The 72,089-nt window shown below is 36.5% G+C and overlaps 2 protein-coding genes across 4 annotated transcripts; one reads left to right on the top strand and one right to left on the bottom strand.

The window, feature by feature from the left end:
• Nucleotides 1-25,603: 25,603 nt before the first annotated feature.
• On the bottom strand, nucleotides 25,604-51,898 carry GPR15 (G protein-coupled receptor 15). Of its 2 annotated transcripts, none has more exons than XR_005216636.1 (2): nucleotides 51,781-51,898; nucleotides 25,604-26,257 (listed from the first exon to the last, which is right to left on the bottom strand). XR_005216636.1 is itself a non-coding variant. In XM_037835461.1 (2 exons), exon 1 carries the CDS (start codon nucleotides 40,217-40,219, stop codon nucleotides 39,137-39,139), a length of 1,083 nt encoding a protein of 360 aa, XP_037691389.1. In that variant the 5' UTR covers nucleotides 40,220-40,304; the 3' UTR covers nucleotides 25,604-26,257; nucleotides 38,735-39,136. The 2 variants fall into 2 exon arrangements, 1 of the variants encoding a protein (XP_037691389.1); XM_037835461.1 differs by lacking the exon at nucleotides 51,781-51,898 and adding an exon at nucleotides 38,735-40,304.
• A 144-nt stretch (nucleotides 51,899-52,042) lies between these two features.
• Nucleotides 52,043-59,210, top strand: CLDND1 (claudin domain containing 1). Of its 2 annotated transcripts, none has more exons than XM_037834157.1 (5): nucleotides 52,043-52,159; nucleotides 53,600-53,909; nucleotides 56,040-56,150; nucleotides 57,544-57,681; nucleotides 57,853-59,210. In XM_037834157.1, exons 2-5 carry the CDS (start codon nucleotides 53,618-53,620, stop codon nucleotides 58,071-58,073), a joined length of 762 nt encoding a protein of 253 aa, XP_037690085.1. In that variant the 5' UTR covers nucleotides 52,043-52,159; nucleotides 53,600-53,617; the 3' UTR covers nucleotides 58,074-59,210. The 2 variants fall into 2 exon arrangements, with proteins under 2 accessions (XP_037690085.1, XP_037690089.1); XM_037834161.1 differs by lacking the exon at nucleotides 52,043-52,159 and adding an exon at nucleotides 53,294-53,362.
• The last annotated feature ends 12,879 nt before the right edge of the window (nucleotides 59,211-72,089 follow it).

Here is a 72,089-nt window from a genome sequence, read left to right as displayed (position 1 = left end):
TAAGATGAGTCTGTTGTAAGCAACATATTGATGGTTCATATTTTTAAATCCATTCTGCCAATTTATATCTTTTAATTGGGGAGTTTAATCCATTCACATTCAATGTCATTACTGTGAAGGCAGTTCTTGAATCAGCCATCTTATCCTTCAGTTTTTATTCATCAGATATATTTTCCACCCTCTATATTTTCTTTAAGGTACCCATACTAAAACTCTTCAGTTCTGTGCCCTTCTCCAGACCTCTTTCTCCTTCCTTTTTTTCTCAGCTGGTAGAGTTGCCTTTAGTATTTTTTGTAGGGCAAGTCTCTTGTTAGCAAATTCTCTCAGCATTTGTTTGTGAACATTTTAAGCTCTCCCTCAAATTTGAAGGAGAGCTTTGCCGGATAAAGAATTCTTAGTTGGCAATTTTCCTCTTTCAGAATTTTTTAAGTATGTCATACCACTCCTTTCTCACCTCCATGGTGGCTGCTGAGTAGTCACTACTTAGTCTTATGTTGTTTCCCTTGTATGTGGTGAATTGCTTCTCTCTTGCTGCTTTCAGAACTTTCTCCTTTTCTTCAGCATTTGACAATCTTATCAGAATATGTCTCAGAGTGGGTTTATTTGGATTTATTCTATTTGGAGTTCATTGGACATCTTTGATTTGCATATCTATGTTGTTTGGCAGGGTAGGGAAGTTTTCCCCAACAATGTCTTTGAATACTCTTCCTAGTCCTTTACCCTTCTCTTCTCCTTCTGGAACACAAATGATTCTCATATTTGTGTTCTTCATACTCTCAATCATTTCTCTGAGACCCATTTCAAATTTTTTGATTTTTTTTTTACCATTCATTCTTTTGTGCTTTCATTTTCCATCATACCACCTTCAAGTTCACTAATTTGTTCCTCTACTTCTTTAAATCTGGTGTTATGTGTTTCAAGAATCTTTTTAATTTGATCAATATTATCTTTTATTTCCATCAGATCTGCTATTTTTTAATTTACTCTTGCAAATTCTTCTTTATGATCGTCTAGGGTCTTCTTCTTGTTCTTTATCTCTGGAGCCATGATATTGATTTATGAGTATTTCTTTGATTAATTGCTCCAAGTTCTGTGTTTCCTCTGTTTTTCTAATTTGGGCATTTGGGTTATCCATATCTTGTGGTTTCTTTGTATGCTTTAAAATTTTCTGTTGTTTTTGGCCTCTTGGCATTTGCTTATCTTGATAGGGTTCTTTTAGGATAGGCAGACTTATTTGAACAATATCTATAATTAGACAGAGGTACAGCCTTTTGGAGTACACTTTCCCTGACCTACCAGCAGATGACACTCCTGAGTCACCTCTTACACTCAATCCAGTTCTCCCCAACTTTGTATATGCACTGAGTGGGGGCCCAAACTTTGTGGAGGTCCAGTCAGTGCACCAATTTTTTATCTGTACTGGGGACTGCCAGCTCTGTGGGTGAGGGGCATGGCCTGTGCAGTTTGACAGGGACTCACTCCAGGATACAGTGGTCCCAGCCATTCCTGGGGCAGTGGGTGGAGTACCCTGGGGCTGCAGAACTGCGCTTCTCACCCTTGAGCTCAAATGCCCCACAGTCCCTTGTTGTCATGGGTCCATGAGTCACTGGGATTGGGGGAGGGCTCCTGGTACTTCCATGCAGCACCCCTGCCTCTAGGCTGTGCACACTACAGTTTTCCATGGAGAAAGAGTGGGTGCCATTACAAGCCCACTGAATACCTAATTCCCCCAAGGAATATCTCAGCATGGTGCTGTGAAGGGGTGTCTCCCAGCAAGCTGAAAATGTGGCTGCTTGGGGTGTAGATAACTACCCCCTTCTCTGATTGTCTGCCTGCTCCAATATTTAGTCCCTGGCACGGGGGCCCTTGGCTGCAGTTCTGCAAAGGGTTATAACCCATGCCAAGTACTGAGGAGGGTGCCCAGGCATGGAAGGGTACTCCCCATTGTACTCATCTGCAGCTCTGGTTGCCCATTTCCTGGCTGTGCTCTGGGCTGAACATTCACCGTCTCCAAATGGCACCTCTCAGTTTCTCCAAGTAGACAGTAACTATGGGTATAGCACTCCCTGCCCAGCTGGTGGAACCCTGGAACTTCTGTTCTTGAGCACTTTCTGTCCCTTATCTAGTATGCTGGTTTGTATATATTATGTACCCCATAAAAAGCCATGTTCTCTGATGCACTCTTGTGGGGGCAGATGTATTAGTGTGGATTAGGTTGGAACCTATTGGTTCAGTATTTCCAATGAGGTATAGCCATGTCCATTCACTGTGGGCCTTGATTGGTTTACTAGAGCCATATATAAGCTCAGAGAGAAGGAGCTCACAGCTAGCTGTAACTGAGACATTTTGAAGATGGCCACTGGAAGCTGATGTAGATGTTTCGGAGGAAACCATTTTGAAACGCAACCTGGGAGCAAGCAGATGTCAGCCACATGCCTTCCCAGCTAATAGCAGTTTCTGGATGCCAATGGCCTTTCTCCAGTGAAGGTACCCTTTGTTGATGGACACTTTAAGGCCTTCAGACTGAAACTTCATAGCCAAATAAACCCCCTTTATAAAAGCCAGTCCATTTCCAGCATTTTGCATTCCAGCAGCATTAGCAAACTGGAACAGATTTTGGTACCAGGAGCGGGGTGCTGGTGCTGCCATGTTTGCAAATACCAAATATGTTGAAACAGCTTTTTAAATGGATGGGGGAAGATTCTGGAAGAGTTGTGAGGAGCTTGATAGAAAATGCCTAAACTGCTTTGAAGAGACTGTTTGTGGAAATATGGACTCTAAAGATACTTCTGATGAGGATTTGAGCAGAAATGATGAATGTGTTATTGCAAACTGGAAGAAAGGCAATCCTTGTTTTAAAGTGGCAGAGGATTTGGCAAAACTGAGTCTTGGTGTCAGATGGAAGGAAGAATTTGAGAGCGATGAGCTGGGATACTTGGCTTATGAGATTTTGAAACTAAAAGTTGTGGCTATAGCATGGTTTCTCCTTGCAGCTTATAGTGAAATGCAAGTGGAGAGAGATAAACTTAGAACTGAACTCTTGGGTTCAAAGAAACCAGAAACTGATGGTTTGGAAAATTCCAGGCTTCTAAGGGGTAGAACTCCAGAAGCTGCAGCCCAAGGTGAGGATTTTACTAAACATGAAACCCAACCACAATTTCAGTACAAGCCAGGATTGCAGAAGGATTTATGCAGAAAGGATTTGTGGAAAGTCCTATTGTCTGATGGCTTTGACCCCTGTGTGCTTCATGCGACGCCAACAAGACTTTTGTGAGATCTTTATAGATGGAGCTGCTGCTGGTCTGGACTGGAGCAGACAGACAAGGAACAAATTGAAGGAAACATTTCTTCAAAGACAGAGCCATGGAAGTTGAGGTCTGGAGTCAAGAGGTCTCGGGCTTGGAGTGTGGAGTGGCCCACATGCATGGAAAGGGTGAGTTTGCCCTGGAGGTTGAGGGTGGGCCTTCTGCCTCAGTGCTCAGGAGTTCTGCCACCCCAGACTCCAAAGAGGATGGAACACATTCCCTGGGGATTGGGGAGGGCCTGGCCACCACCCCACTGTTCAGAGAGGGTAGTGCCTTTGCCCTAGAAAGGCAGAGTCTGAGTGGCACCCTCATGTTTGAGGAGGGTGGGGCCGAGAAGAAGGTGGTCTCCCCAATGTGTGGATATGCTGGAGTACTCACCCCAGCATTTGAAGAGAAAAGGGCTGCCATGAAGGCCTTTGGAAAAGGTTGGACTCCCGTTCTCTCAAGCCCCAAGGATAAATGACCCTCAGACTTTGAAATCTAATGGAGTTTGCCCTGTGGGTTTTAGGAATTGTTTTGGTCCCTTAAACTCTGTTTTCCTTTCAGTTTCTCCTTATGGCAATGGGAATGTTTGCCCTATGACTGTCCCCCTTTTGTATATTAGAAGGAGATAACTTGTTCTAACTTTCACAGGTCCCCAGCCAGAGGGGAATTCTGCTTTTGGACAGAATGCGCCATAACTGATTTTGATGGGATCTTGAACTTACCTATTATTACTGAAACGTTTTAAGTTTTTATGATATTGTGATGGGATGAATCTATTTTGTATTTGCAAAGAATGTGTTTTCCTGATGTCCAGGGGGTGGAATGTGCTGGTTTGTATATATTATGTCCCCCATAAAAAGCCATGTTCTTTGGTGTTCTGTGGGGGCAGACATATTAGTGTGGATTAGGTTGGTGTGAAAGAAGGGGAGCACACTCCGTCTTCAGTGTTCATGCAAAAGAAAGTTTTATTCTACTCATTTCTACAGGTCTTTATAGCATACAAGGTAGTTTCCTACATGATTGTTTTCAGGTATATCCGGGAGGGGTACATTTTTTCTAAAGCCATGAGGTGTATTTACATGTCTTTAGTCTTAAGGGACAATTTCTTTGGGGGCTAGATGGGAAACAGTGGGGGTGGGAGACAGGAGCACGGAAGGAGCCCAGCAGGAGCTCAGAGATTATTCCCTCATCTAAATTGCAGTCCGCTTTCAGACATGCAAGGTTTTTGGCCTTTTCCTAGCCCAGTGTCCGCTTTCAGACATCCGGAGCTTTGGGAAGGCCCTGCTCTATAGTTTGTTAAGCCAGGGGGTCTTCCGTGTCTCCACAGGTTGAAACCTATTGGTTCAGTATTTCCATGGAATTGTGGCCATGCCCTTCCAGTGTGGGCCTTGATTGGTTTACTAGAGCCTTATATAAGCTCAGAGAAAAGGAGCTCACAGCTAGCTGTAACTGAGATAGATATTATGAAGCCAGCCATTGGAAGCTGATACAGACATTTTGGAGAACATCATTTTGAAATGCAACCTGGGAGCAAGTAGACATCAGCCATGTGCCTTCCCTGCTAACAGAGGTTTTCCAGATGCCAATGGCCTTTCTCCAGTGAAGGTACCCTTTGTACATGGATACTTTAAGGCCTTAAGACTGTAACCGTGCAACCAAATAAACCCCCTTAATAAAAGCCAGTCCATTTCTGGTGTTTTGCATTCTGGCAGCATTAGCAAACTGGAACATCTAGTGTTTTTCATGGAGGAGAATTTTGCTCTGTATCTCCTAATCTGTCATCTTGGACCATCCCACCTCTTGTAAATTGGACAAAAAGTTTTCTTAGACCACCCTTGTTTCAAAGAGGAAATAAAAACCAAAATTCCTCAAACCTAGGAAATACTGATAACAATATTTCTATTAGAACCTATGGGCCACAACTAATGCAGTTTTTTTTAAAGCCTTAAATATCTATATTGATAAATAGGAAAGAATGAAAATAAATAAATAATTTCTCAATAAAAAAGTCATAAAAGGCACAACAAAATAAACCAAGGGAAAGAAGAAGGGAAAAATGAACAGGCAGCAACAAGATAAGTATGCCCAGTATCACTACTGTCATTTAACATTGTATGAGAGACAAAAAGCTAATAAATTTAGACAAGAAAAAGAATTAGAGATACAAAAATTAGAGAAGAAGAGGTAAAACATAACAACAAAAATCTGGAAATGAATCTCACAAACAAAATATTGAGTGAAAAAAAGTACCCCACATAATAATTAATACAGTATGATCCCATTTGTATAAAATTCAATAGATGCAAAGCTAGGACATAGATTATTTAGAGATACATACCAGTGAGAAAACTATTATGAAAAGCCAATGACAAACACCAAATTCAGGTGAGGGGGGAATAGAATCTGAAGCAGGGCTCACCAAGGGCTACAAAGTTCTTAGTAGTGTTGTAATTCTTGAGCAGGGTTCTGGTATGCAAATGGTCATTTCAATATTTCTGTATACCAATGGGATATTTTTTAAGATCCTATTCATATTTTCTCAATATTAATATGTATATATTAAATATTTAATTAAAAAATTTTAAGCCACAATCAGAAATACTCTTTTACTCTAATACCAACTTGAACCTCTATAGGTTTTGTTTTTGGCATCTCGAAATCTGTGTTTCTTTAAAAATACAGGATTTTTCACTAACAATTTAAATTAATGGGTATACCTTGTGGAAATTTTGTAAAATAAACAAAAACTTCATATAAAGTGAAGCAGCATTCACATTTTATTGTACCACTTCGATACCCATAACCACTCCTAATAATTTAGTGTATTTCCTTTTAGCTATTTTATGCATATTTTAATATCATTCAATCAAACTGTTTATTCGATTTTGTATCCTGATTTTTTTCTCTTAACTTTTGTAACTTAAGAATTCCTCTATGTTATTTAAAACTTTCAAAGGCAGAGAGGATGCTGGAGCTGAAACTAAAGGATTTCTTGAGAGTCAGCCAATGACAGGGGGTTCTAAGTCATCACCAACATTCTTCCTTTATGGGAACTTGGCTTCTGGACTGGAAATAAGATTCAGAGACTCTTTTCTAGAGAAAATTAATAGTCCTAGAGAGAGACAAAAATACTTTACATTGGTGTTATGGATTGAATTGTGTCCTCCAAAAAGATATTTTGAAATCCCAACCTCCAGTCCAATGAATGACTGTGGTAGTTTGAAGCTGTGTGTAACCAGAAAAGATGCTTTTTTATCCATTCCTGTGGGTATAAATCTATTGTAGGTGGGACCTTTTGATTAGGTTATTTCAGTTGATGCCTGCCTCAGGGTTGGTCTTAATCATTTTACTGAAGTCCATTATAAGAGGATAAAGCACTTAAAGAAGCTTGGATAAGCACACATAAAAGTGCTCCAGAGCAGCTGAGAGAGGAAGCCATGAAGCCAGAAGTTGAAGGCAATGAAACCCAAGAGAGAAGGACCAGTAGATGATGCCATGTTCTTTGCTATCTGACAGGAGCCCAAGCTCCCTGATAGCCTGTCCTCAGAGTCCAGGTATCATCCTATTGCTGTCTTGATTTGGACATTTTTCACAGCTTCAGGACTGTAAACTTGTAAGTTAATAAATCTCCATTGTAAAAGCCAACCCATTTCTGGTATATTACATTTTGTCAGCTTTAGCAAACCAAAACAGTGAGTCTGTTTGTTAATAGGATTTTCAAAGATGTTATTCTCTAAGATGAAGCCAAAGTGGTTTAGGGTGGGTCCAAATCCAATATGACTGGTGTCCTTATAAGAAGAGGAAATTGGACAGAGAGAGACACACACACACAGGGGAAGACAGCATTTGACTACTGAGGCAGAGAATGTAACCTCCGGAAGCCAGGAGAGAGGCATGGAATAGATACATTCCTCCAGACTTAAGAAATAGGACAGTCCTATTGACACCTTGATTTGGACTTACAGGCTCCAGAACTAAGAGACAATGCATTTCTGCTGTTTAAGCCATCCAGCTTGTGTTACTTTGTTACACAGCCCTAGCAAACTAAGACAATTGGAAACTTGGATGTTCCCACCACAATTAGCTTTTTTCCTTTTGCAGAAGTCCTGTGACATACCTTCCCTTTCCTCCAAACACCAAGCTTCCAATCAGCTTTTTGTGACTTATTAAAGGAATGAATGGTCAAGGATCATCAGATATTTAACGGAAGTCTCCAAACATGAGAGAAAAAAATAAAACAGACAAAAGACAAACAGACCTCTAATAAATATCCTCAGACAGAGAATAAACCTATTATTTAGAAACATGGAGGTATATAACAGAAGAAAAAGCTGAAAGATATAAAAGTGGTTGTTTTTGGAGAGCAGGAATGGATGGATAGAAATGGAACCGGGGATTGAATTCATTTTAATAACTATTTCTATCATAAGATTTTAGTACTATTTCATATTTTTAAAACTGTATGCAATTATTAGGTCAATAAAAATAAAGATCATGGATGTTTTTAAGGGCTCAAGATATCATTTTAGTCATGCATATTTTTTCATCCTTTAGGTGTTTCTTATCAGAATTAACTTTACATTTCATTAGTTTTTAATCATTACTTCCATTACTTTATCAGTGTTTTCAAAAGTTCTCTTTCCTGTTTTTAACCTCATTGTTAATGTAAATTAAATGCATGTTATCTTCTAACTAGTTCTGACTTTAAGAAATCAGATATGTTCAGAGAAAAGAATTATTCAACAGATTTTAATTAGTTCTTAAAGTTTCATAGAACTTTCTGTGTGGTACTCAAGTATCTACTTTACGCTAATACGAAAAACTATTATTCTTGAAATTCAAACTGTCAAGTCGCAATTTTCATACACCTCAAAGTGTATGGGCAATATATTTCAGAGGGTGGTGGTTGGATGAAGTCCCAGATGTGTGACCTCTTTAAAGTTTTGCTTGAGGGTTTAGAAGTAATATTCAGTTGTTAGTGGTCTATCAATACGACCACTGTTTCTGGGGTTATGTTTACTAAACATAGTAGACCTCTGGCTCAACCACAAAGATATCTCATGAATTATCTAGGAACTTGAGCAAATGTGTGTTTGTACAGAAAGAAACTTTAAAAAATGAAAGGAAAGCAACCTAATTAAATAACAATAACCCACACCAACTCCCTGCTCTCCCTCGACCTCTACCAAATCAAGGGGAGGTCAATGGAAGGAATGAGCCAAACAGGGACTTGAACAAAACAGTTGGCCTCTTCCCTGGGTGCAGCCTATGTGCTGCCATTTCAGCCTCATTATTTTGTGGTTCGATTGGCATGGGATATAACAGGAGAACTAAGAAGTAAGACTGAAGGACACCTGTGGATTTCTGACAAATGGATCATAAGATGATGCTGAAGAATGCCTAAAAGCTTTGGGCTTCCTCTCGGTGTTGTCACAGCTGGCTTTTACTTTGGCTAGGTTCTTGGGTGGGCAGGTGGGGGTGGAGTCCTTTCATTCTTACTCTCCTTTTGTGGTGTGAAATTCTGAGTTCACCAGTGTTTGTTTCTCATAATGTTTTAGGGTCTTGCTATCATCTTAAAGAAAGTCAGAAATACCGTAAATTCCTCATATTGACAAAGCATGAAAATTTAACTAAATTTTAGCCCAGGAAAATATTTTAGAATTAGAAGCATATGTATTTTGACACATGTACCAAGACATAGGGTATTATGTTTTCCTTAGCTATATGTGTTTATCCTTGAACCCTTTAATTTTCTCCCATCAGAAAATATTTTAATTATATAATGCTCATAAAAATTTAAATGGACATACTAACAAAAAATTCATTTCCTCTTCTTTGTAACTTGTTTCTTTTTTTTAAGTTGAGTTTTCGCCTCTTGCTGTAATCTCTGTTGTTTGATGGTTCATTCTCTGTATTAATCTCAATACTTTCTGTCCTATTACAAAATATATTCCCTTGTCCACACAAGGGATTCCTATTGTACATTTTCAAAAATACCATTCCTTATGTCTCCTATTTCCTTCTTAGACCTGTGTAATTCATATGTCCCTTATGTGTAAAAAATAGAAATGTAACCTTACATATTGCTTCAGATGATGAGAATCTAGTTACTTACTTATATTTCTAACCTGCCCCCAAAAGGAATTAAGGTGACTTTTAATACTGCATTAAGTATAATGAGATAATTTCAATTAAAAATAAGAATAGTTAGCAAAGGGAAATGAATGGTGGGAAATTAAGATGGAGCCACGAGTGAGGTCAGTATCCAAATGCTTGTCAAATAGAGCCACAATTTGGCTAGATGGTATATCCATACTTCTTTGTCTCCTCCTTTTCCTGAGGAATACAACCCATTGGAACTTACTCCTTGTGTTTACCTTCCATCTTGTTTTTCTTTTCTTCCCTACACATATCCCCTTTCCATTTTCCCTTCATCCACAAATCTTGACCTTGTGCTTCATTCACTTTAATTCTTTTTCCTCACACTTTACACTAAAAAGACTCAGAATTCCAGAGTGGCCATTAGGCCATGAGTTTACATTTCCAGGGTCAGTGAAGCACCTACACTTTCTCGTGGCCAAGACCTGCTTATTAATAGCTCCAGGCTACCTTATGCTTCCTGCTTACCCCTTCTCCAATGGCTCTGCTCCTCAACAGTTTTTACAAAGGAAGAGTTGTAACTCTTTACCTTGTTACAGGCCCATCATGACCCACCACTTCTGCTAAAGGGTTTTTGGTAGGAATTAGCTTTGCTATCCTAGGCTACCTTTTCTGGGTGTGAATGAAGCTGGTACACAGGGTTGTGGCTTTAACAACTTATTTAATCCCTATTGAGGGTGAAGCAAAAAGGATAGTTCCTAGGAAAAGTTTCCCAAGACCTGGCAGTTCAGTGTGTCTATGCTCCTATAGGAGGCTTTTGTTCCACCATTCTACCCCTTGCTCACCTAAAGAATGGAGAGTACAAACCACAGTTCAGGTTGTAAGAATTAGTTGGTCTATCTGATGGGGTCCTGAAGTTTGTAAGGAAAAATAACTCTCTGGTTTTCTTTCAGAGGTAAAACAAACAAAAATGTAGTAAAATTAAAACAAATAAATAACCCACAAACCCACAAAAAATGTTATAGGCAGAGACTCAAATATAAGTCTGTATTGTCCCTCCTCCTCTTTTCCTTTTTAACAAGTCTCCAGAGGAATCTTAAATGCATAATTATTATTTCTGACACCATTTTTTAGTAGTCTCATGAAAGATTTGGAGTCAGATAATGGTTGCAATTGTATGATCTGGGATATGCAATTTGTCCTTAAATTACCTCATTTGTAAAATGGAATAAGTAATATTTACCTCACAAAGTTACTGTGAGAAGTAAATGAGATCATGTACGGGAAAGAGTAATATATACTGCTCAGTGCTGTACTGACATTAGATATTGTGCAGTAAAGGATTAACTCAGCAGATCTGGGCTGCTCAAACCCTGCACATTCCAAAGAAAGGACAGGCCCTTGGTTCAGCTTCTGGGAGACGACCTCTGAGCCTTTGGAGTTATTTTGCCAGATAAGAGTGTCTTTTTATGCCCAAGGCCTTGGGCCATGATAGTTTATGCTAACAGATGAAATTATGGTGAATTTTTTTGTATTACTGAGGTTTTGGGCCACAACTGTATAAGTTGCACCTCTTTGTATGTGGGGGGCAGGCAGGGACGACTGGAGACAGAATAGTTTAGGTCAGTGACATAGACACTGGGTGCTTATATAACTGTCCTCCAATAAAAACCCTGGATATCGAGGCTCTGGTGAGCTTCCCTGGTCGGCAACGCTTCACAAATGTGGTCATACATTGTTTCTGCGAGAATTACGCTGTCCATGCAACTGCACTGGGGAAGGACAGCTGGAAGCTTGTACCTAGTTTCCACTGGACTCTGCCCTATGCATCTTTTTCCTTTGCTGATTTTATTCTGTATTCTTTTTCTGTAATAAGTTGTAACCATAAGCATACAAGCTTTTCTGAGTCCTGTGAGTTCTAGCAAATCATCAAATCTGTGGGTGGTCTTAGAAACCCCTGACATAAGTATTTAGTAAATCAATTAAAGCTATGCTGAAGATGTTAAAATGATTTATCATATATTTCATAAGTAGGAAAACTGAGAAAATGGTTGGTTAGTACTTAAAAGGCAGAAGAGTAAATGAGATTAGACAAGAGTTAAGTCACTTTCAAATTGTCCTTCCTCCCATACCAGTGGAAAATAAATAAAAGCATATGTATTTACATTATATAGATACATGCATCAGTAAAATTTTTTTGTCATTTCCTCTGGTCAGCATCAAAATTAATAATTATTTTTTAAGCTAAGAAACTTGGGTAATCTTATGGAGGAATTTAGCCAGAAAAGTGAAAAACGATTCAGTGATAGGTATTTGCACATACATAAAAATATTATACATATAATTTGGAAAAGGAATAACATGTTGCCTTCTTTGTATTTTAATTCTTTTATTTAGCATTTACTTCCTGCCTACTGTTTAACTTTTTAATTCTTGTCTTTGTGTTCTTCCTTTGTGGTCAAGTGTATATTACAGACCACCTTAGCTTAGCTGACAACATGAAGTCTTGACAGCATCTGAATGTGTGCCACATCAAAGGAGGATAAAAGAATTTGCTAACTGGCCCTGCCCAAGTCCCCTCACCCTGAGAGCCAGCTCCAGTAGCTGTAACGGTTCCCACCCACAACAATCTCACCTCCTCACCTCTCTCTGAACCCAGAGGCATATTTAGTATTTGTAACTCTTCATCTGAGTCTCACATAACATTCTTTGATTTTAGGTGTGTCCTTATTTACAGTGTTCCATTTCTCCTCACACTGGCTAGTAACTAATAGCTGACACTAACTGGGGGTTTACTGTGTGCCAGGCATTACTCTAAAAGTACGTGAATTAACTACTTCAGTATTTGAAATAATCCTATGAGGGAGGCACTAGCAACCCCATTGCATACATGAGAAAAACTGAACATGGAGGAATGAAGTATTTGCTCAAGCCCACAAAGCTGTAAGTGTCAAACCAAAAGTAGTCTCGTTCCAAGGCTGCACTCCAAACTGCTGAGTTATGAAAGCTTAATAGGAGTAAAGACCTTATCTCACAGCTTGTGCACTCCCATCACCAACCATAGTTTGCATTCAGTAAAGGATCTGTAAGTGTCTTGAGCTGTTCCCTTGTGAAAACAAATCATATCATTCTGGAAAAAAAAAAAAAAATAAAGAAGGCTAGGGGACTTACATTCTGCCAAGACTGTTTTATGTTTTTTCTTATCTTTTTCTGCATTAAATTAAAAATTAGATTAAACTGACTTCTGTGTTCAGAATCAAGGAATGTTGATGATATCAAGGCTTCTCTGGCACTGATTTTTATCGAAGTGTCAACTTGCGGTTTGGTGAGTTAACTATAGAACCATGGATAGAAACTCCCTGTTATGCAACAAACCACTTCCTGCCTCTGTTTATTCATTTATCTGCAGTGTTTTGGCTAAATTCTCCTCCACTTGCAGGGTTGTTTAATTGCAACTATCCCACTATGAGGAGCATAAAAATCACAGAATGCCGAAGACAGTGAAACTGGGTCAGCCAGATTGTGGGGTTAGAAACCTGTGTGATCTAAACTATTTAATCTCTCTGGTTCTCAATTTCCTCACCTGTAAATAATGCATACTTTAAAAGGACAGGTAAAAGGATTACTTAAGTTAATACATGTAAAGCACTTAAAACAGTGCCTAGCACATATTAAGCACTTTATAAGTGTTTACTATTATTAAAACCCCAGAATCTCATGAAATATACATCGTCCAGCTTTCTGCAATTACAGGCTTCAACTCAGTTCAACCAGAAGGATAAGAAAGCAGAGCCTTATTCTCATAGGAAGATCTGGTCTTAAATTTGGAAGGGAGCTCAATTGTATACTTGTACTTCTCTAATAATATACCTAACAGATGATAATCCTGATTCTGCTTGAACATTTCAGTGATGGGGAGTTCAGTACCTTTTCAGTAAATTTCATTCCATGGTCAGACAGCTTAATTATAAGTTTATACTTTATACTGAACAGAAATCTGACATTCATTAAATTCCACCCCTGGTTCTGATTATTAATCAGCAAAGCGGTGTTTTTTTCAACTGTCTTTGGCAAAAGGGTTTCAGGTGATACTAAAATGTATGAGTAAAATTTTATTTTTTAAAAAATATATTTTTGAATTATTTGTGAAAACTGAAATTTTAAAAAAAGCTGTGTAACATTCTCGGGAAATTTGCTTAACTTCTCTGATCCTCAGTATTTCATCTGTAAAATGGGGTAATTAATAAACAAATAAGAAATACTTGGTAAATGCTAGCTACATATTTATGGTTATAATTTTTACCATTATTGACATTTTAATACTAGATATTAGAAGACTTTCTTAAAGCTCCATGAAACTATTTTGCTGTTGCTTGCTGCAGAGAATTCTCAGCTATCCTCTTCCTCAACCAGGTGGAGGACATCCTCTGAGGTTTAAAACTCCAAACTTGGCCTTGTAATAAACTAAGCATGGGCTTAATTCTATATCCCCTTCAAGATAATACATCAAGAGTGATCACTCAACACCCAACAGCCACAGTCTCTGAAAATCTGCCAGGACTAGGGGGTTCAAATCACCTCAGTTTCCATAGTAGCAGATGCCTTGGGATCCACTGGACCTGAGTTTCTCTACCACCACCAAGATTCTGAGAACCTTTCCTATAGTTATGTGACCCTGTGTAGCTGCTGCGTGCTACAAAGCACACCACTCCTGTAGATTCTTACCCACTAGATTTTTCAAAGGACCCCACTGACTCAGAAGGCTGGAGACCAGAAGACTAAAGAAATTCAGTGGCACTGAGCTTCAAATCGAAAACCAACTTAAGTTTCTCCTGCTTATCCACTCAGCTCTCTAAACAAGGAGATAGTCTGAGATTGTCTATAATGATATCCCCCTTTTGTCATCCTTCCTCCTGTAAATATCTGTGGAGCATATTTTTAACTAGTTTTAAAAATTATAAATGATATAGTAACAATTTTTCAAGCATTATTAAGGCATATAAAATAAAAAGTTATATATCTCTAACCACTATCACCACCAGTTCCACTGCACCCTAATGGATGTCTTTATAAATTGTTAGATAAATTTTTCATTCTTGTGCATATAATTAGGCATATATTTCCTATTTTTATGACAAAAACTAAGAGAATCTTATTTTATTTATATATATATATACACACACACAGACACACACAATGATTAAGTTCATGTGTCAGCTTATCTAGGTTGTGGTGTTCGGTTGTTTGGTCAAGCAAAAACTGGCCTGATTGTTACTGTGAGGGTAGTGCCTGGATTTAAATAAATCAGTCAGTTGACTGCATCTATAGCTGATTATAATCAATCTGGGAGATAGCCTTCAGCTATGAACAAAGTCTTATCCAATCAGTTGAAGTCCTTAAAGGTAGAACTGATGATTTCAGCAGAGAGAAGGAAGAATTTCTATCTCTACTTCAGCCAGTCAGCATCTCCTAAAGAATGCCTCAAAACCTTCATTGGAATTCACAGCTTACAGCCTGCCCGATGTATTAAAGTCTCCAGCTATTATTGTAGAGGTGTCTGTATCTTCCTTCATTTTTTCCAATGTTTGCCTCATGTATTTTGGGGCACTGTGGTTAGGTGTAAAATATTTATGACTGTTATTTCTTTAAGCCTATAAATGTGCACAACTAAATGCACAATATGACGATGCTTACACATCTCGTTCAATTAGGTACCTGGCAATACTAAGGAATGCTTTTTGGTGCATGCTTTCTGTGTGTACCAAAACTCAGGTAAAAGTAATTGAGCACATAACTTGGTCAATATAGATAATATTTTGCCATAGATGGTGTTAATGCCAATTGTGCATTTTAGATGTGTCAGACTTTTATATTTATACTAAAGGCGGCAAATAATTGTTAGATGTTGCTAGTGTCCTTCAAAACACATGATTTGGTTTAATGGAAGTTGTCCTAGACTGCAAAGGTGAGCTCTTTTAAACAGCATTACCATTTGCAAATATCTATTATTATGAATTGGATTTTTCTCAATGTCATGCAACAAAATTAAAAAAAAATTAGATATGTGAATATATCTCAATAAACTGCTGAGATAAAAGGAAATGATTATCAGCCATAAAAGTTGGATTGGATGCTGAAATGCATATAAAGCAATATCTTACATTAAAATAGGTAAACTTTCATTTTAATATAAATTCATATTGATTACTTCCTTACTTTATATACTATGTAAGCTTTTACTTCAACATCGGTTTTTACTGTCAAAAATGTTTGAAAACCACTGAGCTGAGTGGCGATGGGTGGAACAGGGAAAGGTGGGTCTGTAACTCACTTATACAGTAGCCAGAGTTTTCTTTAACTTTTCCATTCCCCACCCACATCATCCTGTATACCTTAAGTATTAATGCCCTCTATTTTTGCCTTTGTTTATTGTTCTTGTTTTCATTTCCCTTCCCACCAACAAAAACTGATCTCAGACACTTTCTCATACTTAAAGTACAATCAGATGATGAAGGTTAAAGGGCTTTTAACTGGGAACAAGCTGTAAAGCTAATGGGCTAAAGCTCCTGTTTAGCGGCAGGTGGGAGTGAGAATTTGCAGGACCTCACAGCCTTCTCATGAATCACAAGGCGAGGAAGGTAGCCTAGATTAGAGGCAGGAGGTAAAACTGAAAGAGCAGAGGCTTTGAAGGCAGAAGATTTTGATTCTGGCTATGGCTCTATCACTTCCTGGATGAGTGATCTTGAGAACTCTCTGGAACTCGTTTTTCTCACCTGAGTAACAAGCTTAATAATAAGAGCATCCTATCAGAGCTTTAGTGAGGATAAATCAAGACACTATATGAAGATATGCTTTGTAAATTGAAGTAATTCAAAACCGTTGGTTATTAGTCACAAAGAAGACAGATGTGCTTTTGAAATATTTAGACACTGGACTGACACTGGTATCAGTCTGCCTCGATTCCATCAATTTTACTCTACTTTCCCATTAACTCAGTGTCTCGATTTTCTCATCTCCAAAATGGGGATGACAATATTTATCTCTCCCAGTTGTTGAAAGGATTAAAATAGATATGCTTGCAAAGTATTTAGAAAAGTGTCTGCCCTCACTTCTCCAGTAAGTACTCAACAATGGTTGCTTTTGCTATGCCCTTCTGAGATCCACAGAGAAAGGCATTTCTTTGAAGTTCAGCTCAATAAAAAGTCAACCCCCACTGTTTCAAGAAAGAAGGAAACTGACTCTCTCTGGCATTTGCACTTCTCTTAGGACATTTACCATTTTCTACTGTTTGCATCACTCACTGCTCAACAACCTGAGTATGTGACTTTTGCCCCACCAATTGATTAAAATTGTACCTGATATTTTAGAGCAAATGAACCGTAAAGGTTTTTTTAGACAGTTAAAAGTGAAGTGATGCATTTAGAAAAGGAAATAATTTTCAAAATACAAGACTGTAATCAATTCCATTTTTAACATGTCATATATAGCAAAGAGTGTAACATATGGGTGGGAACTAAAAAAATTGTGAATATTTCTTACTATTGCTATATTTTTGAAGTGCAAAGGTATTTATTATTATTTTCTTTATGTCTGTGTTTTCAGTTGCCACCTGTCTTCATGAATAGAAATAACTTCCTTTGTACTGCTGCTGGGTTTATCTGGGAGTGGGGAGGTTCTGAACCTTGCGTGTGATTGCTTTCCTCCTTTTAGTAAAGAGATCAGTCACCAAGTCACTCTTTTCTCCCTGGTGATGGCTACCACCTCTCACTTTCATGAGAAATGATAAAGCAAATGAGTCAGCCCCCATGACCCTTCAAGAATGGCACGCGATGCTCATTCTAACGTCAACTCTATTAGCTGTAACTGAGGTGGTTTCAAGAAAGCTTTCAGAAACCATTCCTCCAGAAAGCATGCTTCTGGCTTCCTTATTTTTTTTTTTCTCCATGTACCTCCTATTTGATATTCTAGATTTCATTTAACTTTTTAAAAACACCAAAGTGTGGCTTTTAGTTTGAATAAAAAAGCAGTGATATGGTAGCCTGTGATCTTCCTTCCCCTTTAAGGTAAGATTCTGCATAATTGTGTAAAGACAAGGCATTTTGTAGAGTAGAAGAGGGCGGGTATGTTTATTCTCCTAATTATCAGTAACCTTCTAGTCAAAGAGTACAATATTAGAAAGATCTTTTTGCTTCTGCTGCATTGTTGACTTCCTTTTCTTTCTGAGATGAGCTTTGTTTCAATGACTGTTTTCGTAACCAGGGCATTGTTTTTTCCTCTTTTGTTTTCTACTTTATTAACTACAATAATTATCTTAGTTTTATGTACTTGAAATGTTAGGTACAATAAAATAATTCTTAAATCATATGAGAAAAACAAAATATGGGAACACAGGAATTCTAAATGAAACACAAATTTTAACTACTTTTTAAACCAGTTTTGTAAATAATTACTTGCCTATAGAGTTGGTGGTGTTATATACTGGGAAGGGAAAAAATAATTTTGGTTTCTTTGAACTTTTATTATTGTTCCTTTATGTGCATCCTCTAGGAAGAAAGCAAACTAATGATATTTTGGAATTGTTCACTAATCTTTGTTTAATTCACTATAATTCAGGGTGTTATCAAAAGACTGGGTAAAGTGAAACTCTGAAGACAGGAACTTTGGGCAGCAGAAGGGTGAATAAAGGCGTTTAAAAAAGTCAATTATGATATCAAAGAACTTGGCTTAGCCTAGGACACAAGAAAGAAAAAGTCAAATATTTAGCCAAAGCATCCATCTTTTAAAGAAATAGGATTTTAATCAGCTGAACATGTAAGACTTCAGTCTAAGTGTTTATCTTCCTCTATTTATAGAAGTTCTTTATAATCACACAGATCAAAGAGTTGGAATTAGGTAGCATTATGCTTATATATTTGGGTAAATAAATATTCACAATTAAAGTCATATAAGATTATGAAAAAAATGCCAAACAGGGCCAGATTTATGATTCATCCACACAAACTCCACCTATTTCTGACCCATCTAAAGTGTGTTGATCTGGCAGTTGCCTTCCACACAGCCTCCTAAGTTTAAGGATAGTCTACAAATAGTGCGCAGAACAGGGTCTGGCTAATGTTTGTGTTTAGTAATGATTAGTATTTGTTGAACAAGTGAATGAGCTTTATAAAGTCTGCCATCACACACTGATCTACATTTTCTTGAGGCAAATCTTAGTTTATGTTACCTATTACGTATGACACAGTAAGTAGGACTTTGATTTAAGTATCTTGTATTGTCTTGATAAACATTACCTGTTTTAAGCATCAAGAAAGTCCTTTCCCAACTTCAGTATTATAGGATTTTATTTGATAGATAAATCCTTGGGCTTAAAACATAAAACAGGGAAGGAATACCCACTAGTTGATGTACCCCTTGCCCTGTCAAACCTGTTTCACTGGGGAGTAGAAGAACTTTGGCTTAGGTGGTAAAGACAAACACATAAGAAGATGAATTTGTTTACCAAAGTATTTATAGTAAGTAGCATGGCATACAAGAAGTATAAATTTTGATTAGTTATAAATACTCCTTAACCCAATGGATATTACAAGACTAACAGGAACAGAAAAGAAAGGGAAGCATGATTTATAATTAATACTAGTAGAAGGTTAATTACAGGGGGATGAGCTATTAAAATGTGGCAATGATTTATTGCAATAGATCCTAACAAGTCTTTTATAGTATATATTCACACCATTTTGAAAGGCCTAGAGGGACTAAATAAGAGGAATGAAGCAGAAGATAATCCCTTTGGCCAAAAAAGAATTTATTGACAGAGAAATGCACTACTATATTTTACAATTTCCAGGAACTAGACTATGTAGACACTGAACTATTTCTTGATTAGCCACAGTAAATGGACCAGTAACCTACATTTTTATCATAGTTCATATGGACAGAATTGGGTGGCATCAGTTATTAAAGGTATCTTTAGTATTCACTCAGCCCTTGGACAAGCAGCATAGATGTGGTTACAGTGTCACAAAGACCTCAAGGGCAAAAGGGTTGATGATTTCAGCCAAGGATATGAAGACCACTATAACTAAGAGTGGGATCCTCAAACCAAGAAGAATTGGCTGAAAGTCTGGGAGCGCTTCCTCAAAGTGTCACATCTGCCTGAAAATACAATAGTATTCTGATCGACTAGAAGAGGATTGGTATAAAGAAAGGTTTAGATCAGTGGTTTAGAAAATAGTTTGAATTCTGAAGGGTATTGACTGCCTAGAGCACTATTCTTAGTCTAGAGTCCATGGGTGAGTAATCATATCTATTGTGAGTATGGGTGTGAAAATCAGTTTGTCACATATTTACTGCCCCAGGATAGACCTTGTTGTGGATTGAATCATTGTTCTCCACAAAGACATGTTTAAGCCCTAACCTTCTTTCCTGTAGATATGAAGTCATTTGTAAATAAGCTTATCAAAGATCTTACTAAGATGAGGCCAAACTGAATCAGGGTGGGTCTTAATCCAATATGACTGGAGTCCTTATAAGCAGTAGGAGTGAGGAGACAGGAGGAGACAGATGGCCATCTGACACAGGCAGAGATTGAGTTCTGGATTGCCAGCAAGTCACGACCAGAATGCTACAGACTTTGGAGAAAGTGTGGCCTGCTAACACCTTGATTTGGGATTTCTAGGCTCCAAAACTGTGAGACGATAAATTCCTGTGTTTTAGCTAACCAGTCTTGGTACTTGTTATAGGGCCCTTGCAAACTAAGACAGACCTTGAAGAGAATTAGGCTTGATCTTTTGGGTAGAAATGCAATTAAGAGAATAGATCCAACCAGGGTTTGTTAACAAAGACATAGGATAGGGCAGGGCATAATACAAGATCATCAGATTGAAATAGCTTTCTTGTAATACTTCAGAAATCTGACCCCATGGCCTTCTGAAACAATGGTTGGCATTTGAGACAGGGCTTTAGTGATGACTTCCCTCCAGTTTTAAATCTAATAAGTTGGCCATGGGTGAAGTATATTCACAATGAGTGTATCCAAAGGAAAACCAGTCTGTCAAGTATTCAAAGGAAATAACGAGTGGCAAACTTTTTTTTTAATTTTTTTTATTTTTACCAGCCTTTTAATCTCTGGTAGAGGAGCATATTCTGGGAGTAAGAAATAATTTTAGATTAGTATAATCACTCCTTTGTCATGCCAGAAAGTCAGCTTTGTTTTGAGACTCTGTCAGTGGAAGAATTTTCTGCTGCTGGCTTCTCTGTAAGGATACACTTTTACCAGACTGGGAACATTAAAAGAATTGCTTAGAGGAAGTACATCAACTTTCAAGGATTGAGATCGTATTGCCTCGAGGGTGTTTATTCCCCTGGCTTCCTTCCTGTGGGGTTACTTCAAGCCAGCAGCCCTCTCTAAAGTTGTGGAGTGAAGACTCTTCTTGGGTGCTGGCAATTGGTCTCCCTCCTCTTCCTTTTGGACATAGATAAAAGCTCCTTGGTTACCAACCCCAGACTATTGCACCATCCTTTGTGATCTCCCCTTTGTAACCCCACCTTGAATTATCATTATTTCCTGAACCAACTATTTCCTCCTGGGAAATGACATCTTATATCATAAGAGAAAACAAGGCATTTCTGTGTGAAGTAAGAGCTTTGTGCAATCCTAGATAGAGAGAGAAAGAGAGAAAGAGAATGACAGGTTCCATTAGTGCATCACCCCAACTTCCAGTAGATGCTTGTGATATGCTTTGGACTCAAACCTGGTAAGATATGGAATGAGAAAGTGGGCGAGGTAGAAGAAGAAACACCAGGGTCTCAACTTGCCATGTGGAAACATTTTGGTCTCCTTGCCCACTGCCTAGGAATAGCTTATTCTGCTGCAGTTGGAAGGTTTACTTCTCTATTTCCATGTTGGATCATTTAGTACTGTAACCCTTGCCTTAGGAATCTTCCACAAAAACCTTGTCCCTTCCTTTGATAATGTCAACATCTTTTTGGTGAGAGTTCTTCTTTTAATTTTTCCTAAAATTAATGTAAAATGTAAGATTATTATAGTTTCCATGTGCTACTCTCTTGTGAATTTAGAAGCATAGACAGAATTTTCAAATTGGAAGGAACATTTGAAACCATGTAGTCTGATTTCCTCCTTTTTACACATGTGAAACTGAAGTCTCTGTAACTGGATGGCAAAGTCTTTTACTCAAAGTCCCAGAGCTAGTGGTTATAGTGGATGCCAGATTCCTTGAAACCCACAGTTCTGTTTTCCCTTAAAGACACTCCGGTCAAAGCCTTCTGTCTAGAGACCTAAAGACTTGGCGCTACTGAGAATTAGTGGCCTGAGGAATAAAGGGAAGTTTTGCAGGATGAAAGGGGAGAAGAGAGGAATACAAAGAAGGGAAAATATTTTTAACCCATGTAGGAATTATTCTGAGGTATGAATTGAGAACATTGTTTTCACCAGAAATGCTAAAATTCAGCCACCAAAATCCCTGCCTTTTTTTTTTTTTTTTTTTTTTTTAATAAGGAGGAGTTTGTTGACAAGGAGATCATGCATGAGTTGGGCAGCCCAAATGAGCAAGTCAGTTCCTTCCCCAGGTTTGGTTTAGTCATGCCCACTAAATAAGGGCACCAGAGATGGTTCTTTCCGCTCACGAACTCAGAGGCTGATGTCTGCAGGACTAAGCTGGGTTTAAGCTTCAACCTGTTAATTGCTGTGAATATACTCTGATTGGAGTCAGTACATGGTATAGGCTTGCTATCATGTCTTAGATCCCAGGATTATTGATTACAATTAAAATTTATTCTTAATCTAATATAGCTGGTCTTTCACACTATAATTGATTTTTTAATACGGCAACTTCAAAGGCAGACTTTTCCTATGATCAAGAGATACTTCCTTAACAATTTGAAACAAACAAACAAACAAACAAACAAAAAAACATGCCAAAATGGCATTCCTGTTAGTTTAATTCCATCCCCATTGTGTCTTCATATTGTGAGGTTCTTCTATGTAAGAACTATTGAGCTATTGAAAGTAGGCAAGAAAAAGGTATAGGACAACTGCTCTTGCATATTTGGAGAGACATACTTTCATAAACTCTCTTGAAACTATGAAAGGAATTGATAATCCAAGTTACAGAGCTACTCAGGAGCAAATGTTCTGAGTGGGGCTTTCCATCAGTTTATTCCCACCCCACCTTTGCTTGGTGTGCTGCTCACCAATAGTTAGGTCATAACTGTGTGTTTACAATCAGTGGTCTAGAGGTGTGCTGGTTGGGTTTGGTGCTCTCTTTCCACTCTTCCCACGTTTCATGTGTGAGACTCTGCTGGAAAATTACTGATAATAGTGTGCTTATCTTGTTTTCGAAGACTGTGGCTTTGGGCAGAGGTGTGAGGTTTGAAAACTCACAAAACAGAAATAATTGCACATTTTTTTTGGGTGCAACTGTTTGTTTTGAAACTATTATTTTCTTACCGAAAGTTGCTAATGATATTTTCCTTTTGGAGTAATGAAAACGATAGAGGCAATTATTTATCTTTTACCTCTGTGAAAATGTTCAACACTTTCAAAAATAAGTTTTATGTGAATAAATGCAAGATGATACAAACATTACAGCATTGTTTAAAGGACTCAGGAGGCATTTTGATTCACTTAGCCATATTCAAATATATGAAAACATTTGCTTCTCAAACCTGTAAAATCAGAAACACATGGATTTGAGAAATGATTCGTGACTCAATGTAAGTAAAAATCTGTTTGCCATTTTATAATTAGCACAGGGCATCCCCAGTACTACTTCTACTGCAACCATTGCTAATGCTGTTATTACCACCAATACCGACAGCTGATGTTTATTGAGCACATACTCTGTTTCAGGCATTATTCCAAGTGCTTTACCATGTCTTAATAATTTTACATCCATAACAATCCAAGGAGATAGATACAACTAATGCTTGTATTTTATAATTAAAAAAACAAAACAAAACAAAAAAAGGCACAGATAGCTTAAAGCTACATAGTATGTGGCAGAGCCAGAGTTCAAATTTAGACTTAGAGCTCTGCCTTGACCAATAAAAAATCTTCTAGGGCAGTACATTCCAAAGTATGTGCCATTTCCATTAAAAGCTCCTAAAAAAAAGAAAAGGAAAAATTTGTACAGTTAAATAAATCTGGGAAAGACTTAAACCATAACCCCTTTATGTAAGCTCATAATCCATGCCATATTAAGAGTTGTGAGAATTTTCTCAGAAAAGAAACCAATATAACAGGATGTTAACAACCCCCCCCACCCCCCCAACCCCCCACTTGCAAGGTTCTAAATCTTTAGTTCCTAGATGTTGAAAAGGTCCAGGAGTTTCTGGGGAAGGCAACAGGAGGCCATGATAGGAGTTAGATGCTCAGAGAACTCAGAAGGGTGGCTATTTACCAACTGGAACAGAAATAAATCAACATCTTGACAAACTTTATAATTGTATCCATGTATAGCAGCTGAATGATTTAAAAAAAAAGAGATTTTGTTCCTGAATAATTTCGCTATTCACTTCTCTTAGTTTCCTCATTTGAAAAATGCATTGGTCAAATTAGATGATTTTGACAATTCCTTTTGAGAACAATGTATGTGTTGAATTCTACAATAATTTATATAAATAAGCCTTTAATTCAATCTATCATGTACACTGTGATATTTCTACACTACATAGAATACTATACACAGTTGTTAAACATTTTAAAATGCAGAGAACTAAATATCCATTTGTAATTTTGGCACACTAAGTTTAACTGAATTTTAAGCCTGAATTTAACTAAGTCTTCACATAGAATTTTTCAAATACATTGCTTCTAAGACCACAAGGGGCTTTTTATTTCTCATTTTCTTTTGCATGTAAAACAATGGGGGAAAACATTCAGCATATTAAAAACCCACTAATACTGTTTCAACCTTAACGAAAAGCACAGAGGCCCCAAAACAGAAATGGCTGAAGAAAAATGGGAGTTAAGATGGAGGCCATTCATTCACCTGAAGACGGTTCAGTGGCTGAAGTTACTCATTTATGGCAGCTGCCGTGGGCAGGGTTACCCCGGGGCAGAGTGAGTTGGCAGTCATTCTCCTCTCCCACTGGGTCAGGGCCCTTCACATGGCAAGATGGAAGGGCTGACTGAGCCCTGGGATCAGTCTCCAGGGCTTTGCCTGCCAGCTCCAACACCCCATGAGAAGCCTACCCAACCTCTTAGGCTGCCAGCTAGCTAGCCATCATAGATACAAAGATCACAGAAGAGGAACTTTTCCCTTAAAAAATGGAAAATCAGCAACAATAATGCTACTGTTTCCTACCTCCCACCCTCTTCCTGGCCTTGCTTGATTCCACCCCAGAGGGTAGTGTCGTAGGTTTCAGAGTTAGAAGGCAAGAGGGAGGAATATTATATCCACTTCTTATTTTTTCTGCATAGAGACATGCACAGAATGTTTGTGAAATTTTGACTTTGGATCTGTCCAATGGAGCATTTCAAACATTTGTAGATTCTATGTTTGTAGATTCCTCTGCGTTTTAAGTCATTAACAATTTCAAAGCCAAGAAAGGCTATTGGCCTTTGGAGAGAGATCTTCTTGCCTATAGCTGGCATTTTTTCCTATCTTCAGATCCGAATCATTCCTTATCCCTCTCCCTCCATTTTTTATATATTATTTCTGATATATTTTTATGTATACACAGATCTCTGTTAATGAAACCCAACTGAAAAGCTTCTAAGGAAAGACACAGAGGCACAGTGGTGCCAATCATCTTATCCTTTGACATGTGCTATTTGTTATGGCTAAATAATAAATGTATTCCTAATGCTTTGAATAAAAATAGTTCTCAAATTATAAAATTTGCTGCCCAGTGGCTAAAACAAATTTATTAACCATGAATGACGATCCTGGTTCTTATGGATATGAATGTTTGGTTATGTATATACTATGCATAATACATCATATTAGATGTAGTTTACATATACTCTCCCAAAAACAACTTGATAGATCGTGCCTCAATAATTAAATTATTTTTAAATTAAAATTAAAAAAAAATTAAAATTAAAATTCATTTTTTTATAGATTTGGATTTGTGCATCTAGAGTTAACAAGAATATAAAAATGAAATAAATTAATATTACTTACATGACCTATTAATTTATCTCACTTATGTAATCCAAAATAACTCCAAGGAAAATAGCATTATCTTCATTTTACAGACACAAAAACCGAAGTAGAGAAACATCGAGTAACTTATCCAAGATCACACAGACTTTACTAGTTGTAGATTATGAATTCATACTAAGACTTTTTCTGATTTTAAGGCCTTTATGTTTCCCACTACATCACATTGTGGTTGTTCACTCAATTATTTTAAGGTGTGGAGATTCCTCATTTTAATTTTCCAGGGACATGGGATAAACGTTGAAATAGTGGAAAAGTGCAATAGATAAACACTGATAATAGTTAAAATAGTAATCATAATTGTAGCACTAAAAATTATTACCTACATAGTCTAAGGTGTCACTGAGGACTTAAGCCAGCTAATCAAGAGACTTCTCAGAGGCAGATTTTCACCGTTCTATGCTTAGTGTATGATTTTAGAAGCATAAAAGTGCAAAACATTGTTAATCCTTTGTATAATAGTTCCATTTTTGACATATCTGAAGGAAAGTGTTTCCCAAATGGATGCTTAAACTCTTGATAAATTTATAGTCCATCAGGAAAAAAAAAGGTTTTCAATTCTTCATGCATTAGTTGAGGTTTTTCTTTGTTCAACAGTTCAGGTTTACAGATGCCAAAATAGGACACAAGAGATTTACGGGGAAGGGAGCAGGGAGACTTCAGGCGGGGATCAAGGTCTGACACCTATGGAAAAAGAGGGAGAAGGAAGAAGGATTGGGTAAATTATATGGATTGTTGTGTGGATTAAATTAACTGAGATAATATATGTGAACCATTTAACAATTCCTCAGCACTAAATAAATACTCCATAAACATATATTTTATTCTTAGTCTCCATTTTTTTTTTTTATTTTTGCAATAAGCATTATAGATATTTGTGACAAAAATTCTGCCCCTGTGCACTTTTCTTGGTACAGAATCTTGAACGTTACAATGGAAAATTGTTATTGGCGATGTCAGGCCTAATTGTTCTCTCTTCCTGAGAGCTTAGTGAGCAATCTTCACACAAACTCAAAGCTAGAAAACTTTCTAGGCAAGCTCAAGTGAAAGAGCAAACTTTAAAAGCCAATATTCTTCCTCTTATGAGAGCTCAAATGAAAAATTCATCACTTTTATTTTAGAAAGTATTCACTTTAAAATAGTTACTTTTTTCTAGTAATATGTTATTTGCAAATATTTAAAAATAGAGCATTTGTAATAAATAGTAAAACTCATAGCTAACTATTATCTTATTCAACCACTTCTAATTTTCACTAATTGAAAAGCTGAGATACATAAAGATAAAATAAAAACACTTTCTATGCACAAACTAGCCTGACCTTTGGTTATTGCCAAATCAATTTGGTAAAAGTAAATTGGAAGCATTGAACCAAAATGCCTTTCTGCATTTGATATGAGAACAAATATTATTTGATTGAATTTTAATTTTATTTGGCTTTGTCAAAACTTAAATAATTCCAAGGTTATGGATATTAAATGGATATGAACATGAAATTAAAAAAATAATTCATCCTTTTGACTTTAGAGAAAGAGACAAAATTGTGAAATACTAACTTTGTTTTGTTCCATATGCAACATTTATTTCAGCATTCTTTAAAGTTTTAAAAATGCAACACATACTCATGGGAAATGTAAAATATTCAGAAAAATATAAAGAAAAACAAATAAAGTTTAAAAACAAATTTGTCCTTGGTTCCACTACCTAAAACAACCATTGTTAACATTTTATGTAAATAATGTAAAGCAAGCCGTGGTGATTATTCCTTGAAGTTAAAAATAAATAACAAGTTTAATACTCTAATACCATGCTTACTTATTCTTTTTTTATTCAGTTTTATTGAGATATATTACATACCATATACCATATATTATATACCATAAAATCATCCATGGTGTACAATCAATTGTTCACAGTTCCATCACATAATTGTGTATTCATCACCACAATCAATTTTTGAACATTTTCATTACTCCAAAAAGAATGAAAATAAGAATAAAAAATGAAAGTAAAAAAGCAACACCCAAATCATTCCACCCGAGGGGATCATCCCTCAAATCATCCCACCCTATTTTTCATTTAGTTTTTGTCCCCATTTTTCTACTTATCAAACCACACACTGGATAAAGGGAGTATGAGCCGCAAGGTTTTCACAATCATGCTGTCATACCATGTAAGCTACATAGTTATATAATCGTCTTCAAGAATCAAGGCTACTGGGTTGCAGTTTGACAGTTTCAGGCATTTCCTTCTAGCTATTCCAAATATGCTAAAACCTAAAAAGGGAATGTCTATAAAGTGCCTAAGAATGCCCTCCAGAGTGACCTCTTGACTCTGTTTGAAATCTCTCAGCCACTGAAACTTTATTTTGTTTCATTTCACTTCCCCCTTTTGGTTAAGAAGATTTTCTCAATCCCATGATGCCAGGTCCAGGCTCATCCCTGGGAGTCATGTCCTGTGTTGCCAGGGAGATTTATACCCCTAGGAGTCAGGTCCCATGTAGGGGGTAGGGCAGTGAGTTCACCTGCTGGGTTGGCTTAGAGAGAGAGGCCACATCTGAGCAACAAAGAGGTTCTCTGGGGGAGACTCTTAGGCACAATTATAAGTAGACTTAGCCTCTCCTTTGCAGTAACAGGCTTCATAAGGGTAAGCCCCAGATCGAGAGCTTGGCCTACTAAATTGTTAATCCTCAATGTTTGTGAGAATATCAGTAATAACCCAGGTGGGGACTTCCAACATTTCTGCATTTTTCTCCAGTTCTTCAGGGGGGCCCTGCAAATATATTTTTATGTTCTGCCCAAATTACTTTGGAATCTATCAGTATTTCACACTAACCTGTACAAACCTACCAGATCTCACTTCCTATTCAAAGTTCCATGTAATTATGGTGCTTGATTTATTCTTAAAAATTACATTTAATTTTCTCTTTGTCTTTGGGTCACCTATTATCAATCTATTATTATTTCACTTCATAACATCTTTCCCTCTTCTAAAAGTGCTGCATGGAAAATATTTCTCATTTAAAATAAATTTAAATTAAGTTTTAACTTACATTTGAGAGAAGTTTATAATGTTCCTGATTAGAGAAACCCTTTTGTTTCTTAAAACTACATTTGGGAATACTGTTAAAATCAGGAAGTCATTTACAGAAATATGCCTTCTGAAAAGTGGACACAAAGTCCTGAAAGACAGGGCCACTATCTATTGAATTTCTTCTGTAGGAGGTCCCATGCAGCAACTTGTCATAGCATTTAGTAAGAAAGATGGTGGAAGTTTAAACTCCTGATACCAGTTAAGATGCATATCTATTGTGTGAATTTGGGGATTAGACTTACTTTTCTTCTTGCCCTAGGTATATAAGAAAAAATTGAGGAATAGAGAAAATGAGACAATAGCTCTTACCTAGTATACATATCTACACTTAAAAAAAAGTTTTTCCTTCCCTCAGAAGGGCCATCGTAATAGGTGCTACTGTCTTTTACTGTGGGCTTGGGTATTAGGGCCAGTAAAGTAGATAACTGCCCATTTCTTGCATGCAAAATGCATTTGAATTGACTAGATAAAGACTATCAAGGACCACCCAACCACCGGGAAGGGACATAAGATGTCAGCTGTGAGATCAGAATTAAGAAATCCTGTTACAAGGAAACAAATTAGAAGGAAATATTTTTCTTTTGAAAAAGTTATACTTTCAATAAAATGGACTTTCTTCTCCCTCAAGCAATGTCTTCTTTGTATTAGTTATGAATAGGCAAAGATTTGGTCATTTGAGATATTTGCATCTGAAAAATAAGAAATACAGTTTGAATTTGAAAATTATAAATAGCCAAAGAGACAGAGGGGTAAACTAAAGGAAGGTTGTGGTGTTGAATCTATTAAAGAATCTGAGAATCAGAGAAAAAGTATGATGATGAAGAAAGAGCTTAAGCTTTGGAATCACATAGCCTGGGCTTAATTGAAACCAGGGCTTCATTTTCGGTTCAGCCTATTAATAGTTATGTGAAATCTGGTTTCCTAGAGTCCTATTTTCTTCCTCTATAAAATGGGGATATTTCTCAACTATCATTTGCTAAGCTCTTAATATATATCAGGAACTGTGCCGAATTTTTGTAGTCTCATCTTAATTAATTAGAACTACCACTATCTACAGCAAGTGTAACTGTCCTCATTTTACAAAGAGAAATTAGACTCCGGGAAGTTAAGAAACTTGCCCATCTTCCATAGGTATTAAATGGCAAATTTGAGTCTGTCTGTGAACTTTAACTGTAATGCTACAAACCTTCCCAGTGGCAGTAGCTGTATCATAATAAATTATATAAATTAATGACTTGAACATTTTATTCCATGGTATTTGAGTTAGTTCTGCTTGTTTCAGGAAGTACCAACAAGGGAATATTCACTAGTGTAGTGTTTTTCACAGCCTTTAATGGAGTTTTTTTCCAATCAATTATTTGACTCCATGATACTTATCAAAAGCAGTGGGTTCTCTGCCCAATGCACTCAAATGACCAATTCCTGAGACACCAGGATTTCAAAGAAATTTATTGCTAGCAGCAAAGCAGGAGATCACATGGCCTATCAGCCTAAAAATCCGTCTCCCGAACTGCAGTAACTCTGATGGTTTTACAGTATAAAAAGATGGGCAGGTTTTAGGATAATGAGCACAATGGCTGTAGATGATGCAATTAGAGGTGATCTAATAATTGAGCATCCGCAGATTGGTTACATGCTTAGTCGCAGAACATGCGTAAGAAAACAGCAACAGTAATATGATGACAGGTATGATTTTTAGTATTATAATGCAGTATAGCTCACTTACAGGTTAAAGTCTAAGCTACTGTGCATGTCAGACAGGCCCATTTTGGTTAGATCCAGCTTCAGTTATCAAGATAACTTTGGACTTCAGTGGGTTAGTTCTGGGCTGACTCAAGGCCCTTCATTAATAAATGTTAGGGGCTGTCTTTAGTGATCCTAAGATTCTAAAGTTGAAAACCAGATAAAATGGGTACAAGTGAAGATCAGTCACAAGGATTTTACAATCACTAGGGCAAAAGATAAAGGCTCTACAATCATTATCAGAGATCAAGCAGCTGGATTATAGATCAGAGATTTCAGGTATTTCCCTCTGTCTACTCTAATATACCAGAAAGTAAAAAAGGAATACCTGCATAATGATTCAGTAATCATAATCATTCCTTAAATACCAGCTTCTCAGTTACAATAATACTCCTCTCATTCCCTTTCAAAACTGCAGACTCATAAATTATTTACTATCTAATATGGAAAAAAAAGATTCGGAAGTTTGGGAAAAGATGTATAATACCCTGGCAATAGCTGGAGGAGTTCTTGCTATTACATAATTATGATTGGGAATCATAATTTTTGGTTACAAATCATTTTGGATTTACATTCATAAAAATCTTCCATTTAAATAGGGTATCAGTGTAACATAGAAAAGGGGTTGAATGGGAATCAAGTAAAAGTTACTGCATCACTTATTTCTCTAATCATAATATATCTTGAATGATCTAAAAATTTAAAGGAGAGTTACAAGATTACTATAACTAAGCGAGGTGTGACAGGTAGAAACTTCCGGCCTCCCAAAGCTAGAACATAACAGAAGCAAAAGAAATTCAGTGCAAAAGAAGTAGTAATATAAAATTTTAAAATTTAACATTTGTAAAAATTCTTCATTTTAAGTGTAGCCAATGATGTGACGTTCTTAGCATATTCAATTTAGTTCAACATTCATAAGTGCTTGCCATGGAACAAGAATGTGGAGATACAAAAATGAAGGCCTAACAAATCCCCCCTCCCTGCCCTCCCCGCCCCACCAGGCCTGCCCTGGGAGCTCTCTCCTTAGCTGGGGAGACACACTTCCAGATGATTTGATACGTAGAATGCAACAGCTGCGGTTATTAAAGGAATGCATGGAGAGATGGGGGCTTGGTCTGAATGCTGGGTCATCTTGTCATCATCATTTTCAAATTTTAAGAAATTAGCTGTTCTCAAACTGTTGTTCTTAAGGAATGGGATACTTGAACAGGTAACAGAAAACCCATCCTAAAAATAATCAAAAGCTTATTAGGGGACTCTTAAGGCAAATATAGGTGCTATATTCACTTAAAGACCAGAAAGAAATACAGTGCAGTGAAAAACTGGAGGGCCTACGATTCAGAATTGATACTTGATAATAAATTTATATTATCTACTATATTTATCTAGTATACTTCAATAAAAAATAAATTTATATTCTCTACTATATTTATCTGATATACCTCAATAAAAAATGAAACTAAATTTTAGCTTTTTCCTTACTACAAAATTAATGCATACTCTTTATAGAAAATAAAGGTAAAAAAATAAATAAAAATTACCTTCAACATCACTATCATGATAAAGTTAACATTTTACTGGATGGTGTTCTTGTATTTTTGTATATTTATATGAATGAATATATATAATATATATAAATGATAGGCATGATTTTTAGTATTATAATGAGGTATAGCTGTAGATATTGTTTTGTAGTCTGCTTTTCTAACAATTTTATTCAATTTATTATGAATCTTGGTACATGGTAGAATATTCTTAAAAACTGCATGGCATTCCATTGTAAGGATGTATGTGAACTTTGATTTATTCAGTAATTTCTCTATTTATGGACATTTAGATTGTTTTCATTCTTCTATTTTTATAAACAATGTTGCAATAAAAATGCATGAACATTCATCTTTGCACATGGCTATGATTACTTACCAGGGTAAAATACTAGGAATTGCTTTTGATTTATATTTCTAAATTTCCTCTAGAACTTTTAATCAAATTACACAATTGATAGTCAAAGAAGCCTTCCCTATACCTCACAACCCCTACCCTGGTCAAACTTAGTATTTAAAGCTTCAATCTTTAATAACCTAACAGAAAAAAATTATACTCTGTTATTTTAATTTGTCCATGTTTTTTTATATATTTATGATATTGAACATTTTCATAAGTTTATTGACAGTATTTTTAATATTTTTGAAATAGAGAAGTGAAATTTTGTGACATGAAATTCCAACTGTGCAGTTCTGCAGTAAGACTGTTTTCAGTTCTTTACTAATTTTCTAACTTGAACTATTTTTATTAATGACACAAGTCAGGTCTGCATTGCATGAACATCTTTTTCTTTGGAAATAAAGTGGTTGTTTCCATTTACCTTCAAAGACGACCCCCTAAATCTGTATTTTTGCTTTAAACATGAAACCACGGGTCAAGTTTCGATTCTCATTACCACTTCTCCACCTGAGTCGTCAGTTCTGGTTTTGCTCTGAACTGAGGGTAAATGAGAGGGCATCTCATTAAATCAATGTCTCTGGGCAAGATCTGTGTGCGTGCCTTTTTTAGATTGTCATTTGAAAATAAATTTAAACTGAAATACTGTTCAAGATAAGTGCTTGTGTTTTAAATAATCTCTTGAGCCTAAAAATATTTAAGGACAATAAGAATATTTTAATTTGGGGAAATCAATGTGAATATTTCTTTAAGGAAATGTAACTACATTTAGGAAATAACCATATCAGAAATGGCAGTTATAGGACATGACTTCTATATGAACTAAGTCAGAAAGTTATTTGACTTGTCACTTTACTTTGATATATTAAGCCCTTTTTGGGTGTCAGTACTTCATTCTTTGATTCAAAAATTTTCTAACTATGCAGATTGTAAGCTCCATGAGGAGTTCCACCTCTTTAGACCCTACAGACTCTAATAAAGTGCCACATATGCAGTAGTTGACTGTGGAGGAGGCTATTTATTCAAACCTTTAATATGAAATTTTAATCTATTTATATTTTATTGTAATTGTTGATATAGTTATATATACAATTTTATTTTGTTTTCTATGTACTATATTTTGGTTTATTTTCCCCTTTCTTATATTGTCAGATGCATGTAAAATGGCCATATTCAGCTCAAATACTTTAATCTACTTTAGATTAGCAATAAGATTCAATACACACTTATAAGCTGCATTTACACACTTTGAACTTTGTTTTATTTGTGCATGTGTGTATGTGTTTGGTATGTGTGTGTGCATGCAAGAGAAAGAAAAGGTTTATGTGAGTGGGTGACTGCAAAATGTCTGCTTAAGAATCCATCAGTTACAAGGAGTATAACCACTTTATGGCTGTCACAGTGCGTCATATACAATAGACGCTTTGAATTCACAGTTTGATGTTGGTAATTTTGACTGTTTTCAAGGAACTCCACAGGTCTATGGCATAAAATGCAAAAATTTCACCTACTGACATATGATGCGATGAGGAATGAGTCATGTACCTAGTGAGCCAGGCCAACCACCCAGGATTGGCATCTCAATTCAGCTTTGTAATCCTCTACACATCTTGCAGTAGCTCTGAAGAGGTTATACTTTACTAAATTTGTTGGAGTAGGTTATATGCTGTACTGGAATTGGCAAATTTAGGGATTCATGAAGGTTTTACAATGGATAGCTCTTACATATCAAAGGTTTATGGTCTATAATGAAGAGAGCAGGATTGTTTGCTGGAGACTCTGCCTCATAAATTTTTTAAAAATTAAAAATATTGCCTTTAATCCCACATGATTTTTGAGGCATAAAATTATATTTGATCTAAGAACACTATAAGAATATTTTCTGTCTTCTGCCTTGCATATAAAAAGAGTAAATGGGAGAGTGCACTTATAGAATACAGATCTTAAGGTATGTTAACAAGGAAAAAATTTTAATATTTCATTTTCAACTAATAATAACATGGAAATGAAATATTTCTAATTAGAATTGATAATAACAGCATATAAAAATGCTATATTTCCCATCAACATTGACAATTGTGAGGTACTCAAAGATGAAGTCTAACTCTGTTTAACAAAGGAGGGATAGGAAACTAGCAAATTGTTAAATATTAATTAGAAAATAAGAAAATCACTGATGATATCCTTAACTAGGTTTGTAGAGGCTGATGATATCCTTCACTAGGTTTGTAGAGTATTATAAAATTAATATGAACATTGTAGTATGAATCCACTAAATGGATGACTTGCCTAGGTTAACCACAATTCAATTTAACCATAATGGCAAACCCAAAAATTTCCTCTGTAATTTGAAAGTACCTTTGAATCTTAGAAATTTAGTATTCATATAAATGAACCAAGAATCTTTTAGTTTAATAGCATCTGCCAAGTAACAGAATAGTTCCCCCCACTTTTAGATTAATAGATCAATATTTTTTATGAGTTTATATTTCCCTGTGAGTTAACTTGTCATTAGAACCTTCACTTTATTAATAGTTTGACACATAGATATTTAAGGTAGTTTTTTTTTCTAATTTTATTTAAATGTAGTAGGTTAATTTTACAATTTCCAATTAAACAAATTTAGGGAATGTAGTTTGTATTATGGACGTAACAGATAACAAGAGTGACAAGGGTGACTTAATGTAAAGTGGATTTTTACATCTGCAATATAAAATTAGTACTGTTTTTGCTCCCTGCACACTTACATGTAAAGTCTAATCATAATTTACTCTTAGAATTGATAAAGACAAAGCAGGTTTACTCAAAGAAAAGAACGTAAAATAAGAACAGGCATTATCAAGGGAGAATTCAATTCATGCCAAGCTCTATGGAAGGCAAAATGGAACTTGAAGTAGCCAACAACCATTTGCAAATATTTTGGTAGTTACAATTACCCTCCTGCTTTTTCTCCTAATGGCAATTGTCTCTTTAACAGGGCTGGAGGGCTTCATCTTGCTAGCAGGCTATACTAGTGACTCTTTTAGAAGTATATTTGTAATTTTTTAATATGACTTGATTTTTGTGAATGAGCTCTGCAGGAAAACTGAGTCTTACTGTTCTCTGCAGCATGTACATTTGACAAGTCATTTCTGACTTCTGAAATCTCTAGGGAGAATAGAGAGTGATTTGAGGAGACAAGATGAATCATAGAGGAAGATTTATTTCACTCACTTTACCATCAAACCCTGCATTTCCTCATCTATTTAAAAATTAACGTGTGACCCCTAGTAATACTCCACTCTCAGTCACGAACATAGCTTTCTATAAGTAGTTACTGTCACTGTTGTCTCACAGGCAATTTTGACTCTTTAGAGTGGGCAAATTAATGGAATCCCAGGAGTATCAGGTTAGTTTTCATCTTCTCATTATGGCTTAAATAGAGTTAAATGGCTGTTTTTGACTGTGTGTGCCTTGGAAATGTCTATTTTATGAATTAGTTATAAATTATCAGACAACATCATAGCCAGAGTTTAATGGGGGGTTTTTCTGTGTTAAGTTTGAGAAAAATTAATTGAGAAATGATTTGGAAATTACTACTCCTTTATATTTCTCATTAAAGGCCTGTCAGTAGCTTTGGACTACTTAAGCAAATGGCAAAAAGCAGTGTTGATCTGCAGTGATTTCTTTAGATATTTATTCAATTATTAAATTTTATTTTGCTTTCCTAACTTTGGATGCAACCAGCAAGGGATGGTTGTGTTAGAATGTCAGACTAATTTTCTGAAAATTCTTGGGAACATGTGTTGATTTGTCCTAAAATGGCATTACATCACCACAAAATAGCCCTTAGGGTAGTTTAATTCACATAATGAAAACCATGAGAAGTTATAAATATATGTCTATATTTCTACATATCTGCATCTATATATGTGAATACAAATAGATATGTTCATATTAATAATGGGGAAATATTAGCATTTTTAAAATTTGCAAAATGAGACCTAACCAAATAATTTATAATAAACTCTTTAATGTTATTATATTGTAAATTACATTTCATACAAGAGAAATCCATACCAGAGAAATATATGGCATAAAAACATACCAACTTAGTCAAGTTATTGAACTTTTTGTATCAGAGTTTTACCATCTATGAGATTGGGTCTATCGTTCATTCAATTGCTGGAACATTATGAAAGCAAAATATGCTAAGATTTTCTTAAAGAATAAAATTAACATATTGACTTATAATATTACAAAGACCAATGATACAAATTTTTCCTTAGATGTTATTTTAAATAATCACACCAAAAAGTAAAAGGATAAAACAGTGAAATAGATGTAAGACATTCTTTATGTTTGCTAAATGAGAGTGAGGAAGTGTCATTTGGTATTTGAGTTTGGGCATTTGTAAGCAACAGTTAATAATTAATAATAGAAATCCACTGTCTTTATATAGTGACTTTTTTTTTTTTTTAACTTTCCCTTCTTTTTTAAATCAACTGTATGAAAAAAAAGTTAAAAAGAAAACAAACATACAATAAAAGAACATTTTAAAGAGACCATAACAAGGGAGTAAGAAAAAGACAACTAACCTAAGATAACTGCTTAACTTCCAACATGTTCCTACTTTACCCCAAGAAAGTTACCTAATATAGCAACATTTCTGTGAACTTGCTCCTACTATATCCATCAGAAATTAACAGACCATAGTCATTCCTGGGCATCCCCAGAACGTTAAATAGCTTATCTGTTCTTCTTGGATTATTGTTCCCCCTTCTATATAGTGACTTTTTACTCCACATATTTTCTAAAACTTTTATTTACATTTATTAGTTTTACAGTATACTTGTGAATTCTATAGACATAGATATCACCAACTACATTTAAGGTATGAAAAGATTAAAATGACTTGCATAATGTCCCTACAGTAAGGATGAAGCTAGAATAACCCAGGTCTTCTCATTTCCAAACAAATATCTTAACTTACTGAGCTTTTTTTTTAAGGTAGCATTTCTCAAAAGCAATGATTTACGTGACAGGTAATAGTGCTTTTGCTGGTTTGTTTTAAAGAAGTACATGTCTTTTCTGTTTTTTTTTGTTTTGTTTTCGCATGTGAATATCTATTCAATTGTTTTGAATTTAGTTTTGAAGTTTTCCAAGATACATTATTTGCTATGATTTACAGTTTTTTTCATAACTTATTAATATTCTGTTAGAATAGTATTAAGTCATATTAACATGCTGTTAGATATGTTACTTACAATTCGGATGTATACCGACAATAAATAAGGAAATTATATTTTGATTTAATGACGGCTTAAGAGAAATTAACAAATTAATCAATTTATAAAACTAAATACTTTATTTTCAACCTCTGACTAGGTTATAAGATACAAAATTTGAGATTTCTCTTAATGTGAAATATACATGGAGTGAAATTTAATTACCTGGTCTCTGAAAATATTCTAAGCTTTCTCTGTTTTTCAAAACTAATGTTGAGAAGTAAAATGATAATTCATTTGGGCCAATAGTGTGGAGAAAAACATAAACCACTTTTTATTGAATCAAACGATGTTTATCATTGCATGTTTGCTAATGCAAAGCTTTTTGTGGTTGCTAATTACATGTTTTTCACTTCAAAGTCTCTAAGAGGGATATAGATACAAGTTGACTCCATAAATATTTATTGAGTGAATTAATTCTGAAAGGCATCTGGGTTGGACAAATGCGTGGAAAAGAACTGTAATATCTTCATTGTAGATTTTTCTCTTGGACTGAATACTGATAATCCTGTCTTGCCATATTACTGAATCACATCATAAAATTATATACTCAGTACAAATTATGGTATAGGGAATGTATAACCCTAGTATTTTAATTAAATACAAAATGATATTTCCACATGGGGTGCAGTTAAACATTTGATGACCTCCAATTATATTAGTAGTAACATTATCATTTGGTAGCTAGTTAACTGGGTAATTAAAAACATGTAATTAAAGCCAAGTCATACCCTAATTTATAAAGACGATGAAAACAAAAGAGCAGAGTAAAAGATTAAAAAGTAGTTATAACACAATAAAATACATTTCTACCAAATATCTTGTAAGGTAAAGGTCAAACCTTGCCCTTTGCTTGCTGGTTAAAATACTCTAGAAGATGAAGAGGTAGAATAAGTCCCAAATCATAAACACAGAACAAAATTATTTTATCCCCATGTGCTTTTTGCTAGTCCAAAGTTATTACGAATGGACATAGGATGAAAGGCAATGTTGGATGATGATGAACAATCACCATTTAAGACTGAGGCTAGAACCTTGCTTTGTTACTCAGGAAAAATTAATCACAGAGCATGGGTATACTGTATTCTTTTCTACTTGCATTGACACCACATTTCTCACCAGATGAAAGTGGGCAGAATCCTTTAAATGCAGTCCATCTGGAGCCCAGTAGGAAGGATGGTGTGGATCAAGGTACCATGGTTCTTGAGAGAGGAAAAGTCCTGAATGTGTATTAACAATCATGATGAAAGCAAACAGTTCAAGCAGCAGCCTTTATGTAAGAGTCCAAGATGGGAGTTGTATTTTATCTGGTGAACCTGATTGGCAAAGTTGAAATAAGGCCAGTAGCTGGAAAAACAGAACATGGCCTAATTATATCCACAAAAACAGGGACTTTGGAGTCCTCTTTTTAAAACTTAACTCCTTGTATCATCTTATCATCAGTACTTTTCTTCTTTCTTTGTTGCTGACAATAATTAACTCTCCAACCCACCAAAAGAGCTTGAAAATTCACAGCCCCTTTTAGAGTGACACAGACCGTTTCCTTCTTCTGGCAAAATCTTCTGCATGAATGAAGTTGGAGAGAGCCTTACTAAGGTGACTATCTGATGTATCGGTGCTGCTCCCAAAGTCATAGTTCTTCAGGAAAGGACACAAGCAGTGCACAATGGCCCGGCGCATGTAGCTGTCAAAGATATAGTAAATAAAAGGGTTGACACAGCTGTTGGCAAATGCCAAAGGCCCACTCACCTCCATACCCCGTTGGAGAATGGCTGGGGAAAAGTAGAATTCTTGCTGCAACCCAGAGATAATAGCCAGGAGTTTGAAAGTATTAAAGGGCAGCCAGGAGATGACAAAAGCTGCCACAACAATAAAGATGATCTTTATGGATTTCCTCAGCTTTTTGTTATGCTTTCCTGACTTCTGGTAATGGGCACACAGCTTCCTTATGATGCAACAGTAGCAAGTCACAATGCTCAGCAAGGGGGCAAAAAAGGTGAAAATTATGGCCACTAGGGCCCAAGTCAGTTTACTTGAAGTGGCTATCTTCTCTGCACAGTATGGCTTATCATCAATCAGGGTGAGCTCTCTGGACAGAAGAGTAGGCAACCCCAGGAGGAAGGAGATAAACCAGATGCAGGCACAGACTCCATATGCACAGTCTTTCCTTCTGAATTTCCGGGATACAGTTGGGCACACAATGGCCAGGTAGCGGTCAACACTCATGCAAGTGAGTAAGAAGACATTGCAGTGCATGTTCACTGAGATCATGTAGGAGCTACCTTTGCACAGGAAAGAGCCCGTCCTCCACAGTCCTAAGGATGCTTCTTTATCTACCCAGAGAGGCAGTGTGACAAGGAAAATGAAGTCTGAGGCAGCCAGGTTGATGATAAAGATGTCAATCAGTCTTCGGCTGCCCCTTTTGAAGTGCAACGCACCCATGAGGATGAGGTTTCCCAACACTCCGGTCAGGAACACAGCGGTGTAAAAGACGGGAAGGAAGACAGATGTATAAGGAACATGGGAGTGGGTCTCCTCAATCTCAGGATTTTGGCTTGTAGCTTCGGAATAATCCAAATAAACTGAGGTTGCTTCTGGGTCCATCACTATAGATCAAATGCCAAATCTGGTAAGTATCCTTACCTAAGAGATTTTTGAATTTTTAGAAATCTCAAGGCAGCTTCTTTTATGTAACACCTGTCTCAAAAAACATAGATTTAAAAATGCAGTTTCTGCCAATCCTCAGAAAGGGCCCACAAGAGACACCACTCTGATTGGTGTTACCTGGTTGTGGTTGTGGTTTTCTTTATTTGCATTTGCCCATGAAACTGAGGTGCTTTTTGACTTCTTTTTTAAAGAAACTCAATTTGTTTCTTTAAGTCCAGGAATTAGGACATGGATTGACTTCTCTTTTTGCTGTCTTACCTACTTTAAAGACCTCCTTTGCTTTTCTGATACTTAGAATTCCTTTGATCTAGCCTCCTGTTTCACATATAGGGCACTGTTTTTACTTTTATTGTGTAATTGTAAGGTGGTGATGATAAACACAGATATTCTTTTTGTTTACTTTGTTGGTGAAAATATAAAGAAAGCTAGTGTTTTGTTGCATAAAGAATGAAGTGAAAGTTTCTCAAGACATACCAGTCCACAACTATGGGAAATATAAGGACTCAAATTAGGGTATGAAATTCTTCCCGTTCATTTGGCTCTTGCAGTTCACACACATTAGATCCTGTTTCATTCACTAATTTTTAAAAAATCCCTAAAAGGCTTAGACCATGTCTTGTGTTTTTATTTTATGTTTTAAATTTTCTACTACACCTAGCGCAGCACATAGGAGGTGCTTTGGAAATGTTAGTTTGATTTGATTCAGAAAACTCTTGTTTATCTGACCAGGTGTAATCAGCGGGGATGAATTCAGTGAGTTTAACTGCAGATATTGTTATTATTTATGTAGCTTACAGACACAGTTTTTAAAATCATAAACCCTTCTATTTTTACCCTTTTATCCACTGTGGTAATTTGGCCAATGAAGTTGCTATTTATCAAGTTAACATCCTTGATTAAGAGATTCCCCCCTACTAACCCTCAAATAGCCATCCTTATCAGACTTTAGACCCCCTCTTATCTTTCTTCTTTACACTTCATATTTAGCAGTGATTTTTAGCCTTTGACTCATAGATTTTCACATAACTACTTTAAGATTATCGCTCTAACAGCAGACATAACTATATTAAATGATGTTCTAATGGAGCTGCCAATGCAGGCACTATAAAAGGCAGCTTTTTTGGTTAATTGAAAATAATTGAGAAACATGGAACCCATCATATTTTTCTCTCATATGCTTCCTTTTACACCAGAAAGGACACGGTAAAATGCACCTTATTTTGCAACCTACTTCTCCGGTCATTTCAATTCTTTACTGGCAGAAAAGGGTGAGGTTCTCTAGCTCTCTCCTCCTCTCCTTCCCTCTTTTACTTAATCTCCAAAATTCCAGTTTCAGGTTGATATAATAGAAGAATGTATATCTGTAAACGAAAATATAATTGTTAAGCATTCTAAGTTCTTTCTGCTGAGTTTTTAATCCTTCAGTAATTAATATATTGAGAAAACTGACCCTGCCCTCCATGCCCTGTCCTTCTTTCTTCTTTCTGATATGGTATAATGTTAACTCAGTTTCAGGCATATGAGTCCAGGTCAGGAAGGATGAAAGCTCCCTTGATCTGGCGCAGCTTTAGGAGTTGATTCATGGGCTGGACCTACTTTCCCCTGCATTCCTGGCTGCACTGTGCTATTCAATTAGTTTCTTGGGGGGCATAGCCTTCACTAAAGATAGGCTGCAGGTGAGAGAAACTAATTAACAGCTTTGACATTTCTGGGACAGAAATCTATCCCATGGGGTAAGCCTTAAATATTTAATAATAGATTAATTCATTTTGTCATATTGTTTGGAATTGGATATTTACTTGAAAAGGATTAATGGGGTGAGCACAGAATATTTAACCAAAACGCATGTGTGTATAATTCATACTTTAATTGTAAATTAGAATTTTGTACATTGAGAAAACAAGATTGATTCTGAGCCTAAGATATTAAAAAATAACTTTAGATATGACCCAAGAATTCAGCATAACAGTATTTTGAAATGGAGAAGAGATCATGCTCATACTCTAGAGGAAAATATTGTAGGCCTCAAATTTTCTTTCAGCCTTCAAATAGTGAGTCTGCTGATGTGAACAATCTCAAATAAGTTTGACTTCCTCAGCAAACTATTGAAACAACTGTGGACAAAATGGCTTGCTTTATCACATAAGGTTAATTTAGAGTATCACATTTAGCGGTATAGTGCTACACTATGAGAACATCCATTAAAGTTCAGGAGTATCTTCGGAGGCAATTTAGAAAAAAGTTAAATGTTTAAGCCAAAAAAGGAACAAACAGCATACATAGAACTGGGCTTTTATTAACTCAGAAGTTATAATGCTATCAGAAGACCAAACTTATACCTGACTAGATAAAATAGAGGAGGTCAAAGTACTAAAATAAGCTTAACACAAAGATCATCTTTAGAACTCTGAACACACTTTGAAATGAACTCAAGGATACTAACAATAAAATAGCCAACTAAACGTAGACCAAAACTCAAAAGCAATACTAGATACCATGAACATATCAAAAGGCAATATAAACCAGGTGGCAGCAAAAAAATAAAATGCAAATATTAGAAATCTAAATACAGGCCAAATGCCACCTCTTCAGTAGTGCTTTTCCCAGAAAAGAAACCCTCAGCCCCACCCCTACCCCCAGGTGTATTAATTGCTTTCAACTTTCTATTCCTTAAGAACTTTTAAATTACTGCTGATAAGTACACATCTCATTTCATATGGTTAGTTGTTTTGGAGTCTGCCACCCAGAGTAGATCATGAGCAACTTGAGAGCACAGGCCAAGGGTTCTTTCTCCAACAACCTCTAGCATATTAGCAGTTGCCCAGCTAAAGTAGTTTTTGGTTTCTCAAAGCCATAGTTTCTTAATCTGTGGATGCTAGATCACATTACCCATATTATAATGATCTGAGTCAACTATTAAAATGTAGATTCCTGAACTCAGTCCCAGAACTGTTGAATTGGGGGTGAAGCCTAGCATTTTACATTTTAACAAGCATACAAAGGGGTTCTTACATGCTAACTAAAGGTTAGAAGCACTGCTATAATCTATATAAATTAATCGACCTTATGCTTTTTAAAAATATTATTTAAAAAGTTTAAAAAGTACTTCTCAATTTTAACTTCTTACAGGACTTCTAGCCTGGATTTTACAAAACATATTTATTAATTATTAAATTAGACTTCCAGGCTCTCACTATTCTGTATCCCAATTCCTGAGATATTCTCAGAACTGGATCAGATAATGAGAAGGGGAGAGAGTGATTTTTGTCCACTGTGACATCTGCTCAGGTGAATCCATTTTCTTTAATGGCTATAGCCATGGCTTGCAGTCTCTTTGCTTTATAGGCTAGGTGAAGGTTTTGTTTGGTTACAGCCAACCTAATTAGGTTGAGACCTGGCATTAGCATATATTACTTCTGCTTCTTCACTATCAACCACTCTGGCCTCATGTTAGGTGGGGATTCATCAGATTATGTAAAACAGCAGAATGGAAAAACTGTGTCTGAGGCCTCTGTTTAAATACGCCCTGCTGCTATGGCCCAGAATAAATGGCAAAGAGCATGAGGCAAATGAATTTTTTCTCATTAATCTTATCAGTCAGATGCAGTATGATCAGATATTCACTTGTTAGAATGATACACTCTCGTTTTTCTCTTACTTGAGTATCATAAAGTGTATAATCATTTAAATACTTCCGTATAAGAGACCTAGTGTATGTTCTAGAAGTTTAAAGAATTTTTTTTTATTCTCACATTTGCTTGGAGAGTTTAGTGTAGTATAATGTATCATCCTGTCATGCCAAATTAAGTGGACCTGTATTTGCTATTATCAGGGTGGTTTTTTTTTTATTCCCTCCACCTCATTTTTTGGATGATCTCCCTTGTTATCCTATATTTACATAGACTTTAGGCTTCCTCATAATAGTATAATTTATCTGAATTTAGGTTTTGCATTTAAAAAATTGGTTTACTTTGCTATCCCTGGCACCCAGCACTGTGTCAGGCATGCAATAGGTTGTAAATAAATGTTTGTAGATCTGGACTGAGTCTGCTTGAATTTTGAGTCATCTCCAATGAATAGGGACAGTTCATAAACTTCTTGTTTTGCTACTATTTTCTATTCAATCCTAGATTCTTCATCATGTCATAAATTAATATGGATGTTTCTAAGTTAGCACAGCATATTTTTTTTGGTTAACTCACACTAAGGTTTCCATTTAGCATGACTTGATAAATCAAAAACAATTTGCAAATCAATACATGTAAAAATACCTCTACCATATCGTCATAATAAAAATGGTGGACTGTGACGCAAAGAAAGGGAGGACTCTTTCAATGCGGCCCCTTTTTTTAATTTACAGATAAGCAAATTTATTTATTATATTAGTTCCTTATTTGCAATAAAGAATGCCTTTTGGAAAATATGTTGTTTGGAGGACAAAATTCATACCTATAGTCTTATTCTAGCAAATGATAATTAGAAGAAATAAAAAAAAATATTTCCTTCCATAATTTCTACCCTCCCCATGATCACTGCTCATGTTTGGAATAACAAGGGCTATGCTGCTAAATATTCTCTAATCAGAATGCATACAGCGTTCCTCCCTTTTCCTTTGTCCATCTGCATTTCCGCTCTTTCCATCTTGAACACTGCGAAGGCTGATGGTATACAAATTCCCCAAAGAAACTGTAATGCTATGGCTCTATGACAATCTTAATTTGGAATTGCAATATTTTTCTTTTAGTGGAATTGTGAATCATAAAGTTTTAGAGTTTTAAGTAATATTAGTGATTATCTAATATACTCATTTTACAAATGAGTTGACTGAAGCCCAAAAAAGGGTGATTTATCAAAGGACACACATTGGTGATTTAAAAATAAAGGACATTTCTACATGGGACATGACTCCCAGGGGTATAAATCTCCCTGGCAATGTGGGACATGACTCCCAGGGATGAGCCTGGACCCAGCATTGTAGGATTTAGAAAGTCTTCTGGACCAAAAGTGGGAAGAGAAATGAAACAAGACAGTCTCAATGGCTGAGAGATTTCAAATGGAGTCAACAGGTCATTCTGGAGGTTATTCTTATGCTTTATATAGATATCCATTTTAGTTTTTAGTGTATTAGAATAGCTAGAAGAAAATACCTCAAACTGTTGAACTGCAATCCAGATTCCTTGATTCTTGAAGATGATAGTATACCTTATAAGGCGTGACTGTGTGATTGTGAAAACCTTGTGGCTCACATTCCCCTTATTCAGCATATGGACAGATGAGTAGAAAAGTGGGGACGAAAAGTAAATGAACAGTAGGGGTGAGGAGGAAGGATCGGGGATGTTTTGGGTGTTCTTTTTTACTTTTATTTTTATTTTTATTCTTACTTTTATTTTTATCTTTTGGAGTAATGAAAATGTTCAAAAATTGATTGTGGTGACGAATGCACAACCATATGATGACACTGTGAATGAATGATTGTACACTTCGGATGATTGTATGGTATATGACTATATCTCAATAAAATTTCATAAAAAATAAAGGACATTTAAAATTTAAACTTTTCATCTATGTATGGTCTTTTACTAAATTCTGCAGAAACATGATCATTAACTTGTAGTCTTTCACCACATGTAGCACTTTTCAGGAGTTGCTGGAAGAAAAGAGCCATTTTAGATGAATTTTTCAGTTTGCTTTGTCCTTGATTGAATTTTTTCATTGTTTGAAAGTGAATGGGTGCAAGGAAATCAAAAGATTGTTACAGTTTTTTGAGGGTAGCTGTTAGCTGGACCCAAAGCTTGCAAATATTTCTATTTTCCTCCTTTCTGTCCTCCAAAATTCATAAGGAAAACACCCAGGAGGAAGCTATTTGAGAAAAATATAATGTAGACATATCTTGCTTATCATGATATCTAGTTCCTAAAAATGTGCAATTAGAAAAAAAATTATCTTCAAGTATATTAGGGAATTTGGTATTGAAGGGAATTCTCATATGAAGAATTATGAACACATAATATAAAATTTATAATATCTGAGTAACTAAATTTTCAGTTATTGAGTTTGTTTAAAATGAAGTATAATACTGCCTTGCTGCTGAAACTAGAACTATCCTTAAAAAAATTAAGCCAGAGGCCTAGTTCAACTTTGCTTTTAAACCTAAATTTTACAATCTGAATATGATTGCTCTAAATCATCTTTAACATTTGTGAAAATGTCAGGCCAGTGACTGTCTCCCAAATGCAGAAATGGAAGTAGAAATTTAGCTCCATTAATTTATTAAGAACTTATTTTAATCACCCACACAATAAGCAAATACACAGAAATAAGAAAACACCAAAAAGGCAAAGGTAAATCAGAAATATGGTTGTGTGCTTGCTGGAACAGAGTGTGTTAAGACAGTTCAGGTACTCTATGCTGAGTGGGCCAGGATGGTCACAACCTAAAACATACTAAATTGGTGCGTGAAATGTCTCCCAAGTGTTTTCTAGGCATTCTACAGACTTGATGGGTAAAGGCATCATCCTCCCTTGCACGTCTCCCTAGCAACATCTGCCTCCAGAGTCATGATGACTGGTGCATAATATGAGCCCAGACTTGGGAGTCTCCATGCAGTATTAAGCAGTATGTCTCAAATTTTGGTCCCGGTAAGTCTTTCCTAGTAATTCTACAGTTAGTGAAGAAGTTCATAAACCTATTAGAGCCTGGGTACCTATCCAGTAAATGGCTTATTTCATAGCCTCCACGGGAGCCTGGGAACTTTATTTTTTTAAAAGCAGTTTTATTCACACCATACAATCCATCTAATGTGTACAATCAATGGCTCTTGGTATAATCACAGGGTTGTGCTTTCATCACCACAATCAATTTTAGAACATTTCCACTGCTCCGGAAAGAAAAATCTCATACCCCTTGTTCTAGTTTGCTATGCTGCTGGAATGCAAAACACCAGAAATGGATTGGCTTTTATAAAAGGGGGTTTATTTGGTTACAAAGTTACAGTCTTAAGGCCATAAAGTGTCCAAGGTAACACATCAACAATAGGGTACCTTCACTGGAGGATGGCCAATGGAGTCCAGAAAACCTCTGTTAGCTACGAAGGCATGTGGCTGGCGTCTCCCAGGACGTTCCTCTCTAGGCCGCAACTCCTCTTTAAAATATCACTCTCAGTTGCTCTTTGGGCATTTGTCTTCTCTTAGCTTCTCCTGAGCATGAGTCTGCTTTCAACGGCCGTCTTCAAACTGCAGCTCCTCTCTCAGCTCCTGGGCGTTCTTCAGAGTGTCCCTCTTGGCTGTAGCACCTCTTCAAAATGTCACTCTCAGATTCACTGAGTTCCTTCTGTTTGTCAGCTCATTTATATGACTCTAGTGATTTAATTCAGACCCACCCTGAATGGGTGGGGTAACACCTCCATGGAAATTATCCAATCAGAGTCATCACCCACAGTTGGGTGGGGCGCATCTCCATGGAAACACTCAAAGAATTAAAATCTAATCAACACTGATACATCTGCCCACACAAGATTACATCAAAGATAATGGCATTGTGGGGTACATAATACATTCATACTGGCACACCCCTTTATCCTCCTTTTATTGACACTTAGCATTGGTCTGGTACCTTTGTTACAACTGATGGAAGAATATTACAATATTACCCATAGTTTGCATTAGGTGTATTTTTCCCATATACCACTCTATAACTCTATTAACACCTTGCAGTAGTGACATACATTTGTTCTAGTTCATGGAAGAACATTCATATATTGCTATTAACCACCTTCATTATCCACAATAGGTTCAGCATGTTACACAGTCCCATGTTTCATCCTCTAGCTTTCCTTCTAGTGACATACACTACCCTAAACTTCCATTTTCAACCAGAATCACACACACAATTCAGTGCTGTTATTTACACTCACAGTAATGTGCTACCATCACTTCTATCCACTTCCAAACATTTACAATCAACCTTATTAAATATTCTGCACAAATTAAGCCTCAAATCCCCATTCTTTACCCTCATTCTATCTTCTGGTAACCTATATTCTAAATTTGAACTCCATGAGTTTGCTCATTATATTGAGTTCATATTAGTAGGTTCATGCAATATTTATTCTTTTGCATCTGGCTTATTTCACTCAACATAATGTCCTCAAGTTTCCTCCATGATTGGCATGTATTGGGACTTCATTCCTGCTTACAGCTGAATAATATTCCATCTTATGGATATACCACATTTTGTTTATCCATTCATTGGTTAATGGACATTTAGGTTGTTTCCATCTTTAGGCAATTGTGAATAATGCTGCTATGAACACTGGTATACAAAAATCTGTTTCCATCCCTGCTTTCAGTTCTTCTGAGTGTATACCTAGTAGCTGGATTGCTGGATCATATGGCAGTTCTATACTTAGCTTCCTGAGAAACTGCCAAATGGTCTTCCACAGTGGCTGCACCATCTTACATTGACATCAGCAATGAATCAGTGTTCCTATTTCAACTCATCCTCTCCAACACTTGTAGTTTCCTGTTTGTTTAATAGTTACCATTCTAGTAGGAGTGAAAGGATATTTAATTGTGGTTTTTATTCCTAATAGTGAATGACGCTGAGCATCTCTTCATGTGCTTTTTAGCAACTTATATACCTCCTTTGGAGAAATGTCTATTCAAGTATTTTGCCCATTTTTAAATTGGATTACAGCCAGAGCTACTAGGCAAGAAAAAGAAATAAAAGGCATTAAAATTGGAAAGGAAGAAATAAACCTTTCACTATTTGCAATTGACATGATCCTATATTTTTAAATTGGATTATTTGTCTTTTTATTGTTGAGTTGTAGGATTTCCTTTTATATTCTGCATATTAAACCCTTATTGGATATGTTGTTCCCAAATATTTTCTCCCATTGAGTAGGCTGCCTTTTCACCTTTTTGACAAAGTCCTTTGAAGCACAAAAACCTTCAATTTTGAGGAGGTCCCATTCATCTATTTTTTCTTTCATTGCTTTGCTTTGAGTGTAAGGTTTAAGAAACTACTGCCTACCATGAGATCTTGAAGATGCTTCCCTGTAGTTTCTTCTAGGACTTTTATGGTCTGGCTCTTGTATTTAGGTCTCTGATCCATTTTGAGTTAGATTTTGTATAACGAAAGAGACAAGGGGCCTCTTGTATTCTTTTGGATGTGGATATCCAGTTCTCCCAGCACCATCTGTTGAAAAGACTCTGTCCCAGTTGAGTGAATTTGCCAGCCTTGTCAAAAATCAATTGACCACATATGTGAGGGTCTATTTCTGAACTCTCAATTCAGTTCCTTTGAGCAGTATGCTTGTCTTTGTTCCAGTACCTTGTTGTTTTGACCATTGTAGCTTTGCAACATGCTGTATAGTCAAGAAGCACGAGTCCTCTCACTTCATTTTCCCTTTTCAAGGTGTTTTTGGCTATTTGGGGCCCCTTACCCTTCCAAATAAATTTGATAATTGGTTTTTCCACTTTTACAGAGTAGGCCATTGGAATTTTGATTGTGATTGCATTGAATCTTAAATTATCTTGGGTAGAATTCACATCTTAACAACATTTAATTTTCCAATCCATGAACAGAGAGTGTTCTTCATTTATTTAGGCCTTCTTTGATTTCTTTTAGCAATGTTTTGTAGTTTTAGTTTTATGAATATAGGTCCCTTACATCTTTGGTTAAATATATTCCTACATGTTTCTTTTAGATGCTTTTATAAATGCTATTTTTTCTTGATTTCCTCCTCAGATTGCTCGTTATTCATGTATAGAAACACTACTGATTTTTGCATGTTGATTTTGTATCCCACAACTTTGCTAAACTTGTTTATTAGATCTAGTAGCTTTGTTGTAGATTTTTTGGGACCCTCTAAATATAGGATCATGTCAACTGCAAACAGTGAAAGGTTTACTTCTTTCTTTCCTTTATTTCTTTTTCTTGCCTAATTACTCTGGCTAGAACTTACAGTACAATGTTGAATAACAGTGATAACAATGTATATCTTCATCTTGCTGGGAACCTTTAAAAGCTGTTTATTCAGTTACGTACAGGCACCAGACTCAAATATTATAGGTGTTCAAAAAATGTTTGCAAATACTAATAATTTTATAACTACCATGCCCCAGACCCTGTACTAGACATTTTAAATTTTTCTCTTTTAGACCTCACAATGACCTCATGGGATATGTGCTATTGTCAACATTCATATTTTGAAGAAAGGAAAACTGAGACTTAAAAAGTTTAAATAAATCATCCAAGGTCACAATGCTAGTAAGCTTACATCCAAGCTGGAAAGTCAGTTACTGTTCCATGCTCAGTTCCCTTATCTGTAACTGAGGTGGTTTCTTTCTTTCTCCTTCTTTCAAACTTTCCTTTTACCTGGGTTTGTTTGCCCATGTGACCCCAGCAAAGAAGTATATCTGAAGGAAGGGGATTTCTAAAGAAGGCCAATGAGTAAAGAAGTTTCCTGGTGCATAAATGCACTCAGAAGTATAATTTCACATTAACAATCTGCCTTTGCAGCTCAACCACTTCTTTAGCTGGTATTTTGTGGAAGTTCTCCTTTGATCTTATATTTGCCTACTGCCTTATTTTATTTAAGTACTGGATATGAATGTCCATTCAATTCAGGCAAAATAAATACAACTATAGATCGAAAAATAGATGTAGGCCTACAATCTGCTAGAATAGTAGAAATTTTTTAATAGTCAGTTTGGGGCTCCCTCCTTTCCCCTGGGCAGTGACTGAATTCCAAGGCATTTGGGGATGGAATGGGGGGCTGGGGGACCCTCTGGGTTTTGCACCAGCAGTCTCTGTAGGTATCTGCTGAGAAACCCACTGGTCCTGGGCCATGATTATGTCATTGCTGAGATGTCCGCAATTTCTATCCATGAATTTCTGGGCAATACTTGAGGGCTTAAAATCAATTTTCCTCTGTGCCACTTAGCTACCTCTGATATCTGAGACCATCCATGACCTTGTCTCCTAAGGCCCTGCTCCCCAAACTTCACTCTTTAATACCTTATATATACAATTTTAAAAATTCACCTTTCTCAATTCTTGTATCTTGAGATATAGTATTATGTATTTTATAACATATACATATAACATGAGAGTATTAACTTGATATTTTTCCTTTAAGTTAAATTTATTTTAAAAGGAATGTTACATTACTACACTAACTTTAAAACTTATATCACTTGCCATAAAGAGAGGGTAGTCATATCATAAATTGTATTACATTACTACATGAATACCGTCTGCCGGAGAACATCCCTCTTTGTCTAAACTTAAGCCATAAAACTAGACGTACTATCTGCTCCATTGGGAATGGGCTGCGGGAAAGAGAAAAACAGGGTTAGTATTTCGACAGTGTAATCCCATAACATCTATTTGCATATCTGTTGGTTTATACTCATAGTTAGAGGTAGAGTGGTGTAATGAGGAATACACAGGACTTAAAGTCAGAACTCAGGTATATTGGTCAAAAAACTTACTAGCTGTGACCGCAGAGAGATGGCCTTACTCTTGGATGGTCCCTTCCTTGGTAAAATGTTAAGAATCCAGCAACGCAGATCTGTCTCTAGGGCACCCACTCGCCCTCCGAAGCTGAACTACATCCTCCAGAATGCGCCGCGCGCGGTGCCGGGAATGCCGTCCGCAGCTTCCCGCTGCTTTCCCTCCTTACATCCTACAACTCCCACAAGCCCCCTCGGCCCCAGGCCAGGCCCCGGCCCAGGGTGGAGGCAGAGGCGGAGGCGCGGGAGTTATGGAGGGGGCGGGCTCTGCAGGGAAGTGCGTCAGAGGAGGCGCGGGGAGAGTAGGGTGCTGTGGTCTGAGCTAGTGGGTGAAGCTGGCGGAGCAGAAGGATGGGCGGTGAGTGAGTGGGACCGACGGCGCTGGGCGGGGGTCGCGTAGTCTCTTGACGTTCCTGGCGGTTTGATGGGAGGCCCCCTCCCCGTGCGCGGCGGTGGTTGGGCGTGTTCTGAGCTGCCAGGCTGCGGCGGGGGTTGTCCCTCGGCCGAGCGGTCTGGGGAGGGGCCTGGTTGGGTACCCGGGGCTCCAGATCCGCGTCCGCGCAGGGCTGTCCCGCTCTAGCCCTGGCCTCCCCCTGCCGAGTCGTGTGTGCCCCCCAGGTGACTGCGCCGAGCGCGTCCGCCGCCTCGCCGCCTTGGCGTCCGGCCTGGGCGAGCCTCCGCTCCGAGCGTGGGGACCTATTAAGGTCATTTGAGAGCACTAGGATGAAAGAGGATTAAAAAACAACAAAAACACAAACCCGACTTGTGGAGTTATCGTTAATTATTGTAATTGCCCTGATCTCTCCTGAGTCACTTCCCATCTTCCAAACTCAGCGATCCAGTTTGCGAGGTTTTTCTCGTGAGCCTTTTTAAGGTGTTTTGTGCGGTCGCGGTATATACCTGCAGTGTTTGACTCGGCTTGATCTGTCTTGAGTCATTTTACTGCAGCCATTTACTACTGCCATTGAGCCCTGTCCACGCCTTGGGAGTGTTCATATTTTGCCTCTCAGTTTTCTGAGTGAAGAAAGATCGATTTGGATTTTGTGACCATATGTTGCACTTTAGTATATAGGGAGGAAACAAAACTGCAGATGAGGTTTCGAAGAATGAGGAATGCGGAGAGGAAATAGGAATGAAATTTTCGCAGCTTAAATAAGTTGGTTTAGCGTTAATGGATGAGGAAGATTGATATCTAGCATTATTATATGTTATTGTTCTCTTTCCTATTCCATGCACCTGCAACAACCATTCCCTCCGGGTTTACCAAACATCTGCATTTTGTCTTCCAAATAGTTCATGATTCTTAACCTTGTTTTGAAAGGCTTCCCTCTTAAGAGGAAACTGGGGGAGCCCTTTTCCACTGCTTTCTCCTCTTCTACTTCATGCTCTGCAGTTTGTGTAAAGATTCAGTTTTTAAATTATAATTTATGCCCCGTACACTGCTGACTCTGTGCTTGTGTATTGTTTGTATCTGTAATGTGTATGTCCATTTCAGTGTTGTCTGTTTTAGTATGCAGGTGATAGACTAGAGAACAAGACTTCTGTCTCCGTAGCATCCTGGGTATGTGAGCATTCAATAAGTACTTTCATGAGAATAAGTTTTGTTTTAAACTTAATTAAGAATATGCTTGCTTACTTTTTAAAAAAAATTCTTTGGTGATTATACATTACTTTAAAGAGCCAAGGGATGGGAAATACAGTAAAGAGTGGTTTTGAGATCATTCATTTCAAAATAATCTTCATTTATTTGTTCTTGAAGTCTAATCATTACTTTCTTCTTTTTCCAATTTTTAAACAGAGCAGTCTGAATGCCAGAATGGATAACCGTTTTGCCACAGCATTTGTAATTGCTTGTGTACTTAGCCTCATTTCCACCATCTATATGGCAGCCTCAATTGGCACAGACTTCTGGTATGAATATCGAAGTCCAGTTCAAGAAAATTCCAGTGATTTGAACAAAAGTATCTGGGACGGCTTCACTAGTGATGAGGCGGATGAAAAGGCTTATAATGACGCACTTTTCCGATATAATGGTACAGTGGGATTGTGGAGACGATGTATAACTATACCTAAAAACACGCACTGGTATAGCCCACCAGAAAAGACAGGTATTCTTCTTCTTTTAACTTGTCTTTCCTTTCCTTACTCAATGATAGCAAAGTGATGTGATGATTGCCCAGTTATGTATAGGCAGGTTTGTGGGTTCTCTCCTTCCCTAAAGAAATAAATTTTATGAGTCTCTCTCTTCCTTCCCTACTACCTTTCCTCCCCTGCTTCCATGAATTACCATATTATTTATTAATATTATTTGAATGAGTATCCGTATCTTGGGAAAGCTGTTTTCAATCTTTGTACTTATTTACCCATTAATTATAATACTTTTTATTAGTCTCACACATGTGAGAAAATAGTTGGAAAAGTACATTGGGAGACTTTAAATATTTGGCACCTGGAAAAAGGGCTAGTATCCAAAATTAAGTAAAAAAAATATGAATTGATATTCATTTTATTCCATATTCTAACAAATTCATATTCCATCAAATATGAATTGATAGTTCTTTTATAGGCTAGCTGTGTTATGGTAGATATCTATCATTTGCCCCATAAAATCTTAGAGGATGCAATCTAATCACCTCAACATTTAAATCTATATATGTTTGAGACTATTTTATGATGTCTTTGGTGTAGAGTTTGTAGGTTATAAAATATGTATTATAGAAATAAAAAAAAATCTGAAGTTATCTCAGGTTTATTTTGCAAGTGTTTTTAACATTTAAAGATGTTAATTTCCACTTATTAAAAAGGAAGCTTTAAAGATCTTTGGAAGGAGCAATTTTACAGTTCATTTTTATTAGTGGTTGCTTCTGCTGACTTCCTAGTAGAGAAGCACTATATTCAAATCATAGCAGAACAGGCTTGAGTTACCATATATCAATAGAATGGTAGTTGTGATTATGTATGGAGAAAAGGAAGTAGTTGGGTAAGAAAAGGAAGAAAGTTGATCAAAATTTATTGGGCATTTGATATTGTAATCTTACCAAAAATTTAGTCATGCATTCAGTGTTGTATGCCTCTGTGTTTCTGGGTCTAGGAACTTGGAGTACCTCAGAAAAGAAAACAAATCAAAATCCTTACTTTTGGGGAGCTAGCATTCTAATAAGGAGAGACAGACAATAAACAGAATAAGTAGGTATATGATTTGTTAGAAGATGACATGTGCTATGGAAAAGTAGAGCAGAATAAAGGGGATTTAGAAATACATGGGAAAGGAGATGCTAGTGGTCATAGGTTACAATTTTAGATAGGATAATCAGGATAGGTCTCACTAAGAAGATACCTTTTTAAGTAAAGACTTGGTATAAGTAAAGGAGTTGGCCATATTGGTAACTGGAGAAGAATCATTTAGGTAGAAAGGAACAGCTACTTCAAAGGCCCTGTAGATAATCAGGGAAGCCACTGAATTGGAATAGAGAATGAGAGAGTTGAGTATGCATGGACTTTGGGGGTGAGAGTGAGGCAAGTTATGTAGGACTTTATAGGCTTTTACCCTGAGTGGAATGCAGAGTCATTTGGGAGTTTTGAGCAGGGGAGTGAAATGAAATGATTACGCTGGCTGATGTATTAATAGACAGGTGGCAGGCAAGGGTGGAAGCAGAGAGACTAGTTTGGAGGCTGTTGCAGTAATTCAGGTGAGAGATGATTATGACTCAGACTAGGGTGGTAGCACTGAGCAGTGGCTGGATTCTGGATATATTTTGAAGATAGAGCCTCCAGCATTTCCTGATAAAGCAAATGTATGTGGGCAGAATGACTCTAAAGTTTCTGGCCTGAGGAACTGGAAGAGTAGAATTGCCAGTGGAGTAAGCCTGGGGGAGAAGATTGAAGTCCATATTCATTTCAGTCTTTGCCGATCCCCGCCCCCCCCCCCACTTCTTGCTAGTCTTCCTTACATATCTATTCTCCCATTCTGTTTTCTGCTCCTATTGTTTTTTGTTTTTTTTTTTCCCCTTCCTTTTGCCTGTGTGCCGTAAGCCTGTCACTGAGAACCAGTAGCATTCATTGGATGTTGATGTATCCCCTGTATGTCACTCAGGGACAGAGAAGTTGCTGACTCATCTGGGAACATCTTTCTATATCATTTTTTACTTCAGAGGATAATCTTTAAAAGAGTTATGGTTATGTGTTTATAATTAAAAGCACAAAAACAAAAAAAACAACACTCGTTGTTGTTGTTCCAGAGTCATTTGATGTGGTAACAAAATGCATCAGTTTCACACTAAATGAGCAGTTCATGGAGAAATTTGTTGAGCCCGGAAACCACAATAGTGGGATTGATCTCCTTAGGACCTGTGAGTACTTTGATCTTAGCGGGAAAATTGGGGTAGGGAGGTGGGGGGATAAATAATTTTATTTGTCTTATGTTTAACTCTGTTTTTGGAACAAGATGAGTCAGTAGATCATGCTAACTTAAAATATGATCTGTAACGGTATCCCAACAAACTTCTGTTGATAACATATTTGAGAATATAGATACATACTTAACCAGATTGCTCATGGTAGAAGTTGAGGGAGGCAGCTAATACATTGGATGATAGAATCCACACCTGCCAAAAGATTTTCTTGATGGGCCTATTTTATTAAGAGGAAATTTAGAAGGATAAATAATAAATTCCTGTATTGGAGTTAAGCACTTTAGCTACCTAAGTTCAGATGGAGATAGAAAAAAGTTGACTGCAAACTTTGAGTCAACTGAATTTCTCGCCTGCCAAAAGAGTTAATCCAGTCTTAGTAGTGACAAAAGCATAGATGTCAGAGACAAAACCATTTGTTGGAAGCATTCTATTCTTTAATGGTCAGGCTGCTCATGAAATATTGTCTTCAGATTTGAGCTTCAGTTTTAAGTGCTATAGACACTTACTGGAGCTTGCCCAAAAGAATCACTTGTCATGAGAGGAAATGTTGACTAAACAGCAGGTATTCAGTTTTGTAATGAGAGGGCATAAGAGGAAGTTTATTACTAACAATAAGAGTTTGAAGGATGTTAGAAAAAGAAAAAAAAACAAAAAAAAAAACACTTTTATGTAGTTCTAGGAAGTAAAACCAGCACCAAAAGTTTAGGGTTGGTAGTCATACATTGCTAATAATTGAAATTATTTGAAAATGGAATGGGAAGCTTTGTAAAGTTGTCAGCTTTCTTCCTAAGTTGTTGAGGGAATTTATGATAATTACAACTGCCATTTATTGAACACCTGGTATATGCAGGATCCTGTGCTTTGTTCTTTGTTTATTTCTTTAATATCCCTGCAAAGCAGGTAATTTATAATCATCATCCGTTTGTCATTTCTGCCTTGAGATCCTGTAAGGGCTTAGATAAAGATTGTGTGTAGAGCCAGACCCATTTGCTTCAAATCTTATGTTATAGTTATTTATCCTTCTTTCCTCAATTTCCTCATTTATAAAATGGGAGATAATAGTGTTTCCTACTTCATAGGATTGTTGGGAGGATTAATACACAAAACATGCATAGAATTGCCCCTGGCACATGTAGTAATTGTTAGCTGTTAGTGTTCTTTTTACTTTCATTACAAAGTTTTGAACACTGCTTTAGAAAAGAAGACTCAGTATTAAAGTACTTTCTGACCTTTTGGATAAAGATCTAAGAATATGAAAGAAATTGCCATTAGGGGAAAGCTGTCGGATATCATGGTAACATTTCTTTTCTCTCTCTTTTTTTAATGTTAGATCTTTGGCGTTCCCAGTTCCTTTTGCCTTTTGTTAGTCTAGGTTTGATGTGCTTTGGGGCTTTGATTGGACTTTGTGCTTGTATCTGCCGAAGCTTGTATCCTACCATTGCCACGGGCGTTCTCCATCTCCTTGCAGGTGGGTCTGGTTATCATACTTACGTTTTAAAGTCTTCCTGTCTCTTTTTAGGTACCAAAGAGTTGTAATTCCTAAACATCACATATTACTGCCCTGTCATGTTGCCTTGAAAAGCTTTTACTGTGCTCTTACCTAGCTGTGTTTTGTTTATTTTCAAAAATTTCCCCCTAGGTCTGTGTACACTGGGCTCAGTAAGTTGTTATGTTGCTGGAATTGAACTACTTCACCAGAAACTAGAGCTGCCTGAGAATGTGTCAGGTGAATTTGGATGGTCATTCTGCCTGGCTTGCGTCTCAGCTCCCTTACAGTTCATGGCTTCTGCTCTCTTCATATGGGCCGCTCACACCAACCGGAAAGAGTACACCTTAATGAAGGCATATCGTGTGGCATGAGTGGGACGCTGCCTGCTTTACAATTAGCATTTTTATTATTTAAAAAATATTTTCCATTGCTCCTGGCCAGCTGCTTTTGTTTTTTTTTTTTTTTTTCCTTGATATACCATTTTATTCTGAAAATCCTTTTTATTTATATATACAAATATACTTACACACATGGCTGGGTGTTTTTAATTTTTTTTTAATTCCACTAAAATTTATAAGGTTGACTCTGAGGGATTCCATCTTTCAAACAAACCCATCTAGGTTCACAGTCCAGAGAGAGAGAAATGAGTAGAGACTTGGCACAAATTTGTGAAAGAAAATTGATAGTGGGAAACTGACCCAAAGCAAGTTCTGCTATCTGTTAGACCTGTTAGTAAAAGTACAGTAACCATATCTGTTCAACTAGAAACTCTTTAGTTTCTTTGGAGAATCACTTATCATTGTAATAACTTCATGTTCCCTTTGCTGTTGTAGACAGTCAGCCAGTCAGCCAGAGGTATTAGTGCTATTTTCAAACCCTCAAGCTATATAAAATAGGGGAATTATCAAAGAAGCTTTTCCCTAAACATTGGCATATAACTTCATCTGAGGTGAAATATGGCAGCTGTTTATATTTATACTGTGTCTGTCTACAAGAAGGGAGGTGAGAAATATAGTGTGTACTTGAAGTTTTTACTTTGTAACTGTAAGAATTCCAATTCAGCTAGAGAAAAAAGGTTAATCTTTTATTTTTATTAACAGTTTTTTTAAACTCACCTTAATATGTCAAGAGAATCTTCAGTACTGCCAAACTGTTGGATTTTTGCTCCTCCCTTCTTCACACACCAGGCTTATGAAACAAGTGCTTTCTTTTTAATATTTCAGTTGGGGTCACAGAGTAAAATTCCCCAATTGCTATCTGTTTATTCTAGCTACGTACCATAAAGAAGGTTCCACCATAATGACCCTCCAGATCTAGGAAAACTACCACAAGATCTAAAGTTTTGGCTGGCTGTTAACCTCCAACCGTGGTCTTTATTTCTTGTGGTGAAATGATGTGCCTTTCCTTGCCTAAATCGTTTCCTGGTGTGTATCAGCATTATTTAATGTCTTCTAATTCAGTCATTTTTTATAAATATGTCTATAAACATTAAACTTTTAAAAATCTTATTTATTTATTCCATTACTGTAACACTTGGCAGATTTTTAAAAAAATGTAATTTAGTAATTTCTTACCATATCCTAAATGTCATTTTTTAAAAAATAAAAAAAAAGGTGAGAAGAGACCCAAAGAATTGTGTAAAGAGTGTCTGAGTTGATTTAAATCTCAACACCTTAGAATAAAGTACAGGATTCAGAATGAGGTTCTCTGTAGTTCTCTGTGGAAAATACATTGTTGCTCTGCAGGCCTATTTTTATGTCCAGTATTTGTGTGTCTGTTTTATCTTCCAGAAAATGTGGGAACCCCTCACCCCCATTAAAAAATAAGTCTCTCTTTTTTATGCCTAAGAGATTTAAAATACGCTTGCAAACTAGTTTTATGATCTCTGCTTATTATTCTTAGTGCCTAGTTTTCCATAAAGTCATTGAACGGGTGTGAATGTTTGTGTTCTATGTTAGAGAAATAACCAAGGCAACTTCTGACCTGCTTAAAACAAAGTCATTGTTATTCTGTGGTTGGTTATTGCCTGTGAAATGGCTGGTTACTCAGTTTTCTACCTCTTCCTAACTCTTGAAGTTTCATTGCCCTTCAGCACCTTCTGTGGAACATAGACAGAAGGAAAGGTAAGTGAACAAACCTAAAACACTTTTGGAAATGGGAAATTAAAATTGTGGCCAACATGACATTTTTGTATTGGGAAGTTTGTTTGTTTAATTTTTTTACATTTATTGTTGCCTCTTGTTACCCCAGATTTATCAGTGACTATCCATTTAACACTAGTCTTTACTGTACACTGTAAAAAAAAGTCAGAATTGGGCTTTTCAGTTATACCCCTACCATTAGCTTCATTAAATATGGAAAGCTAGTGTTTATAAGCACTGGTGCTGAATATATGTCGTAGTTGGTATTTTAACCACATGGCAAAGTAGCTGAGGTGATCTCCTGTAAAGACTATTTTCTTTGAAATGTATAGGGCTGTATTGTTTCATTTGAGGTGAAAATTAGTTTTTCAGCTGTTTCATGATTCTAATTAGACTGAATCATAAAATTGCTCATATTCAGTCATTTTTAATCAACCTAATACTTAAAATCAGCAGCAAGGTAAATCCTAATCTTTGAAAGCAACCTCAAAAGTAAGGAATTAGTTACTATTCTTCAGAACATTCATTTTTATGGCAACTTAAAAAACATGTTTTGAAATCTGTTTCATGGTTCTTAATCTCAGTGATGTGGATAAGTATCTTTTGTATCCTTTTTAGCAAAAGATTCATTTTCAGAATTTCTTAGGAATAGCCATAAATACATTAAAGAGTTGATAGAATAAACAGGTAGAATAATTCTAGAATTTATTTGTTCAGTAACACTAAGTGCCTATCTATATTATAATGCACTAACATCTCAAGAATTTTATAATCTAATAGTAATATGGTATTAAAGTATTACCTGCTCTAAGTATTGATGTGGGAGGGGCAGAGGAAGGATAGAGATGTTGCCACAGATAGGTGATTTAGTCACGTATAGGTGATGTAGTCATGTGAGTAAGTATGAGATGACCACCACAACAAATCAATTTAAAGTTTGGTTGTTGTTTCATTCCAGAAACATCACCAAATTGTAGGTTAGCACTGTTAAATCTTACATTAAAGATCTGGTCATGTTCAATTGATTATAAAATGTATATGGTTTTGAGAGTATTTTAAACTTAATCTTCATGTAAACTTTCACTGAAGCAACCTATTAAATTAACCTGATTTTGCTTGTTCCAACACCTCCTGCAGTTTCCTAGCACCTCAAGATGCTGCTTATAGGTGCAGCTCTGAAGATGCAAATTGCTAGCTCACAAGCTCCATGCTACCCTGTCCTGGCACAGTTGGTAGTCTTTTGTCCTCCCTCCAGCCCTCTTCTCATAAGAGAATAATGATTCATACCTTGCAAAGAGAGGAATAAAACAAGGAAGCACATCAGTGTGTACAAATTACTTTTTTAATTGCTTATTAGGTGTTCCAACACTCTATTGTAATGAGACATTTTTCCTTAAGATCAAAGTATAGATATATACTATGTCCTAAAAATTCAATATGTGAAAGCACTGAATTACAAACAGAACAAATTAGTATGATTATTTTCTGTATAGATGAAGTTACCACAAAAGACATTTATATCTAAGTGCTAAATTTCTATTAAAATTAATACAGTATTTGAAGTATAAACATATACACACTTAGCAAACTTGTATAAAGCAAGACCCAATTTAGATTACTATTAATTCTTTGTTGTATCATCACTTTTTAAGATAAGTGAGTTATTGAATAATGCATTACCTTTTATCTACTGACTCAGTGGTCAGTGCCCCAGATATGAACTCTGTCTCCCCTGTCCCGCATCCTTTTAGTCCCTCCCAGTCTTCCAGCCTCCTGTTACCATTTTCTCTACTCTGGTTGGGAGGTCATCCATGTGTTCACAAGCATCTGTGATTCTCTTTCTCCCACAATCTCCTATGGCACCTTTCTACACAATCCTTAACTCTTTTGATAAGACTGCTATTCATTTTCTTTGATTCTATAAGAAAAATTGCTGTTTGACTCCAACTGCTTGACAATTGTTGATTTATTACTCCCTAGATTTTCCAAATCTGCAAAAGTCAGTTGGTGGAAACCCTAATTCTTCAACTTTCACAGAAGGGACCTCCTCTGTAAGGAAGTGATATTGAAATGAACTCCAGTTTCTCCAACCCTTATTTGCTCCTCCCTACAAAAGGAGGAATGCATTATAGTAATCGAGATATGGCTCTGGAGACAGAATACTGCATTTGTACTCCTGGGTCTCTCACTTAGACTTTCTGAGCCCCACTTCTCATCTGTGAAATGCTGTAATTACCTGCTCTATGAAGCTGTGATGAGGATTATGAAAATTGCTCAGCACAAAGTAGTCATTCAAAAAAAGATGGTTATTGCTGGCTGTATTAAGAGGGAGTGGGATTACGAAGCCTCTAAACAGTGGTCCTCATCCCAGGCTGCATAGTGAAATTGCCTGGAGAATTGTCTGCATTTCACCCCCAGAATTCTGATTTGGTTGGTCTGGGATATGGCCAGGTCACTGGGACTTTTTCAACCTTTCACTGATTCTAGTGGGCAGCTATGTTTCTAAACCATTTCTTTAAAGCAAGAGATGGCATTCTTTCTCTCCTACACAGACTATTAGGGAGATAGTGGGCTCTCCTTTGTACTTGTTTTTTGGAGTAATCAGATCTGGCACAGTGCCTGCCTTCTAGAAGCCACTTCTCTTCTGTGCTTTCCTGCACTCCTGCTGATCACTGGCTCTGTGAGAGGCCACAGTCCATCTCAACTCTGCTGGCTGGTGATGTATATGTAGTCTGTCTGCAGACCCAAAACACCCCAGTGGCTGTTCCTAAGGTTCAGATTTCACAGGAAGTTAATAGGAAGACTGGTTTGCTAGGCGTCAATTTTAAATTGCAACCTCTAATCCAGTACATTCCGAGATTTTATAATTTGGAGTGATTAGGCCTCCAGAGAGAAAGTGGATGCTTTGATCCCCATCTGCTTATCAGTTCATTGTATTCATATTCTGTTGGTTAGAACCTGAAACGAAGAAAAGGTATGAGTGAGGGTTTGATGTTACCTTCCACACAAGCCAGAAATGCTTAAAGAGTAGGCATGGAATAGCATTCATTATATACAAAATGAGGGTAAAATAATACCTGCCTTGTGAGGGTTAAATAAGAAGGTATTGCATGTAATGCTTAGAACAGATCCTGAAACATTGTAAAGCTCAATAAATGTTAGGTATTATTCGGAGGCCAATGTAGCACATGGGGAGGAATGAGGCCTTTGCATGTCCTGCATTTCGTGCTCTACTATTCACAGGACCTGGTCACTGTTGTGACTTGCCTTGTGGCTGCATATCAGTGGGGATAAGAGTTGGGACTTGTATTATGTTCTCAGGGAAAGTTTAGTTTCCAGTTAAAGTTCATTTCAGAACAGAGCTTTATTATGCAGGCATTTTAGCCAAACTTGTATCTCACGATGGAAGAATTTTTGCTTTTTAAAGCTTGTGTTTTTATCCTTTTTCTCAAACAGGACTATCCTAGTGTGGGGCTTTTGCCTTTCAGTGATTATACTAAACATTGGTTGATGAATCAAGATTAACTACATCAAAAATCTGTCTTTATCTCATTAAAAATTGTATCTCAGGTGCATGGAGGGAATGGAATATAGTTGGATTCTTGTGGTTTGTTTCCTGAAATCAACTACTATCACATGCAGTCCATTAGGTTTGGATGGATGATTTTAAGTGCTGATGCTGACACTGTATTTCAGGAACCTTCTCCATAGGTTCACCCGCTGAAGGATAGTGGGTATTCATGAGCACTTTCAAGGTGCTGAGTGGCACTTCACTTGCTGCCCTGGACTTTAATGGAGGTTCAAAGATATGAACAGGCATGAGATTAAATAAATTCTAGTAAGAGGTCAGACACTTGGGGCTAAAACCCCTTTCAGGACTTATTCAGAGGCAGCAGAATTCAATTTTATCATCCCAATTGTAGACTGAATTATGTACAAGAGAAAATAACATGTTCTTAATCCATTCCTGTGAGTGTGAACTGATAAACAGGATCTTCGGAAGATATTTTTTGTTAAGATGCTGCCCAAATGAATGAGGTTCAGTCTTAAACCTATTTTTGGAGGCTTTATGAAGAGAAGGACATTTAGAGGAGTAGAAGCAGGAAGTCGGTGGAATCCGGAAGAGAAAGGAGAGGACATCACCATGTGATGGGAAAGCTAAGGAACCTAAAAATTGCCAGCCAGCTAGGAAGCAAGACTTCAAGCCTCTGAAACAAATTCCTGTTGTAAGCCAACTGATTGTGTGGTATTTTTCATAGCAGCATGGCAAACTGCTGACACTAAACATCCAAACATCACCCCAAGGGATGCCACCTTTGAAATAAGGAGATGACTGAAGGAACAAAAGCAAGGCAAAGGGAGGTATACAGGCCTTATTCTAGGTGAATAAGTAGAGCTACCCTCTAGTTAATGACTGCTTCAAACAGATCTGCTTTTAATTGCAGCTCTTCTTTTTACTGGTTGAGAAACTTTGCACAAATTATTTCACTTCTTTAGGTTTCAGGATAATAATGGCTTTTTTCAGATTTGTTTGAGGCTTAAATAAGATAATATATGTAAAGTGCTTGGCATAGTGTCTAGCACAATTTAAACTTTCAATAAATGGTAGAAATTATTATTCTGCAGATTATTCAAATCCCTAGCCCTGCTTCCTTTCTTAAACTCCTGACCCAAATTCCCAACTGCCTCCAAGACATCTTTGTTTTAATATTTTCATACCTAACACTTAAAATTTACAAATTTAAACCCATCTTTCTTCTCATAACTTCTAGAAATTCCATTTTCTTTACATTTCTTCCAATCACATAGACTTTCAATGTTGACATCATCTTTGATTCCTCTTTTTCTCTTGCCCTCCACATCCAATGAATTGCAAAGTCTTTTTGAATCTATCCCCAAAATGTCTATTTCACCAAACCCCTCCTGTCTAGTTCCACATCACCACCAGGTCCCCACCTGGCTGATGAAAATAGCCTCTCTTTTTGTTCAAATCAAATCTTAATATTTATTTCCTCAGGGAATTCTCCCTTGATCACCTATCCTGACTGAGCCCTCTTTTTTTAATCCTTGCTGCCAGCTCTCTATCCTATAATCCGTTTTACACATCTTCTCAGCCTAATTTGATAAAGCATAGATTTGATTACATCAGTCTTAAACCTTCAATGAGTCCCCATTGCCTATAGAAGCAATCTAGAATAATCTCTAGCTTTAGTCTGACATCCAAGCTATAACGTCACTAGGTCTATATTTGCAACAGTTTCTCCTATTCACCCTTTTTTTACTTTAGTCAAATTCTCTGTTATTTGTGCCCAGTTAGCACTTTCTTATAGCCATGCTTCTTTCTATGTTGTCTTTATTTCTGGAAAGCTGCTCACCACATATTTAAATCTTGTCCTTAACACTTCACTGAAATTCCAGTTTCAAACATCACAATGACATCTTTCATTAAATAGAATAGTTTCAGTCTCATCTCAAATGTCTTATCCTTCTGCACTTCTACAGCATGCTGAGTAACCCCACTTTTTACTTTGTGTAACAGTGCACATTGTCTTCCCTACTAGACCATATTATTCATTTCATCTTTGTATCCTCCCAACATCTTCCCCATTGCTTGCAAAGAGAAGTCCATTTGGGAAAGAGGTTTCTGTGTGATGGTCCTCGAAATTATTAGAACTCTCCAATGTAAAATTTATACATTAAATTAGATTTGGGAAAGAATTAGAATTGATAGACAAGATCTCAGGTTTAACACTGGAGAGAAAGATATATAAAGGGTATTTCATGGTAACTTTGAAATCTACAGATACAACTTTCTCCTCCTTGAACTAGAAGAGACTGTATATTCAATTCTTTGTCAATTGTGACATAATATTCACAATTTAATTCAATCACTCAGACTTTGGTGATGTTTGCACATTTTATATGAAGGGCTTATACTAGAAATGTTTAAAGTTTTTTGTTGACTTCGTTAAAAGACAAAAATTCAGAACTAAATATAACATTGTTGGAGACATTTTATGAATTCAATGTATCCCCATCTCTATTCTATGAAGTAAAGTTCTTCAACAAAATCAGGCCATTTTTAGATAAAATTGCAAGTTTAATAGATAAATGGAGGGGACTATGAGTAATATAATCTCAAAATGAAGATGCCTTGTATTTCAAGTGCATATTCTTTGAGGGTAGAGGAATCTTCACTACACATTTCCAGTCAAGCCCTGTTCCCAAAGTTCTCTGTCCAGTATTAGGCAATTCTCTCTTGATTACATACAACTAGTGCTCATCTTGAATAGTAGATGCTTCATAAACAGTTTGTTTTTCTGAAGGTAATTAGATTTTGGGTTCAATGAATAAATATTTTATATCCTACATTATCCTTAATAAATGCCAATTTATCAAAAATCCCTTAATTTCTTTCCATTGTTTTTAGGATATAGCCCAAATTCTTTAATAGGATCTTACACTCTCAACCATGATTTTATACTTCAGACACACTGATTTTCCTTTAGTTTTTTTTTTAAGTGGGTCATGCCATAGAAATTTTAAAACCTGGTCTTAAAATTATTTGATCATCTTCCACTGAAAGGTGGATTCTGTGTCCTCTGCCCTTTGAATATGGGCTGGCTGGTGATACTTTGGCCAATAGAGCTTGCCTGAAGTGACACTATGTACTCATAAAAGTCCCATTGGCTTCAGGTGGGTTCTCCTGGAAGAGAAGATTTTAGAACACTCATTAGTGTGACATTCCTTCTCAGAACCCAGCTTCCATGCTGTGAGAAGCCTAGTCCACATGGAGAGGCCCTATGTAGTTTCTCCAGTTGAAATTCCAAGCTAAGCAACCAGCTAACAGCCAAGCCCTTCCAACCTTGTGAGTGTGATCTATCTTGGATATCCAGCCGTGCTGAACCTCAGATGACTCCATCCCAGCCACTCTCTCACTGTAACCCTGTGAATCGCCAAGCAAGAACCACACAGCTGAGTCCAATCAACCCACAGACTAGTGAGAGATAATAAACTGTTGTTTAAGGTACTACCTTTTTGGGTTGTTTTGCTGTAAGAGTATGTAAAACAATGCTCTTTCCTACTACAGGCTTTCAAAAGTTTTTTCCCTGATTAGCTTTTCCTAATCTCTGGACCCACCACTTCTTTTTACCTCACTAACTCCTATTTATTGTTCTTTTGTTTAGATCAAATCTTAATATTTATTTCCTCAGGGAATTCTCCCTTGATCACCTATCCTAACTGAGCCCTCTTTTTTTCTTTATATTTTCACACTAACTGTGGAATTTTTTGCTCCTAACATGTAATTCATTCATGTTATTGAATGAGGTAGAGAGTTGAAATACAAGTTTTAGAGCTAATCTTTCTTACCATCCTTTTAAATTCCATCGACCTTAATAAAATCTAAGGTAGGTTTTTGGGTCACTTAATAAAATAGTCCCTTTTTGGGAGAACAAGTCCAGTATGATAGTCATGTAACTACAGTTCATTCAGTGAAATATAAAAACTAATTCCATTCAGAGTAAAAATGCCCCCTTAGACTAGGCCTTCCTCTTCCTGAAAATCCTGCAATGGGGGAGGAGGCTTGCTCAGTTTTTCTCTGTCCTCAATCACTTCCTCTTACACTGACAGCAACTGGTTCTGACACCCATAAGGTCAAAATGGTACAGTCTTATGTGGCTGGTACAATTGTCACCTTAACATGGGGCCCTGGAAGGCCAATGCACAATTGCTGGCTCTTTTACTTTTAAGGGCCACTTTGGGGAGTTTCTCAGAGACTCTGCCTCTGTATACTTTCAGACTGCAGTTCTCTGAACACAAGAAGTCAATGCTTCTCCTTCAGCTGTCTGCTTACCACTCCTCTATCAGTCTCTGAGCTCCTGGCAGTCTGGGTCTTCTTCCTTGGGGTTACATTGTCCTTAGGTGTTTTAAGGGTTCTACTTTACCTTGATGTTGAGTCAGCTCCTTCTGTTGGGAATGTGAACAGAAAGATTAATGAGTGCCTGGAGGTTGAGAATGCAGGTCTCTCCTAGTTTAACCTGGTGTCTTGCTACTTCACTGCTTCAGGGCCATCTAGCCAAGTCCCTGTCTTTAACTTTTCCAGGGAGAATCAGATATTCTTCCACAGGTTTTCCAAATTCTAGGGAACATATGTCAAGATCTTTGAGTTAAACTTCTCTCAATCTGCTCAGTAGAGTGAGGGGGAGGGAAGCCAACAAATCTTCAACATCTCTCTCCAAGGAATGTCTGCCTCCTATTTCTCCAAACTCTGATTGATATTCAAGACTCTTATAGATTCTTGAAGGAAGTAATGAGCTAAAATCCAGTCAGTGTTAGACTATCCTCTTTGCAAATTCTGTGCAGGATCTGGCACTTCATTCTGTGGAGACTCTGATGAAACTAAACTAAGATAACAGAATTTATATTTAAATACTGTTGAGCATTTATTAAGTTGTAATAATTTTTGTTTGAAGTCTTCATTCTTTCCTGGATAACTGTAAGGCCCATGAGGGCAGAAATCTAGTCTGATTTCACTCATATGGCACAGTGCTTAGCTCTGTGCCTGGTGTATAATCAATGCTCAATATGTATTTATTGAATGAGATATGAATAAATACATACATTTAGTATATATATATATATAATATAGTATTTTGTTCTGTACAAACTGATCTTTTAAGTCTGGTGAACTGCAAGACTCATTTTTCAGATATAAGCACATAGATGTACAATAATTATTATATTCTGAACTCTCTTGTTTCCTCTGAACAAACCTCAAACAAATAAAAAGTTATTTTCTTGGTGTTTATTTCCTCTTGAAGACAGTAATACATTTTTCTAACTTGAAATTAATATTTCTTTCTGAGTAGGGCTTACATATTTAAATATGAAGTTAGAAGCAAAAATTGAGGTGAAGTGTTGTGGAGAATAAAGTTCTTTTAAATTTAGTATTAGTAAAATATTTGAAGTGAACTGTAATATCCTCTACTATTTCCTTACTTTTTTAATAGCCTGAATTAGAAAAATTTCTAAAAAGCAGGAAATTTACCTTATAATTTTTTACTGAGTGTTTGCCTTTATTATTTGCCACACTAAGAGGAATAAACTCAGTACATACTTTTCTGGTGATGATAAGAAGAAAGATGATATGCCTTGCAAGAGGGGATGAAGAAGACCCAAGGGGACTGTTAAGAAAAGGGACACACCTCAGAATGCTGGAAAACAAAAAAAAAAAAATGCCAGTGATTTCATCATCTCTTTGGCACTCATAGTTTGCCTCTCTGCAAGAATTCTTGTCATGATAAGATTCCTTCTCACATTGTTTTTGTGTCAATGTAAGACTGTAACCAAAAAGTTAGGATTTAACATATGATTATGATGACTGAATCAATATAAAGATATTTCTTTCACTTTCTGGTGTATTAGAATACCCAGAGGTAAATACCTAAAATTTCTGAACTATAATCCAGCTGTCCTCATCTCTGATAATGATTGTATACCTGTATAGTCTTTATCTTGTGATTGTAAAGACCTTGTGACTGACCCCAACTTGTACTCCCTTATCCTGTTTTTCAATTTTGGAGTCTTATGATTACTAAAGATAGCCTGTAATGTTTATTAATGAAGGAGCTTAAGTCAGCCCCGAGCTAACTCACCCCAATTCCAAAGCTATCATGTCAGAAGGAGCTGGATCTAATCAAAATTGGCCCTCCTGGCATGCGTAGTAGTTTACACTTTTACCTACGAGTGACCTATACCTCATTATATTACAAAAAATCACATCCTTCATCATATTAAGACCACCATTTTTTTTCATACATTCTGTGACTAAGCATGTAATCAATCTCCACATGCTCAGTAATTAGATCATCTCTAATCTTGTCATCTCAAGCCATTGTGCTCATTATCCTAAAACCTGCCCCCATACTTTGATACTATAAAACTATCAGAGTTACTGCAGTTTGGGGAGACAGATTTTTAAGCCAGCAGACCATCTTATCTCCTGCTTCACGCTTCAACTTTCTCTCTTTGAAACCCTGGTGTGTCATTAATTGGTCATTTGATTGCATCAGTCAGAGAACTCACCACTTTTGATTGGTATCAATTTGGTGACCCCAGAGGGGCAAATGTTCCTAATGTTACTGTCAGAAGACATGGTCCTAAATAGTCAGGCTTTTCTGATCCTGCATCAAACAGAGAAACAATCTCTTTGTTTGGATGAGAAGCTGAGTTTATTGAAGATGCATCAACAAGGAACTGGAGGAAAAAAAGAAAAAACTTTCCAAAACTTTTTCAAAAAGAAAAAAACTTTCCAAGATCAGTTCAGAGTAAGAAGAGTGGTTTGGGTTTTTATAACCCCAGACAAAGAAATGGCCATAATTCAGAAGAAAGCAGAAGGAGAAAAAATAAAAGAGAAAAAGCTGTTTGGTCAACATCTCTGTTATCTTGAAGTCCTCCCCTCATACAGGCTTGTTTTTCAAGGAGAAGGCAGCACAGATTATCAAACCATATTGTAATATCTCTTACATCCTTCTGCAGGCAATGCTGGGAGAATTCCTGGGACCAGAGAGTAAGTTTTTTTGTTGTTGAGGTTAGAGCAACAGCAAGTTATTTTAACAAGGGCTTTTTGTGCTTGGAATAACTCAAGGCTGCTTGAGTGAAGTGATCTTAATAAGTTTTTGTTTTTTTTTTTTTTTTTTCCCCTTTGGCTACTGAGACTATTCTAAGCATTTTCTAGCTAAAGAATCATATCAGAATAATATCTTTGTTGATGTGTATGTTGACCTTATCCTTTATTTCAAAAGTCAAGTCTTCTCACATTTAAGGGAAAACTGTTGCAAAGGATTTGTTCTTTCACCTTGTAAAAGTGAGGTGCTAAAATAGTTTAACTTATTAAATAGAAAGTGTTTGGAAAGTATTACAATAATTAAAAGGGACTTTTTTATCCTTCTATTAGCTAAATTTGTATGGGTGAAATGTGATTCATATATTTAGAGATTGTATAAAATCCCTAAAGACTTGACAATGTTGTTACTGTCCATGTTATATCCAGATACTGATCTGCATAATGTTCAACAACAGTATGATGTTGTTAGTCATGGTTTTGGATATTTTTAGAAGGTTACAGGTCATGAAAACAATCTAATTTACTTGCCAGTTACACTATGTTGCTCTAATACTTTCTAAAAGTACATGTGGTTTGAAAACGAGACATTAAAAGAGAAGCAAGGCAAGGATATAAATTATATTATACATTTAATTAACACAGCCCAATAAATGTGTAAAGGTGAGACAGGACAAAACTTCTGCTACAGTTTGTGGTTGATGACCCCAATATAAGTCAACTGTCAAAAGTTTCTATTCTGAAAATAGCTTCATTTAGAAAATGCATATAAGAAAATTAAAGCCTAGATTGTAAGCTCATACAGCAGTCATATTTATTGATAAGATTTAATTATGAGGTGCTTTATTCTTTGTGTATAACCTGGTAGTTTCCTGAAACTTCAGGTTTCTGTGTGACACCTGAGACTCAGAGTTAGAGTTCTCCAGCTCTGAAAGTGCAAAAGAAGCAACATTCCTCCATATGGCAACTGTTAAAGAAGCTGAAAAAGAGATCAGACTTCAATTAGAGATGTGAATGAAGCTGATCTGGTTAGGACTAAGTCAGTCAGACTACAGGGTAAAGGATGATATTGTCTATATTTTAAAACTTTAGCTTTTGTGTGAGACCAAAGGAAGAGGTATTTATTTTGTTCAAAATTTAAATTTTCTGTAGCACGCAATCTAATTTAATCTGTCTGGTCAGTTTATTTAAACAGCATAATTACATGGAACCTAGAATAGGGATAAAGATCTTGATATTTTGTATAGGTTAATGTAATACCCTGGTGCATTTCAGAGTATTTAGGGCAGAAAATGTAAAAGCATTTGCAAAGTTCCTTCAGGGACTGGAGAAAAAAATGTGTAACTATTAAATATACCCACCTGGGGAATTCCTGCTATTCTCTTAAGCAGTAGGGGCTTCCAAGTTAATAAGCCAAGCCCTCGATCTTGAGGCTTGCCCTTATGAAACATTTCTCTAATGGAGAAGCTAAGCCTACTTATAATTAATGCCTAAGAGTCACCTGCAACCTCTTTTGTTGCTGAGATGTGGTCTCTCTCTAAGCCAAACTGCAAATAAACTCACTACCTTCCCCCCATGTGGGACATGACTTCCAGGGGTTTAAGTCTCCCTGGCAACTTGGG

The sequence above is a fragment of the Choloepus didactylus genome, chromosome 1 (assembly GCF_015220235.1).
Source record: "Choloepus didactylus isolate mChoDid1 chromosome 1, mChoDid1.pri, whole genome shotgun sequence".
Classification (NCBI taxonomy): domain Eukaryota; kingdom Metazoa; phylum Chordata; class Mammalia; order Pilosa; family Megalonychidae; genus Choloepus; species Choloepus didactylus.
This window is presented reverse-complemented; position numbering and strand designations above follow the sequence as displayed.

Excerpts from the sequence above, each read along its gene's own strand:
- GPR15 (XM_037835461.1), bottom strand. The coding sequence starts at position 40,219 with ATGGACCCAGAAGCAACCTCAGTTTATTTGGATTATTCCGAAGCTACA.
- CLDND1 (XM_037834157.1), top strand. The coding sequence starts at position 53,618 with ATGGATAACCGTTTTGCCACAGCATTTGTAATTGCTTGTGTACTTAGC. Across the intron at positions 56,151-57,543 it reads GATTGATCTCCTTAGGACCT|ATCTTTGGCGTTCCCAGTTC; the intron begins GTGAGTACTTTG and ends TTTTAATGTTAG. Across the intron at positions 57,682-57,852 it reads CGTTCTCCATCTCCTTGCAG|GTCTGTGTACACTGGGCTCA; the intron begins GTGGGTCTGGTT and ends ATTTCCCCCTAG.